Genomic DNA, 72,089 nt, shown 5'->3' on the forward strand with positions numbered 1-72,089 from the left:
TCTGTACTTGACTCTTAACTTACCAGTCCTGCACGGATCATATCCTACCTTTTAGACAGCACAGACTCAAGAAGGCTAATGTCTTCTGTCTAATGTCCCAGCTCAAAACTGCTGTCACAGCACAACTCATGTATAGTCAAACTCTTGTAAGAAGTACACAGCTTCTGGAAATGTTGCCATGACTGTGAGCAGACCCGACAAAACTGACACACACAAGAAAAGATGTGTAAGGAGCCATCTTACACCAGACTAGGAATAGCCCTGACATGTTCTAGACATTCAGGTCCTCTTTCCATGTGACAAGTGAACCCAACTCTGCATCACAAACAGGGAATCAAAATGTGGTTGTCAAGCAAAATTTTAATAACAATATATACCAAGGGTTGTGAGCTGAGGATCAGGAGAGAAAGTTAGCAAGAGGAAAGGTGATGAAACCACTCACCATATGATCCACCGTTAGTCCCCCTGGGAGTCTGCAACCAGATGAAGGGGTGAGAGGGGTCAGTCCACTGCCTCAGCCTTGGCTTCAATCACAGGCAGGGAAGTGCCTCCTGCGCTCTGCTTCTTGGTCTCTCAACACTCATATTTTATTGGTTCTTTTAACAGCTAACACGTACAGAGCACTTTCAAGCTTATGACTATGGCTCCAAGGAAAACATGAAGAAATACAACCAGGTAAGGTAATATGGTTTCCCTGACAACTCATCCTTTGGTCCTGGCAAAACAATTCACACATAAGGCCTTGCAAACAGGTAGCAGAAGTTTGTTTTGCCTCCCCTACTGATGCAGGGATGTGTCCAATGACATGTTTAATTTACCTGCCATTCCCAGAAGGCTAAGAGCCACACTAAAATCCTAGAACTGGATGAGTACAGAGCTTTTCACATCCTAAAAATCCTCAAGGTCTGCCTTGCTGTTAAGGAAGGAAATGAATCTCACATTTCACTTTATACCATCACGTTTGACTTGCAGTTTTCTCTGCTGTACGTCTGTTCACAGACAGAAAGGCTTCAGAGGTATAATCAGTCAATTCTACACATGCACACCATCTCAGAAATTTTCTAGGGTGAAATTGTAAGTTGTTAAAATATTTCCTTGCCACTCAAGTCCCAAGCATAACAACTAACACCAAAGATCTCCCTACTCTAAATATAAACACAAATATACTCCACAGCCCTTGCCCGATAGACACAGACTCTGTTCTTTCCATGTCCCCACCTCTGAAGGGCACAAGCAGGTGTCAAACTGCAAGACAACTTGTAGCCATGCAATATGGAAAGACACAGGATAGGAGGGATTATTCCTTTTCATGGTTAGCAGGGAATGGGGAAGGGAAATTGACAGCAAGAGGGTGGCCATCCTTGCTGTTTTACTGCAGAGAGTGCACAAGGGAAAGATGCTTGCATGAAATCCTTTCTCTAAGCACAACTTCTGATACAACAGCATTCACTCAGTTCTCCTCCCTTTCTTACAGTCTACTCCTCCTGTGTACGAGATAGAGAAAATACGCGTACCAATTGCTGTTTGGAGTGCTGGAAGTGACAAATTTGCAGATCCAAAAGACATGGCAAAGCTACTCCCAAGAATTAGTAATCTCATTTACCATGACCATTTTCCTGCTTGGGGACATCTTGATTTCATCTGGGGCCTTGACGCAACTGAGAAAGTGTATCTGAAAATCATTGAACTATTAAGAAAACACCCTTAAAAACCACACACAGAGTGTTGATTCATTTAGTAAAAGCCTCCAAAATTTCTATTTGGTAATAATGAGTGCTATCACCTCTTACCTGGGGAAGAGGTAAACACATAGTTCAAGGTTTTTCTATGTTGTTACTGTGACTGCTGTTTTCCTAAGACGTTTGAGGTGTATAGGAATGAAAGCTGAAAACATTAATATACTTGAGCACACACTGCAGGAATCACCTGATTTGGACAGCTTTTCTTTCTACAAGACTAGTTCTCATCTACATTTTACCTGCCCCACAGAGGCATTTCCATGTCCAATTTATATTTTCCCATGATGACCTGGAAGTAGACTTTGCTCATCAATTTGTTGAAGTACGAAACTGAGGTTTGTTTAAATTAAATCATTTATCCACTTAACAGAGATCTGGGATTTTCTTTTTTTCCCTCATCACATTTACCTACAGTGTCAACACAACCAAGAGATCTTTAGACACAAGCAATTGAGCAGGCAATAGATGATTACTAAACATCAAGTTATTCAATCTCAGAAAAAATCATAGAAGTATTGTCTTGTCCTCCTTGCCTATACATCACCCAAACACACTCCAAAACCCCCAGCTTAAATGACCATGGTTTGCAGCTGAGGAATGAGGAGTTGTAGACCCATCAGATATGCTGCACTCCAAGCAATACAGCTTCCACCCCATCAATTATTCTTGACGCCAGCAATTAAGTTGTTGAAAGCAGTCTGAGCTATCAGCTTTGACTTTTACATAACTCTGTCTTGACCATTTTACAACTTCTGCAGCATGGGAAAGCAGTTGGCTGCTTTCCCTTTCCAGCCATTAGCCCAAAGAGATATGATCTTCATTATCAATGCAGCGCCTTGCATCTACTCACACTAACAAGCTGATCTGGTAGGTAAGAGTGTTTGTCCTCCGGTTACACCCAAAATGGTTGTATTACAGGCTCAGACAGGGTACCTTTTTTTCCCCAGAGTGTTTCTGGGTGGGGCCTCAAAGCTTATTGCACAACCAAAATCCTTTGCATTTGGAGTCAGCATGGAATAGTTAAACTGAACAAATGTGTTCTGCAACACAGGAAAAATACACTAACTTCTCCATGCACACAGTTCATCAGCCATTAGCAGTGCTGATCATGGCATGTATCTTCTGAAATTATGAGATCTTACACAAAATGGCCAAAACTGTCAACAAAAATAAAGACCCATTAGACCAAGAAGGCAAGATACAGCAGCATTTGAGCAGCATTTGAGAGGAGATACCCCTTTATTGTTGTATTATTAAATCACAAAGCACCAGGCACATTAATAAATTGCTTTCCACTGCACGTTATCTTCTGTCTTTATCTATGCAAGAGAAGGTTCATGGGATTATTATTGCTATTATGATCTTCGTTGCTATTACTACTACTATTTTGGTATATTCATCCCCTGCTGCATGTACCACTCTGAAAAGCATGTATCTTGTGCAGTCCACTGGGAATGATATATCTGGTTCCCATCAGCAACATTTCATTTATTGATTTTTTTATTAGCATATTGCTAATATTGGAAAGGCATTAGAGAGACTTATTTCTCTTCTGTGCCAAACATATTTTTATTATTATCTTTCAATGCACTGAAGTGACTGGCTAATTGCTTTCTTTGTGGTCTCCAACAACTCATTAAATCTCTTTTTGTTATTTCTTTTCTATATATATGTATATATAAAAATAGTGTGTATATATACATATATACATATATATATATAAAGAGAAGATAATCCTTTCTTGTAGCAAGATAGCAAGAATAAAGGTGTGTGAAACTTGTTTTAGGGATGGAAAGAGAAATAACTAAGCTAAGAGATCTATTTTCCTGGTTGCTTATGTTACAGGAAGAGAAATACAAAGAGGAAGGGTGCCAGACTTTGTGTAAGCCTCTGTGGCATATTGTCCAGGTGTCATGTTTATCCACTATAGAACAGGTAACACAGGCTCTAAAGGATATTTTATTTTTGCATTAGCTGCCAACTATCATGTGCAAAATTTAACCTTCCAGAAATACTGTAGCTAGCTTTAAAAATCCACAGTCTGCACAAGTCAAGTAATAAAACTGGGGAAACAGACAAACCGGAGAAGTGTGATATTTTGAAAACTCTGTAATCATTCATGGCTTAGTAAAATAAAATTAACTCCCTTTGGCCCATGTGGCTGAAGCAAAGTCTGCAGCAAGGAATGGGTTGATTTGGACCAGGTCTTTATCAAGTAACAGCCCTCAACTCTCTGCAGGAGTCCAGCCGCTGTGCAAGACGGATTGCCAGATGAGGTAATTTTCTGCATGTTCATGATCCCTTTATGATTAGGAATTTTTCCTTAATATGCTTTCAATGCTGTGGAACTGCAATCTTCTTGCTATATCTAAGGGAGTCTCCCCATTCTGAAAGAAACAGATGAAATACATTGCAATATGATAGATATGGATCAAGTACAAAGAGCTTTCCTGAATTTGCCGCCCAGATGCACTGCTGTCCTGCGTAAGTTTCACCATCACATACTCTAAAACAAAGGCTTCAGAACATCCTGGGTCTAATAATGTTCTCACTGAAGCTAGGGGCAGTGTCCCCCTCCCTTCCAGTAGCGACAGCCATTCAGTTGTTTCCTGGGGCTAATGTCCACAGTCAGAACTGAACTAAGCAAAGACCGGATTTCAAGAGCAAGTAACATGGGCAATACATTTCTCACTTCAGTTCAGTAATGCAGATATCAATGATCCTTATAGGTCCCTTCCAACTCAGGATATTCTATGATTCTGTACTCCCAGGTCCATATTCATTTGGACAACATTTGAGCTTTTCTGATGGCAGAAGCAGCCTGATTTAGCACCTCTCAGAAGAATGGTGTCCAGTGGCATAAAAGCACCTAGGAAGTCTTTTACCTCTCCCCTGCAGCCTGCATCTTAGAAACAGCTGTAAAGCAGCTTTGAGCTAAGAAATGGTACAGCAAAGGTATCTAAGAGATGTAGGCAGTGCTCACTAGTAGAAATCCAGCAGCAGAGGATTTGGACTTCAAAGCTGCTCTTGCCAACAAAGGTAATGGGGCAAGTGCTGGTTTATACCACACTGCAAACTAGACTGCTGCCAGGAAGCTGCACACCATTTTTTCAAATGTATGCACCAGCTAAGGCCTACAACATACTGGTTAACAATCATGATGAGTTAGCAGGTAACTACTTCACCTTCTTACCTGGTTCTTTACAGAAGTGTCTGCATTAGCTTCAAGCAGTAGAGGAATAACTGCCTGGTTTTTCATTTCACAAGCATAGTGAAGGGCTGTGCTGCCAGACTGAAGGGAAAGAGAAGCAGATGGATTTTAGTTCTGTTACTTCTTTAGTAGACCTTAAGCAAGTATGACTACCTATTGCCTTCACAGTTTCCTCCTAAGAGCTGGATCCCACCACAACACACTACACAGTAAAACAACTATATTCTCATAAGTCATGGGAACCAAATCATTCACACAAAAATCATTTCTCCCCCAGGATGCAGCTGCTAAAACAGGTCTGATACATTCAGCAGGAAGCCAATAGTTCTTTACTAATTTCAGAATATTCCATTATCTTTATCTCAAAAAGTGTGTCTTTAGCAATACTGTTTGGTGACATTTTAGGTATTAGAATTCGATGCTGCTAAAATTGGAGGGTTTCCTTTTCTAGGTTAGGGGATGAGAGCTCTTTACCACTGCTGGTGGATACAGAAGTCTACACAAGGCCAATCGGCACACTGAAGATCAAGAGAAGACACACGGTCTAGCACTGTGGCACAATCTTTGCCCACAAATCTGCTCCAAAGACTCATAAATGGTAATAAATGTAAACTCTGATATCACTAAAGTCTTTATTAGGATTAGGTATTTAGTATGTAAGTATCTAAATATTTCAAACTTTCTTGCCCAGCTTCTTTTAAGAGGAAAATTTTTTTTAAGAGCAAAAATTGATCAGAAAAGGAAAATTAGTTGATTGGTGGAGAATTATTTCTTTGTACATTAGAAAATTATTGCCAAAGTGTCAAGGGGAAGCACTGAATCTTCATGCTACATCACAGAATCACAGAATGTTAGGAGTTGGAAGGGACCTCGAAAGATCATCTAGTCCAGCCCACCTGCCAGAGCAGGATCACTTGGATTAAATCACACAGGAACACATCCAGCTGGGGTTTGAATGTCTCCAGAGAAGGAGACTCCACAACATCTCTGGGCAGTCTGTTCCAGTGCTCTGCCACCCTCACAGTGAAAAAGTTTCTCCTTACATTTGCATGGAACTTTCTATGCTCCAGCTTGCACCCATTGGCCCTTGTCCTATCACTGGCCATCACTGAGAAGAGCCTGGCTCCATCCTCCCGGCTCTCATTCTTTACATATTTACATCACAGTCAGTTCAGTCCCTGATCATACTCTGAAAGCAGGACTATATTACCAGAAGATCCTGAAGGCTATTTTTAATAATGTTGCATGCATACTGATTCAATGAAATGTAATCATGCTGAGTGGATTGATGTAGGTGTAGCTTAAGAGACAATTAATATAACTTTGATGTAAGAATTTTCCTAGTTTTAAGAATAGATTAGTTTAAGAGAAAGCTGTAACTGTGTAAGGTCCTTGCGAGAGCACCTGCAAAACTTAACCATAACAATGCAACAGGAACAGCCTTGAAGATAAAGAAGTAAGAATTTGTGTGTTTTTAGGAATAGGTTAGTTTTGATTTTAGAATCTGGCTGTAATCCCATGAGCTGTTTCATGAAAGCAGCTGCAAAACTTAGCCATAACAGTAGGGTAGCAGCCTTGAGGCCGGAGGGAGTAGAAGATAGGGGAGTCATGGATGGTGAGACTGACGACCAATTGGGAGATGGAGTGTATCTTGTTTTCAGCTAAAAGGAGTGTGGTTTTGAGCTCAGATAACCACGGAGTAGAAACGTAAAGAGTATGCACTGAGAGAGAGGAAGACGCCTGAAGACCACCAGAAGACCCTCTAAGTGTCACTGAGCATGCCCTATCTGGGAGGAGTTAATGTAAATGATTTCCTGGAAATAATTTGCATAACCCTGCCTTTTCTTAGAAATTATAATGAATATGATTAGTTAATCTGTATAAATATGAGAAATTTGGCTTTAATGGGTGCACACATTTGGAGGAGCGATCCCCTGCGTGCCCAGCGCTGCAATAAGGGATACCTGCTTAATAGTCACCAAGGCTACTGAGTTTTGATTCCAACTTTCCAAGGCATCAATACAAACCACATTTGCCTTTGCAGAAACTCACTTACAAAGTCTGTAGCATTAACATCCACTCCAGCTCTAAGTAACATGTTGATCAGGTTTTCATTCTGTTTAGTCTTTGAGATCTGTTTGGTGCAAGAGAAAGACACAATAAGACAGTAATTGTGCTACTATCTAGTTTTTAGCTAAATATTGCAGAGGTTTTTTTCCAAAAAGAAGAGCATCTGACTTCTGCAGATATCAGGATGATGCAGTGATACAGTTCTATGCCTTCACTACCTATATTCACAGTGAAATCCCTGCTGCTTCTGTTATTCTCCATCAGTCCTTTAAAAACAGCAGTTGATACTCTGTACAGGTTCATCGCCTGAAATACTGTTATGAGAAAAGTGATAAGGGAAAAGGGAAAGTGCAGGATCTTTCCTTCCCTCCAGACTCACCATGAGAAGATATCCAATAAGCATAACTGGCATAAGGATTATGATGAGCACATAGTCGAGAAAGGTAAACCGTTTTCTCACAGCATAATGCAGACATGTGCGGTCTTTCTAAACACAAAATAGCTCTGATTAGTACCAGAATCAGTGATCTGATTATATACATTTTTAATATTAACAATAGTAACTTTTTTCTATCTCACAAGCTTTATTTTAGGTTATTACTAGATGTATTTATCTGATTTTTAAGCACAAACACAAGCAGAAGAATATTTAAGACATCCAGGCTCACAGAAATTGGGTTGCACATGCAAGGAGGATGTGGGATCCAAAGGATTCCATGTGTCTGCCCACAAACTTGGACATGGCTGCACAGAGAAAGAGGGCAGAGTTGATATTTTATGTGGCTACAACCACTGCCCAGCAAGTTGAATCAGCAGGAAGAATCCCCACAGCTCTTCTGATAGAGGTGCTGGTTACTGAAGCAAAGGTGTAAGAGAGTTTGTGGTATCTCCTTTGGCACACGTGAGAAATACAGCCAAATAGCAACACCCCCAGCAGATTCCTAGTGAGAAAGGAATGTAAAAAAATCTTTGAATGCTGAGTTTACCAAAGCAACTGAAGGGTTGGGTTTTTAGTTTTGTCTTAAAGAACACTCATGTTAAACCTCCTACAGGTTGTCAAACTGGAGTTTGGCAAACTAGGTTACAGTGTTACACTGAGGCCCAAAATAAGCAGAGAAGCCATTCTGTGTCACACCCTGCTGCTCCCCATTCTCAGTCCTGAGCACCACAGTCAACTTCTGCACCCAGGGGCCTAATTCCATCTGTGAAGGTGAAGCAGAGAGGCATTTAAGAAAGCCAGGCACAGCTAGCAGATATCTGCCAATGCAATTAGAATAATCTTAGTGCAAGAGACTGACCCTTCCCAAAGTGACTTTGTGTAGGATTGAGAATAACAGATAGGACAGAATATGCCACTGACCTCATGAACATTTGCTGCCCTCCTATGAAATAAGCAGGAGAACTGGAAGCCAGATATAAGATAGCCCACAAATGTGTAGGAACTTGCTAAGCATTACCTTGGAGTATGAGATGATACAATAGAATTGGCAAGGTTGTGGGTTTGTTTTTTTTTTTTTTTCCCTGGCTATTTATTGCCCTTAACATCTTAAGAACAAACTAGCCAGGACATGTATTTTCTGGCTATGTTTTATTTGTAACCTACAAGGAAAACTACCACAAAAACACACTTTCTCATCACCTCAGAGAAAACAGCTGGTGGCAGTCACTGTGCAAGGGAGGTAGGTTTTTTGAAATAGGGAAAAGGTGACAAAGAGATGAAGGGTTCCCTCCTCACTTCCCAGCATGCTTTTATGTGTCAAATAATGTGACTGCAGCAGGTCTACAGAGGGAATAAATCAGGTTTTTATAGAGTCAGTGTCTCCTCAGGGATATATTTATAAGAGATGGACAGGCTCTGCTTCAGACCTTCCCTTTAACCAGGGTGAAGAAAAAGACAAACAAGAAAAACTGCAGAAGGGACAGATACAAGCTGGAGGGCAAGATGAATGCAGATTGCTGCATGGGTAAGCAGGCAGAACTCACTGGGCACTGGGGTTGGCATGCAGTATTACCTAAACTGGGAACATGAACACAGAGAGAAATTCAGATTGGCAACACTCATTATCTTGTGTGCAATGATAAGTTAGGAAAATAAATGAGGAGGCAAATAGAAACATAAAGGGTTATTAAATTGTAATTTGGGGCTACATTTATTCCTCAGTTGGAAACAAACCAGAGTTTGGCAGTGACAGTGTTCCCACACATACACTGCAAGAATCTGAAAGAACAGTCACTGCAAAGGAGGAGTCAGAGTCTACTCACCTTGTTTCTGAGATTGACATTGGCATTTCTTTTTAGAAGATAGTGAACTATCCTGTTGTTTCCCTGTTTGCATGCACAAATTAAGGGGGTGTCTCCACCAAAGCTGTCCTGGATGTTCAGATATTTGCTGTTGCTCTCCAAAAGAAGCTGAACTTCATTGAAATCATTATTATAAGCTGCCTGACAAATGGGCTGAAGAGAGAAAATAATATTCATCAGCACACGTTTCACTAAGACATCCAATTCTGACATCTTAAGACACTGCCAAGCACTTCTGCCAGAGGTTGTAGTTCTAGGTGACTTCCAGAAGATGGTGGTAAGACATACTCCTGCAGCTGCACCAGCAGCTCCCAGCCCTCAGCCTGAGAAGTCACAGCCCTCGCACAGTGGAAGAAATCTTCTATTAATTTGGGATGATGCATCTATAAGAAATACATCTGGTTCATTTGTGGGCATTAGAACAATGGCTTCCAATCTCGCAGGAGTCATTCTCTGTGTTAAGCTACAAGCACTGACAAGCTCACGCTTCTCTAAGTTCACAACAGGCATTCCCTTTGAGTGAGCACTGCTGAACTAGATGTACCACTTCTGACTCCCTAGTCCCCGGAACAGAACCACACTTGAGGTGAGAGTTGAAATACACATACACACCCCCACACCCTGACATGTTTCTTTTCTAGAGCTTGACATTAAACTTCATAGCTAAAAAATACATGCATGTATGCCCACAGCTCAGATCCTGTCTTGCTTTTGAGAACTGCTTGCCACTCAATTCTCCATTCAGTATTTCTACACACCTTTGGACCTAACCTGCATTTCTTTGCCTCTGCAAGAACCCAGACTAAGAAGCAGCTGAGAATGACAGGAACACTGTGAATTTCTAATGGCCTAATATAGACAGAAAACAGCAAGTGTGGCAAACTGGTAGTATTTTAAGTGTTCCAGTCAAAAAGAGTAAGTTTCTTTCTTTTCTTCTGTCTTTGATACTGAGGTTTTTATTCACCATCATCATCTAAATGATCACTTTGCTCTAGAACCCCACTCTGTCACATTGGCATCTAGTACAATATCTTCTTGTCCAGGAAAGAAAAGATCAAGTGAAGTCTGTCTACACCCCTCATTTCCCTACCATTCTTGCTCTTCAGTATTGCTTTGCTTTTGTAAAGATACAGAAGATTTGCAGTTTGGTTGCACAGCTGCTCAAATTCCAGCCATTTACAACATGACTTTACTTCTTTCCAGTTTGATTCTTGCTATTTCATCAGCTCATGTCACCAAATGATGCCTTTTGCTTTTCTTTCTGTACTGCCTCAAAGAGCTTTACTTGCTAGGCCATTAAGCCCAAGACATTTCTGACTGATACCATCATTGACGTACGGTATCTTTTTCTAAACCCTACACTACTGTCGAACCCAGTTCTAGAGCCATGAATAATGACAGAGCACTCACCACTCCCGAAGAGACCACATTATTTGGGACTGAAGTCATGTACAGAGACTGACACACAAGACTCACATGGGCTCTTTTATCTTCCAAAACCAATTGTTCTCAGAAAACATCCAGGGCACAGAAAATGTAAGGAGGCAACTTATACCTATTCCAACTGCTAATACATGGGTAATTGACATACTTAAAGTATTTTTTTAAAAAAATTATTATTCCACTGCAGTGTTTTGTTTTGTTTTGTTTTGTTTTTGTAGAATTGATTCATTCATGCATTAATGTTCCATTCATGTTAAAAATAAAATAAAAGGGTTTTTTCTGGTTTTATGGGATTTTTTGAGGCTCACTCTGCCAGTTTGTATTCAAGAAATTATATCTGCTAGTCAAAGAAAGGTGAAAAGTCCTGTAGATTAGTCTTGTAACATACCTCCTAAATTGACAAACATGACTCCATGACTAGAGAAGCAGAATATTCAAGAGAAAAAACCAATCCAAACAACTATAATTTCATTATTTTTATATCAATAATAAGAGGACGTCAGAAAAAATATGTTAGGAAAGAATAAAGATATGTAAAATTACAAATGGGCAGCGATCTGTTTCCTGTGTAGGAAAAGGATCAGAAACAGCAAACAGTGGCAAAAGTTGTATTAGCCAGTCTTTCTTATAGAAAGAGAAGTAAACTATTCCAGAAGGCACTTAACTAGGACAATGGGTATAATTCTTGTCACCTGGGTCCAAAAAGGAGATCTGACTATGGCAAGAGCATAAAACCCCTTCACAACTGTGGAATAGGAAGAGCCTGAAGAACTGACTTACTTAGCTTGGCTAGGAAGAAATTTGACAGGGTCATAAGTGTTCCAAAACAAATTAAAGAGTAAGTATTAGGGGAGAAGAGACAATTAATTTCAAGGAACAAGGTAAAAAAGGCAGTATATCTGGCCAAGAGCTTTAGCATGAAAGTTAGAAAGATATTTCTAGCCATGTGCAGAGTAAAGCTGCAACACAGGCTTCCAGTAGCAGCAGAATGGACAGGAAACCTAACTGGTTCCAGGCAGGAGCTTGAAAGCATGCAAGCTTTTCTGTTGTTGTGAAACCTCTGCCACAAAGGCCTCTTCCACCTTTCACTTTTTTAGGTTGCTATAACTATATTAGGACTAGTTGTGCTTAATACTCTTTCCAACAATTCTCCAAACTTTGCTCATAAGACCATAAATAGAGTTTCTTTTATACACACAGTTAGCACCTGTCTGGAATATCAGCAGTGATGCTAATTATAGAGTTGGGACACTGCTATGTACATGCAGTAGAATCCATCCAAACCCCAAGAAAACACATTTTTTATATGTCTACAGAAAAGCCCAGAGGCTAAAAGTCTGGAAAACTTTAGTCAGTTTTCTTCAGTGTGAGAAGACCACCTCAGCAATGATGCACATGATAAACTTGAGATTATAAAGGTGCACAAAATGTACAATTGAAGGGAGAGGAAAGAGAGAATCACACCACCAAACTAGTACTCTCACCAGTGGTACCTTTTCCCTGACATAGCATCAGGACTAACTGTGAACCAGAGCACATGGCTCTGCCCACTGAAGAAAGCAAAAGGCAGACACCGGGGACTGGAAATTTGAATCTGAAGATTGGATATGCCGATGACTGAATGATGCCCACCCAAGTCAGGAATTCAAAGGAAAACAGGTAGTTTAAAAACAAAACCTCTGCAGTTAGATTAGAATCCCTCTTTCTACAGTATTTCTTCTTCTATAAGCCTTTCAGAAGAGGGTTTCATTGTCCAGTATCTGAGGCTTCAGGAAACATGAGAAGCAGTCACAGGACAGATAAGGGTTGTTGTGGCTGAAATCACTCAGTACAAGATCACCAGAAAAGGGGTGTAATGAGAGTAAAACTTTCTCTATTGGGAAGAAGGACAACACTTCCACACAATTGATTTTATTTTTCTTTGGTTAAGTGTGGGCCGTGTGACTGAAATCAGGACCTGGTAGTTTATTCAAATCCATATGAACTGCCACATCTGAATTTGTCGTCTTGTTTTCAGAGTTTCTTCCATCTCTGTCTGCTTAGCTTTTTCTGAGACAATGATAAACCATGAGCAATTCAGCAAGTTCTACCACACATGAAATAAAGTTTGAAGGCACGGCATTAAGGACAAAGCATTCAGCCAACAGAGAGGAAGCTAAGGTAAAGCCAGTCTTGCAACTGGGAGAGCAATTTCAGGTTATAATTGCTTCCTCCTTCAAGAGGAAGGGGATTGCCTAAATTACATCAACACTTTGCAGTTGTTTAGAAAAAAGGAGTCACCGTATAAAGTCCAGATATTCTGAAACAATCCATAGTCTCTTCCTGTGCAATACAATTAATCCAAAGGCATGCCAATAACTAACCAGGAAAGTCTAAATCATGAGGAATGTACCAGTATCCAATCCGTACTTCTCAGAAAAGGCAACTTACAATTTATTTGCACTTATCTAGATTTCTATCCTGTATAAATGAACCATAATTTACCCAGAAAACTGTATCATTCTCAAAAATTTTAAAGGAATAAAACCAATGTGTATGAAAATATTAAAGAATAAACATTCTTTAAACACAACTTTAATTAAGCTTGATAAGACTAGTTTCTTGTACAACGCTGTCTCAGAGTAATAGATCTGTATAGAGGCAACAAAACCTTTCAGAATAAGGTGCAGGTTACCCTGCCCATTACCTTATGTATTCACAGATTCAAATTCCCATTAATATTGAAAAAATATACTTTATTTCATTGAATAGTCTTTTCAGCATAGAAATGTAAACATTTAAAGGAACTACTATGTAATGCACCCTCCAGAAAAAGAAACAGCAACGTAATCCATTGTGTTCACAGTCAAGAAGGACCAAAATCCTCATTTGGTTCCAAGTGTACAAATGGGAAGTTTATAAAATAATTAATATGTTTAGGTAGCATTTATGCTAAAGTTTAGGGCTATGCCAAATAAACCGTGGTCTGTGGGCAAACCCATAAAGAGCAAAAAGAAAATCCTATTCCTAAAACAGTCAGGGGGTGGGGATGGTGTGTTTTCTTAGGCATTATCTTTATTATCTATATTCAACAAAAGCCAATGATTTGTTTGCAGTTTTCAAAGTGTTTGTTGTTTGCACCATGCTCAAAATCATTCCAATCTCAACTCAGAACACCAAAAAATGTTGAACTGCCATACACACTCTCTCTGTGAAGACACAATAATTACACTGATAATCGCATTTTCTTTACTCCTACAAACAGTACTTCTGTCAATTTGTAGTAGCCAAAGTGCAGCCTTTCAAAAGGAAAGGAACTGTGTATGGAAGGCTGCAAATGGAACAAACCAAACCCATTGAATATCCATATCTTCAACAGCTTCAGTTACTATGCAGAAAATGGTCACGTACCTCTGAATAGAGTATCCCCATGCCTATTCTTCACTGCTCGAGCTTGCTCTTGTCCACCAGCCTAACAAGTTAACTTCACTTGAAATGCTCTTGATCTTGTTTGAGTCTGGTTAATATTTAGCTTAAAGTATCATTCTTTCTTTAGCTGCATTTCCTTTAAGTGCTTTCTACATGGTAGCATGAAACAATTTCCTTCAGAAACCCAACGCAGGGAGGTAAACGTGAGAACAGCAGCCTATGGAGACTGACAGAACAAGTTACAACAGAGTAGCATTTTCCTGTGTCATTTCTGCAATAACAGCCTCCAGTTGCCTAAAAAGGAAAGTGGCAAAACAGGCTAAGGAGGAAAGGAGGGGGGAGAGAGAGAGAAAAGGAGGGAGAGAGAGGGGGGAGAGAGAGAGTGTATTAGTTTCACAAGTGAAGAAAGGGAGGAGAAAAACAAACAAAAAAAAAAAATCATGAAACAATACAAGTAATCATGAATAGTAGCTAGTTTGCCACCCAAATGACTTTTGACTAAAACATATTCAAAACCCTCTGCAAGAACACCTCAAATACCTACTGGGAAAAGGGAAGCTACTAGATCCCACACCTTTCATGGGAGTTCCCAGTATAACTAGCTTTAGTCTGTTATTAAATAAGCCAGCCTCTTTCATTACGTTTTGCTCGGCCTCCTCTTCCTAGCCCAGCCCAAGCAATAAATATGATTCATGTTTCACCAGTTAATTTTATATGTTAATTGCATTAGAGCTTCCTTAGGAAGAAAATTATCGCAGATGTCTCTGTCCCCTTTGTGTGTTCAGTCATGGCTCTGAGGATAAGATGCTGATAGTATTTCTGTAGTACAGTTTTTCAGAGTTGGCCGTACATATTTCAATCACCTGCAAAATGTCTTTTCCCTTTATAGTTTAGATTCCTGTTTTCTGTATTTCAAGTATATCTTTAAACAAGTTTTAATATATATGCATTTTAAATTTAAGCTCTCTACATTTGAGAACTATTGTTTCCATATAATTTTCATATTTATTCTCCAGTGAGGTGAAGGACCATATAAAATTACTTCTACTGTCTTTGTTCTTCTGATTAAAGTAGTATAGCACCACAAACCCTAGTGTTAGTTCATTGGCACCAGTTCTAACCCTTTCAGTGGCTGTTTATCTGAAGAAAAATAGGTTAGCTTGTAAGAAAAACAAACACTACACCTACCTGTGACAAACCTCACCGGGATACTCCCAATAGATTGATCTTTTTGCATTTAGTGAGCCATTGAGTGAATATTCTGTTGTCCTAAAGATACAGAGGAGTGAGTAGCACCTCAAAGGTGAAAAGATACTCCTTGCCACTATTTCTTCACATTTTGATCCTAAGCAATGGACATCCTCCTACATCATCCAGCATGGTTGTTGAAGTTCTGAACTACAACTTGTTGAAAGAAACCTCAGATCACTCAGCTGTGACATGTAACAACTTGGTAGTTTACTTAATCCTCTCTTAGCATCAGTATATAAATGCACAGTAGCATGGAAATGTATTTTAAAAAACATAACAAAAAAAAACCAAACAAAAAAACCCACCTTCCTGAAGCATGGTAAAAGGTTCAGGTAGCACTTTTCCCAAGACAGTGTAAGTTACTATTTAATCCATCATCACATCTCAGACCTTCTTGAAAATCAGTTAAGTCACTACTATGATCAGAACTTCAGCTGGAGAACAGATAAGCAAGCCCAAACATGATGAGATATGAGACTCATACAAATTTTGTAGTCATAAGTTCATTTTTGCTTCACATATTGCTTTAGTGTTCTTTACCATGCTTGTGATGGAGGATTTGAGTCCTGAATTTGGCCAAGTAGCATAGTGACTGGACAGTGCCTCAGCAGACTGAAGCATTTGATAAAAAGCTAGCTTCTTTCCCATATATACCTGCTCAAACAGCAGGTAATCACCTGGCAAATGCAGGTTGAAAATTTATGAGAACCACAGAAATACTCAAGAAGAGGAATAGAGTTCCAAGGCAAAAGGAGGAGCATATACAGACCCTTTCCTTAAAGGAACACTGCTTTTGTATTTTACAGGGTTTGCAAAGAAGACAGGAACACGTATAGTCCCCCTTTGTCCTCCCCCTCCAAGTCTGCAAATCATCAGGGATGTGTTTAGGGGCCCAGGATACCTCAGGGGTACCTAAGCAAGAGTTGGCAGGCACTGAGGGCTAATGCACACTTGGGCACCTCATGCTATGTCCAGGTGTAGGCCAGAGCACTTGGACATCAATATTTTGCTGCAGCATTTTCAAAACAGAATAGTTATGTCTCAGCTGATGTGGTTCTCTAAGGACAACACATCCTGGGAAATTTCTGAATACCTTTTAGGTTTTGTGTTTCCTATGCTCTTTTAATATGCGTTACTTTTATTGTCTCTTTTGCCCGATTCAGGTGGGTTTACCTATTGGTTGCTTTTCACTTGATTCCTACCACAACATCAGAAACAATTATCATACATCCTATATGCCAGCATGAGGTAGAACTAGGTACAATGTTGCAGACGATTCTAGGCTGACAATTCTGTAAAACAAAAGCATTTGGTATGGTGTAATCTGTGAATACAGCAGAGAAAATTCTTCTGTATCTCTCACTAAGCAGGGGTATCAGACTTGACAAGCTGTAATATTTTTTCAATGAGTGATCACTTTTTTTATCTTGTCCACAGACTGCACTCTACTTTCTGTGGTGACTCTTAGATTTTGTTTACTAACTAATACTTACCTCATTCCATTTGCCCACACAAGAGAGATGATTAGCACCCACACTCCAGAAAATTCGCTGCAGGAGGGCACCAGCCCAGTTTCAGTGAGCACTGAGGCTCGGCGCTGACTACAATTAATTCAGCAGTTAAGCAGATGTCTCCAGACTGTGTTTTCACAGCACTCATGGAAATGGCTTGAAATAAGCAAGAAATCTTGTTGGCACACTCTGAGTCAAAGTCTACATAATGGTTTCAAACAATTCAGTACCTGCGAATCCTTACAGGAGCAGGCTGATTCAGAGCAAACTGGTCTTTATGTGTTTGCTGAACAACAGATTTAGGAATGTGTGTAAGATGCTAAATACATACCTTTCAAATCTCTCCTATTCTTGTTTTAAGATTGTCTAACAAAGAATTGTTTCCAAAAAAATTGCAAACAGCAGTTCAGAAGACAAGTGACAGGGTGTGGAACCGGTGACCATGCCAGCTTCTGTACAAACCACAGCAGCAGAGTTCATTGGTAGGAAGTGCTGAGGAAAGCTGGACTTTTCATCCACTTCATCCCAAAATAATGTAGTCACAGCACTCCTCAAGACAGGCAGCAGTAGAGATCGAGATCTGTCCCTGCCTCAGGGTAGAAGAATTCTGCAGGTCCCTGCTAAAATCCTAACCATAGGTTAGACAACTCTCTCAACTTTCCTGCTCCATAGTGCAATTTGGTCTTTCAGAATGCCATGCAGTGATGCTGTTCAACATAAAATGTCTCCACTCCTTAAATATTGCCAGATCAGCACTTAAGCATGATTTCCTCTACATGCAGACATCACACAGCACTCCACTGCTGCTCGGCAGTGAATTTTTACTTCCTTTTATTGGCAGAGGTTTCTGCCAGTGAATCAGTCTGCTAGTGGAGACAGAGTAGGAACTGCAATAAGAAGACACAAGCAAGTCGGTCAAAGCAGAGGTAAGTTGCTTGTACATATGTGCTCATGGTCTCTTTCTCTGTTGCCTGTCTCCATAAAGGTGTACAGTCTTGCGTTTGTGCAGTTGCTTGTCAGAGTGGACAGCCTGAATCCTTCCTGATCTACAAGCCTGAGGCTTTACATCAAAGTGCATGTTGCTGGAGTTGATGAGAGGAAGTAGTCTTTGACCTATGTGAATGGGAAAAAGGAGTAACTGATGCTTTCATTTTGGTTTACCTGTTGAGTTTTTTCCTGAGGATGTCACTATGGACACATGAAAATCTCAGAATTGAAAGTATGTGTGTATACATTGGACATCATGCTTGCATAGTTCCAAACACATTTAAGCTTTCCTTGTAAGTTAACCAGGAGATTCTGACATCTGCTAGCCACAGTAACTACACACTGCCCTGGAGCCTTTCTGTCCTATTTACACTGTGCGTGAAAAATATTAGGACCCTCTCAATAGTACACTGATGGATTTCTAGAATGTTTAAAGCTTTTCCTAATATAAAAATACTTTAAAAATGGCCTTCTGAATTTATCTTTCAGAGCTCTTCCTCTACTTTTTTTATATTCAGTATTTCACTTAAGACCTGTTTGCCACAGTAAATGCCACTCTCAAGCATTGTGTCATTACATAAAAAGACTAGATTGCTGTTCATGACTCCTAGAGTCAAGACTGTGCCACTGAAATTAATGAGACAGTGCCTGCCAATCCTTGGAGTTAATTGGTGCACTCAGTCTGATTTACAAAGTATTTATCTGGAAGTGCCTTAAAACATGCCAGCTAAGCCCAGTGATAGTAAAGTATATAGAAAAAAGTATACCTGAAAAAAGGGAACAATTTAGCTACACCATTGCCTCATCATTAGTACAAAAGCTGCGACTTAAGCTGAACATTTTTTCCCAAATATTCTACATGCAGAAATAGAGGAATATGTTTTACTTCTGTTAAAACAGCAGAAAGCAGTGGGATATCTACTGTAGACCTGTGCTTCAAGAGCACATAGGTGGGAGGATTTCTGTTCTATTGACAGAAGATTTGAAGTATTCTCCTACATAGGGGATGGACTAGAGTAAATTTGGTTGTCAATATTACATTTAAGGTTATATCCCAGTTCTGGTTTAATTCAAATATTCTAGTGACTCAAGGTATATGAGAGATTTAATGAAAAATTAAAAGAATTAAGAACTCATGAAAAAGTTCAGAGAAAATAAGTCTTTTAGCTATCCTTCCCAGGATCTTCAGATCATAGCATTTTCCACCTACCCTGAGTTGGCTCAAAGGATTAAAATGTTCTTTGCTTCAGGACCAGTAGCCACAATCACATACACTACCAGGTAATATACCATGCCTTCTCCACTCAATGGTCAGGGTATGTCAGTCAATTGTCTGCTTTGTCTCTACCAGACTCACTCAGCTGAACTGATTTTAAGGGGGTAATGAGTGAAGACTGCTGACCATGCTGGTAGACTTCAGACTTTGCCCAGGGCCCCACTCAACCTGGCCTTGAACACCTCCAGGGATGGGTACGTTCCAGCACCTTACCACTCTCTCTGTAAAGAACTTGCCCCTAATATCTAATGTAAACCTTCCCTCCTTTAGATTTAATCCATTCTCCCTTGTCCTGACACTGTCTACCCTTTTAAAAAGTTGATTCCCCTCCTGTTTGTATGTTCCCTTCAGGTACTGTAAGGCTGCAATGAGGTCCCCCCGCAGCCTTCCCTAGGCTGAACAAGCCCAGCTCCCCCAGCCTCTCTTCATAGGGAAAGTGCTTGAGCCCTCTAAGAAAAGCTGAAGTAATTTGAAGGGAAATAATTTTTCTACCTTATGTGTACATATATTTGCAGGAACATAGAGAAATTTTTTAGGGCTTTCAAGGAATGCCAACTAGGACCTCAGCTGATGATAAGATGTGCCACCTGACATTCAAATCACACGAGAAAGGATGAATTCAGAATGGTGCCATCTCACAATGTCATCCCTCAGTGTCCCCTCTTCTGGGGATAAACCAAAGTAAAGTTGGACAGACACCAAAGCTTTTTAAAATGGACAAATGGATGGAGAATGCACAATTAATATTTTCTTTCTTAAATAGGAAGGCATCCAGATCATCTGAACATAAGAGATCATTTATTTTTGGTTGCTCCACATCAAAACCTTTCCAGCCAAAAACTCAAAGCTGTTTCTTCAAAATGCTCTCAAAAGTCAAGATCTCATTCCTTTACTCTGGCACTACCTTTTCTCTTGTAGACCTTCCACACGTCTGTTTTCCAGTGGCCTTTGATCTCTCATATTGAGACTACTTAGCAAGGGTTCCCATTAAAAACTCCCACACATGTAGCAACATTATGCTCAAGCAGACAGTCTATTAGCAATCCTCCTTTACTTATTAAACACAGCACTGTTTAAAAGCATCATACAACTATAGAAACTAGGAAAAACAGAGGCCATACACACTCCACAAATAGTTTTCCGTATGATTAAGAACAAGTGTGGGAAAAAGTCTCCCAAAGGCATAAAATTCTACATACTCACTCCTACTATAAAATTACATATTCACAAGTCTCTCTCACCTTTCTGTTGGATATTTGAAGTCTATGCAATTCAAATGGGGTTTTAACACACAGCAGCAGTGTATTGTTCAGGTCCTTCACAGCTTTATTCTGACACAACACTGGGTCCCCTTGTCTTCATAATGTTTCTGCTTTCTCTCCAGAGTCGAATAGATACATACGTAGGACATATCCCTGCTGGAACATCGGTACAGAACATTATTCACTGGCTTCAGGTATAACTGCATACTGACACGTAGACAGGCTCTTCCTGATGCTCTTTTGTGCATCCAACAGCCTTCTGGGAAGTCCAGAGCTGATGGGTCTGGGGAACTGCCCATCCCATCTTCTCCCCTGCCGCCACAAGCACCTTCCACAGAGGGAGCACTGTTTCCCAGGGCTCACCAAGCTGTTGCCTGCATTGTCCACTGTGGTATCAGGCGCTGAGATTTCCCTGGGCCACATCAGCCCTCTCTGCATGTTGGGCTCTACTGGATTCCAGCCTTCGCCTTTATTTATGAAGCCACTTGCCTTGAGAGCTGCAGAGGGAATGTGAGCCCAGCCTCAGCACTTGGCAGGCAGTAGGAAAAGAGTGGAAACTTGAGCAGCCAGGGGATGAGCCAGATAGAGAAATGATCCAGGTTAAAGCTCTTCTCCCAGAGGGTTAATTGCAGCCTGGATCACCTCCCAAAGCCAGTTAATCACACAAACACCTCTGCTGGCACAAACAGCAAAGTGGAAAACTGCTTCTGCTGGCATCCTATGCCACACAAGACCTAAGCTTGTTCTGCCTATGCTCCAAATCAGACCAGGTCGAAGGAATGTCAGCTCAGGAACACATAGCTGTATATGCACAGAACTGTGGCCACCTCTGCCAACACTTAAATATCATGTTCCTGCACACACTGCTGCCTAAAACTTCCAGGATCCAGACCACCATCACTAAGAGTCAGTAAATAAACTAGCAAATTTCTTGCATATATTCAGTTACTTAAAGTTTTAGATTAAAAAAAAAAGGAACAAAAAACCCCACACATTTTCAGTGAAACAGATTAATCTTTTATTACTTCTTTTTTCCTTTTAGAGAAAGGACATTTAAGAGGACAACAGTTTAGTGTTAAGCTACTCACACCTTGCTCCCACCAGCCAAACACTTATAAGAGCAGGACATTTGGAAGTGTCACTACTACTACCCTGAGCAGCCCAAGCCGACACACACAAGTTGAGGTGTGTGAGGAGGTATCATGCTATACAAGTCTACTAATAGCCCTAACACACCTCTGCATCACAAACAGGAACTAAAAGTAGTCAAACAACAATTTAATAACAAAACAGGGGCATTGAGCTGAGGATCAGGAGAGAAAGTTAGCAAGGGGAAAGGTAATAAAGCCTTCATTTTCTGTTCCATCCTCAGTATCCACTGCCTTAGCCTTAGCTTCAGTTACAGGCAGGAAGTGCCTCCTACACTCTGCTCTGTCACTTAACACTTTCATTTTATCAGCTGAATTGCTGTTCGGAGTGGTGGACGTGACGAATTTGCAGATCCAAAAGACATGGCAAAATGACTCCCACGGATTACTAATCTCATTTGCCATGAGCATTTTCCTGCTTGGGGACATCTTGATTTCATCTGGGGCCTTGATGCAAATGAGAAAATGTATCAGAAAATTACTGAACTAGTAAGAAAACACCCTTAAATCTTCACACAGGAAATTCATTCATCCAGTAAAAGGCTGAAAGATTTCTGTTTAGCAGTAGAAGACAGATATGGGAACTGGCATAGGACTTTACAAACCACTGTCGACTGGTTTGCAATTTTTTTACATTGTTTTCCATAGTATTACATTATTTTGGTGACTGCTGTCTCTCTGAGGAAGTTGAGGTGCATGGGGATGAACATTGAAAGTACAAACATATTAGAAGGAACATTTCAGGAATCACTTATTTTGTAAGATTTTAGCTTTTATCTGACTGATCTTGCTACAATTAAGATTTCATTTGCTGTTCTTTTGCAGATAAATACCACATATTCCACCTAAGACAGGTATTATCCTATGAACCCCAAAATGAGAGACATTAATTTCTCTGTTGAAGCATTAATGATCTTTTTTTTTAAAATGAATTCATCTATACATGCATCTATAGGTTGCGACACTCAATAGTGTGTTGCAGCTCTTTTCCTCTCCTCACAATACTAATAGCAGTAAGCAAGACCCTAAAAACTTTCAGCCATAAGCCTACTGGCATCTGAGCAGACAGTAATTGGCTTTAGTGGCCCAAATGCCAAAGAATCCAACATCAAAAAAAACTTATGTTAGAAAGAAATCACTTGATCCTTGGACAGATACAGATACTAATTTACTCTCACAGTAAGTAACGGTTCGTTCACGTCCTGATTAAAAGAACATAACTGTCTTTATGCTTATATCCTGGAAACTGAGTATTGAGGACATGCATACAGAGCAGCAGCCTGCACACAAAAGATGACAGCACCCGTATGAAGAAGCGCCAAGAGTGGTACCTCAAGGCTGGGATGCCAGGCAGCCAAAACAGCCATGCACACAATGAAAGACAGGAAGGAAAATAGAGCTTACCATGCCTGGGAGTGCAGGATAGGCTAAATACATGCATCTTAGACCATATCTAGACTTTCACATCCAAATTTAGGCCCCAAGAACACCATCAATATGATCAATATCCGTTGAGCAAGTTCAGCAGAAGGCCACCAAGGTGGTCATCCAAGCTTTTCATGGAGCAACTGCTGCGTTGGCTAGACATTGCCAGCAGAGGTCTGGGCCGAGCCAGCACAGTATTGCACTGCATTGCCTCCTCAGAAACCCAGGCCGATATTCTCTTTGCTGCCACCCCTCACCTCTTCTGCCTGAGGGGAGAAAGCCCCCCCACCCCACCCCCCCAAGCCATCCCTCTTCCCAGGCAGCATCACACCACGCCTTCGTTCCTTCATGTAAAGCTTCCTTCTCGCCCATAGGCACCTTCCTCAGCAACGGCACTTCGGGTGCGTCCCCTCGGCTAGTCGCATCCCAGGATTAGCCAGGTGAGCTGTGCGCGTCGCCAGTGCCCAAGCAGGCTCGGACCTACCGAAGCGATGGCTGGACCAGCAGCGTGCGAGCAGCCAGGTGAGCGCGGAGGTGCCTCAGCCCCCCGGCCCCCTCCGCCTGCCCCCGCCAAGCGCCTCCCGCTTCCCCTCGCCCTACCCGGCAGCCGTCACGCTGCAACAGCGGCCCGGAGCGCGCGGCGGCGCCCGCGGCCGTTGGGCTGTAGCGGCGGCGGACCCCGCGGCGCAGAGCGGGACGCGGCCACGCCGCTCGCCCCAGCGCCGCGCAGGCTCCTCCCTTCGCCCCGCACCGTAACCTGGGCCGGCTGCGGCGGCGCAAGGCGCTCGGCTCGGCTCATCCTCGCGGCGCCGCCGGCACCTGGCGGCCCTCCTGCGCAAGGTGCCCAGGGCACCGAGTCCCGGCGGGGTGAGGCCGGGCGGCGGAGGCCCAGGCCGCCTCGCTGCTCCTGCTTTCCCCCTCCCCCACGGCGGGGGAGGGCGCCCCTTGCTTTGTCTCCAGCACCGGCCACCGAGGCCGCTCACACGGATGCGAGACCCGGTAAGCAGCCGTTGCCTTCCTCGGTCCGGGAGAACGCGGAGCAGGGAGCTGCGGGGCGCTGCTTCTCCGCCCCCATCCCGCTGCTTTGCGCCAGTGATCCCTGCGGGCAGAGGGAGAAAGGTGGCGCCGTGCCGTGCGCCGCACCGGCCGGGGCGCGACGGGACCCGAGGCCGATAGGAGCTCTATCAGCTCCGCTGCCCTAGCTAATGTCCCCGGTGCGCGATCGGACCGGCCCGTCTCCGCCCCGGGTGTCAGGTGCCGCGATCCCAGGAGGCCTGTCAGAAATCGCCCTCCTCCGGGCAGGGCGGAACTTTGTGTGGGAGCAGCCTCGGGCGGGGTGTGCCCTGGGGCGAGGAGGGGAGAGGGAGCAGCCGGTGGTGCGTGGATGCAGCGTGGGCATCATCATGGTGTCACTGGCAACCTGCGGGTATGCGGAGAGGCGGCGGAGCAGCCGGCCTGGGCTGGGTAAAGCCGCTGATTTCACTGCGCCTACGAAAATAGGTGTTTATGCTGTGATGGGAAGCAGAGTTCAGAACGTTGCTGTGTTTCAGAGAGAAATCAAACTTAGAACCATACTCTACTTGTAAATAGCTTCCATACACGTGTGGAAGATTATCATGGGAAAAGAAAGTGAAAGAATGTTTAAAACATTTTCAAAAGTGTTCGTTGGGCATCTGTAGCTCTCATAAGCTACTTCTGGCCTTGTACCTCCTGACCTCTGTAGGATGGATCTAAGCTGTCACTCTGAAGTGTGCCGAGGAACATCATTCACTTCTCATGCACGTGGATGCACTGTTCTATGTTTGAAGGGTGGCAAAATGTCTCTACTGGGGGGTGGGGGGGTTCCTCTTGGTTTGGAATTCCTTTTATTTAATATGTGCACACTTCCTAATGCTTGTCTGAGAAGTCATGGTCAGGAAAAAAAACCCACCTTTTAGCAAAAGTGAGATTGTGGGGTCTTGATTAGACTGTAGCTCTCAGGGAGTGAGTGCATTCATCTGGCACAGGTTTGCTTTGTGAACAGTTCTGTATCTGCAGAAGTGGGTTTTCTCCTCACTGCAGGCTGAAGTAGTTGACAGTCCAAAGCTGTAGTTAGCATAGATTTGATAAGTTGCCTTAGACCATTGTGACCTAGAAAATGGAATACAGACCCAGGACTTCATGAAATATTCCTAGGAGAATGGAGTTCAGGTTTGTTATTGTGGGTGTTGCTGAAGCAATATATTGTTTTACTGTGTAACAGCTGGATTCTCTTGATGTGCTAAATGCATTTCTGCCTAGCATATTGCATGTCTAGGTGCTAAAGGTATGACCAACTAAACCAGAGGCCAGTGTTGACAAATTCAGAGTTTTGTAGATCATAGGAGAATGTAGGAAGCATTGCTCCTAAATGCTATATAATCCTGTAGGTACAAATTTCATGGCTATGGTTTTTTAATAGCATTTTAAATAAATGTAAGTGCAGGGCAGGATGGTATGGGATGTGCATTTTGTAGTATTATGTTTAAAAATAGGGTTCAGTGTCTCGATCAATCCGGCAGTCATGTATTGCTGTAGGAATACTGTGAAGGTATTTCTCATGTGGTTTGCTTTATGTGCACGAGGTATGCTCAAGGTCAGGCTGTAAGGCATTTCCTGGAAGTCAATCACCAAGCTGAGGAAAAGTATAGCTCAAGGTGAGGGGTGTCATGAAATGTTCAACTGCTGAGGGAGTGACAAGGTGACTTATGCCTGAAGACACTGAGCAAATGCTGTATAAGAATAAATATTTGGTGTCTGTTAGCCAGAGTTGTATACATAGTGTTTTTCTTCCCATTCTTATCTGATTCCAGAGATTTTATTTCTGTATCAAAGGTTACATTTCCAGTTTGTGTTCTGAAACTTAGCTTGCTGCCTTGTAACGAAAGTCTTTGTCTATATCATTTTAACAAATATTTAACACTTATATTGCCATGCCAGAAAATCTGGTCACATTTTCCATTATAAACAGAAGTATCAGTCCGTGGAAGCAAATTATTTTGCTTGTACAGTTCCTGAGTGATCCGTGGTTTAGTACTGTTGTTGCGTAAGCATCCTTCTTATGAAAATTAAGTATTTTCAATCTTAAAATGATGATGATACCTGATCATAATGCTGTGAGTCAGGCACCTGCTCAGACAAAACCCTTTGCCTACCACTTCCTACTGGCCGCTTTAGATGACTCACAGTTCAGCTCACAACATTAGGGACACTGTGGGCTCACTACATTATCAACATAGAAAGTATCTCCCTCTTTTATCATCTCTGAACGACTGTCAAAAGGCCTTTGGAGATGTCTAGCTTTCTTCATTGATATGGAAAGGATTTGAATAGGCTGCAAAGATTATTGGATTCATCCTGAAGAGAAAAGCAAATAGTTTTGGAAACAGCTTCACTGAGATAAATAGCCTGTTGGACTGCAAGTGTATAAAATGTTAGCCTCAAATCATTCTGCTCAGCTTTGATGTTCTGGATAATTCAACTGACTTTCAAGCAATTCCGTAAGCAACTCTGATTTTGGGTTTGGGTGTTCTTTCATTCTTTCGTTCTTTTGTTCTTTCTTTCTGATTATCCAATAGGACAGGACATGAAAGATTTCATAATTAAATAAATTGTGGTTTTTTTAATATAACCACCATACTGTAGAAACATGCCAGATTAGCTAGTAGCTGTTTTTACGGGTTGACCACACTCTACCCTGTAGGTAATATTACTCTCATTTTTTTACCTGCACTTTGCTAACTTAACCATTAGTGTACAAAATAGTTAGAATCCATTGAACTAATGTCCCAAATGATTGTTTCTAAATTTGAAGCCACAAGACAATCTTCATTCTTTATAGGCAAATCAATACACTTCAGATGAGCTGTGAATTTGTATGTCAGAAATGTCAGTTAAATTTTTATTTTTTTTTGCTACCTATGTAACCAACCATAAGAAGTAAGACAAAATAGGAACTTGTCATCAAATTTAAATAGAAATTGATTATTGCAACAGGTTACTTGCCCTTATTACTTGTTATGGAGTCTGAAAATGCTATAAAATTAAGTAGCAAATATTTGCCAGAAAAATCATTACCTTTTATAGGAAGAAGGAGAAGGTTCTTAACCCTTCTACCCCAGTGGGACCTGGATCTGAGAGAAATAGGACTACAGGAAGAAAAATTTGTGAAACCTGAGGATTTGCAAGGAATCAAGATTTCTTGTTTTCTTGTAAGTCTATGAAGTGTTGCATACTTCTGTGCTGATTTTAGCCTCCCATTTGTCTCCCTTGGCAACACAGCTTCTTGTCTTCATGGTGGAAGTTAGTTTTATGAATGGTATTATTTGTTGCAGGTACCGCTTTTTTTTTAGCATTTCAGCAGAATCATCAAAGAACGAATTATGTAACAACAGCTCTTTCTTTTATTTCCACCTTCTTCTGGCTTGCTGTGCCCTGATGTGCTGATTTTGATGGGGGGTTGTTGAGGATTTCCTATCAGAAAGAAATGGCGCTGGTTTTCTACACCACATCTAGAACATCTTTTTAGTGGGTCACCGGAAAGATGCTGTTCTGTGTTGCATAAGTATATCTCAGCGACTGCCTAAAAAGGCTGTTGCTTGTAATCCAAGACATTCTGACACTGGTGATAATTTATCTATTATGTTAAAAGTCTTCTCTGCTGAAACGGAATGGTGTTATCAAAAAAAGGAGAGGGAGGGTTGGACTGTGTTCTGTTTTGACACAAGAAACCACAAGAGAAAAAACTGTCAGCAGTTCACAGTTGCTTGTTTCAATGTTGAACGTTTCAGGTCTGTTGTTTAGCACTCTTAAGAGAGAGTGTGTATTATCTCTGTAGACAGAACAGATGAATATCTCTGGTAGCAAGCTGTCACCTATGTGTACAGTTCAGTTGCATAGGATTATGTTGTATTAGCATGGACATACTAGATCTTGACTAAAGAATAGCCTGCATAAAAACAAATAAGAGAACAGGTGAAGATCAGAGTTCTGCTCTGTGCTCTGCAGCAGTGGGAAGAGACTGTAGGTTCAGTATTCATATTCTCTGGGGAGTAAGAACCAGGTTTTTGTATGTGTCATGTTGGAGGTTATCTGCATATTGTAATGGTTTATCAGAGTCTTAGCAGACCCACTAGCAATCTAATTTTATTGATGTAGCTTCTTAATGTAGTAATGTCTGTATCTGTTCCAAAAGGAAAACCATCCCTAGAAAACAGCCAGCCAATAATACTCAAGTAGCTACATTAGCTTCAATCATCCAAATATTTGCAGAACAACATTAGAAGGTTTCAAATAACTGTTCTCTCTCTCTCTTTTTTTTTTTTTTTCTTTTTGGGAAAACAGACCCTTGTGTCACCCACATTTTCTTTAGATGAAAATAGAGCTGAGTTTTGTGAAGTAAGATACAGCACTGAGTGACGTAACCATACAGGCAAGACTTGGGTTTGGCAGATCTGTGCATAGAGCATGTGCTTTGAATGTCATTTCTCTCGCTCAGTACCCAAGCAGGTGAGGTCAGTAGTGTCTGTACATGGCTGACAGTCTGTAGAGAGACCCCTAGGCCATGTGCTGGAAGGTGGGTGTGGCTGGTCCTTCACAGTAGTTGAAAAAGAGGATCTAACTTTGACCCCCTTCTAGGAGAGATGACTGTATAGCTCAGCAGCTGCCTCTGGTAGGAGGTCTTGTCAATGCTGTTTAAATGGAGCCATGGTGCTAAGTGACAGTGTTAAATTATGAACTAAACCAGGATTTTCTAGATCATAAAATCTCAGATCCAAGCTTAGTAACTCCTACTATGAAGAACAACTTCTCTGCTGAAAGATGCAGGGTTCTCAGCAAGTGCACTGCTCCTTGCAGTGCTGCTTTTCACTGAAAGGCCATTCTGTTGGTTTTGGTTGACTGATTTTCTTCTCTGTTCAAGAGAATGATCTTGCCATGACATTCAGTGCTTTGTTGGGTTTTTTTTTTTTTTTTTTCCAGAAGGGACTACTTACTATACTAGTGTTGTTTCAAAAACATGTTGATAAGATGAGTGTGCTGTTTCTTTTTGGAGAGAATCAACAGAAGGCAGCCTGCTATTTAGGCTAGGGTTTAGCATATTTTATATCAAATCCAAGTGTGTTTATAAATGATCAAATACTATGCCAATATATAGCCTGGCATTTCAAAAAGAACTGAATTAATTAGGTGCCTCTATTTCTAAACTATTTTTCAACAAATTAATTTGAACATCCACTTTGAAGTATGGAAATACAGGTGTCTGTATCATGAGTGACTTGTTGGCATGAAGCATCTTCATCTGGCAATCACTGGATGTGCCCTATATCAAATTTGTTGAGACAACTTAGTTCCATTATGGGTAATTAAAAGGCTTTTTTGCATTTGTTAATTTCACAGAATCACTAGGTTGGAAAAAACCTTTAAGATCAGCAAGTCCAACCATTCCTGCCCTATGCTAAACCATATCCCTAAGTACCTCATCTACCCTTTTTTTAAACACATCCAGGGAAGGTGACTCAACCCCCTCCCTGGGCAGCCTGTTCCAGGCCCTGACAACTCTTTCGGTGAAAAATTCTTTCCTAGCATCTAATCTGAACTTGCCTTGTTGCAGCTTTGTGCCATTTCCCCTTGTCTTATCTTCTATCACCTGGCTGAAGAGACCATCTCCCATCTCTCTACAACCTCCCTTCAGGTAGCTATAGGCAGTGATAAGGCCTCCCCTCAGCCTTCTCTTCTCAAGACTAAACACCCCCAGCTCCCTCAGCCGCTCCTCATAGGATTTGCCCTCCAGCCCCTTCACCAGGCTGGTTGCCCTTCTCTGGACACATTCAAGGACCTCAGTGTCCTTCTCGTGGTGAGGAGCCCAGAACTGGACACAGCACTCGAGACGCAGCCTCACCTATGCCGAGTACACGTGCACAATCACCTCCCTGAGGACTTGTCCCCTTTATGGCTTGAGATGCATCTTCATATTAGAATTCTATAACCATCATGCATTCCTAGTGTAGTAAAACAAAGTATTGCCATTTTAACTTCTCATTACAATACTGAAGTAAGCTTTTTGTTACCAAGGAATGAATGTGGAATTTTTTAGCACCTGATTCAGCAAATATTTCTATATATACTGTAAGGATCCTGATCCCAGTTAACTGAAAGTAATTATTTTGATGGAGACTACTTCTGGGCTTTATATTCCACAGAAACATCAAACAAAAAGATGAGTATTTCTGAAATAGGAAATATGTGGTACTTCCACCCCCAAGTCCCTGTTATTTTTAACACACACTAAGCTCGGAATGAAGAAGAAGGGGGAAAAAAGTGTTTTGGAAAATGTTACCAATGATCTCTGTAATGTAGCTTTTTAGTAAGACCAATAGTCAAGATATTGACAAAGGTAGCAGGCAGCAGCAAAGTCAGTGTGTTATGACTACTTCACCACCAATGTAAAAATACGTTACAAAGCTGAAACCAATCTGCCTAATAACAATGTTACAAACTAATGCTACAAAGTAATGTTGCAAACAAGTGTTACAAAGTAACGTTACTGAGCTGTGGGAAACTAATGCTAAACTAGTACTTAGGAAGTTTGGTAGTTCTTGTTTATAAAGCTGTAAAGCTCATTCAACATTTTGAAACTGTGAAAGGAAAACCAGCCTCAAGATGATGATAAGGAGTTGAAATTCAGCCTTTATGCTCTGCAGTCAGCTAGTTTCTGGGAGGCATCGGTACTCTGAGCTCCTTAGGGGACCTAATCATCCCCAGAAAGTTGAGGCAGCCTTCAAGTGGCCCTTGCTGGGGTGCTGCCAGTCACCGTGTGCATCCTTTGGCAGAGTATGGTCCTGCTTGGCTTCCTTGTATTTGTTGGTCCAGTCATCTCACACAGTGGGGTTATATTGGCGAATACCCTACCAAATAGACATTTCAGAGCCTGTGTTAGGAATGTGTGAAGACTGATACAAACTCTTTCAGCCCAGGCTGTGAGCTGGCTCCACACAAGGCACTGCAAGCAGAAACTAACTTAGATAGTTCGCACTGCACTTGAGCTAATAAGGCTTGCTGTGCAGACATGGGTACCCTTCCCCTAGCACCAAGCACAGTTACCTGGGTCATGCCTCTTGGGCTCTGAGCACAGGCAGAGGGGCTTCTGTTCATCCACATCCATCTGCCCTGGGAAGTGTTTGAAACAGTGAACTGTGAAGGCATTGCAGGATTTGTGATGAATTATGATATACCTCACAGAAAACCGTGAGAGTTCGTGTATGCCTTCTCCAGATTGTCTCATACCACCTATCTTACTCTTGAGGTACTTGATATGTCTTGATATGTGTATTCTATCTTCAGGTACTACTATTTGCATATACTTTTAAGTTAAAAAGGCTCTCTCTGTTTTCGCTTCCCTGATACTTGGTACCATGCTTCTTATCCTGAACAGGAAGTATGACTTTCAGTGCCACTTATAATGCTGTTTTTCTCACTTTGCTCCATTTCCTATGGCTGAAGGCCTTTGATTTAATAAAGCTGGATTTTACAAAGGATTAATGCACAGTATGATAAGCTTGGTCATATAGGAAAACAAGTGTGGGGTTTGAGGATGGGATCTGTTGAGAACAGCCATTACCAATTAAATCAAGAAAAGATTCTTAACTGTTGAATGGACAGTACATTCTCATATTCTGATCATGAGTCTCAGAAAAGTCAACATTACAAAAAAGCTTGATTTGCATGCTAAATATTCTGATATTTCTTCTTAACCAAACATTACTTGAGTCCATCAAAGTTAGTTGGTGTGCCTGATACTATACAGCAGAAAAATACACCTTTAGACTTAGAATTTAGAGCATTTCACATTCTAATAGACTAAGGCAGCTCCAAGCTAGTATTGCCACTTCTCCCCCACGGTTGGTGTTAGAGTGTAGTTTATGATGTTGGCATAACTATTTTCTCTATTTGAATATAATTAGTCTAGTTACACAGGGAGGTTTGATGTTGGAATTTTTCTTTACTCTTGCAAAGTGAAATATATGTATTTCCAGAAGACAAAGACTCATCACTCATCAGGACTGGGCAATCCTTGTAGACAGTGTATAAGCTCTTAGGTTGCATTTTCAAAGCCAGCTCATATCAATCTAGCCAAATCGGTTTTGCTGCCTTCATGTTTCTGCCTCCTTTCTTGCATTTTGAGTTTGAGAAGAAATAAATTAATTTTAAAAGTCTATTTGAATTTAGTTTTGACCAGCTACAACTTGCCTTGAAGTCACTGGTGCCAACAATGGGGGAGTACCAAGAAATACAGTGGGGGCACGGGGGGCCCCTTGGCAGTATCATGGCCTTTGACCAGCTGAAGGTGATAGTGAAGCTGTGCTGTGAGGGACATTATGCACAGAGGTGTTCCAGGGAACTGGCAGCCATGCCTGCGGTGGTGTTGAGTAAAGCTTAACTTTCTGCATTTTAATCTATTATAATTCTGGTCAGTGTGTCCACATTTAATATATTGGAGTGCAGCCATAGGACAGCCCACAGTCTTTTTAGGATTTTATTTTTTAAATGATGCTGCCAGATGTAGAAGTTAATATATTTGAGTCTTTGAGTTTTTGTAAAAGTGATACAAATACATCCTAGTAGTTCTTCATTTACAGTGTCTGGTTCTTAATGTGCTCCTGAAGCCAAATGTAAAACATAAGCTTCCTCTTGTGTTTGCAGCAATACTTCTGCTAAGCTCTTGCACTCTGCAGAGCTTTTTCATCCTTCCAAAGCTCAACGCAACTTTGAGGAAGTGTGAGCTTCTGCTATTACCAGATATCTCCTCTTTAAGGTACCTGGTAATACACAGTTTTTTTCTTACTTTTAATTCCTCTTTAGGTTAAAATAAATAAATCACAGAACTTGTATTTAAATCTTTAATGTTTTTAGAGGCAACCAAGATGAGAAATGTTTGCAACTGAAGAGTTCCATGATATCTCCCTGTGCTGGTTCCAAAGAAATTTGGGCTGGGGGATACCATTGGCTTCTTTAGAAAAGACTTCTTTGGGAATACTGTGAGTGAGTAAATGTTTTTAACATGTATATGATTTTTAAATATTAGATTTTTTTTTTAAGTCATTATTCCTGAGCCACACAGAGCATATGAGTTCAGTTTCTCATTGAAAATTTTATTTCTGCTTCGAATCTGAGCTGCAGGGACAAAAGACTAATGAGCTCTGCACTGGTCAAGCTTACAGACGTCTCCTTGCACAGTCTACCACATCCACAGTCTACAGCAGTCCGTCTGAAGAAGGGTTTCAGGTGGAACTAGCCATAAGACAGTGTGTTTCTTGATATAGGCTAAAGCACAAACATTTAATCATTGTGATCCCATGGGGCCTTTCTGCAGTCTGTGGATAGGCAATGGATAGGCTCTCCTGCCAGGCTGATCGTTTACAGCAGAGCTCCATTTGCGTAAAATTAAATCGTTTGGAGAACTGTTTGCGTTAACATTGCAACCATGAGAATTCAGAATGCCCCAATTTGGAAAAAAATCAGATCTTGAAATTGAATTTTCAGACCTGTGTAGTATCTGACCATGAGAATAAAAATCTTCAAAATGGAAAACATGGGTGTAAAGTCAAGCAAGAATATAACCATTGAGATTGGGAGATCCTATGTAAAAGCAGAGTAGGAGCGATCTAATATGGTGGAATGCATATACCTGTAAGGGCTTTTACAGGTATCCCAGGATGATTCTCAGTATTTTAAAGGAATTTCGGTAGTAAAGTGAATTTAATGTTTCCTGTAATAATTGCAGTAATTGTTAAAATGAGTCTGATCTAATGGATAATGTTATTTTGGGGGGTGGGGAATTAAAAATGGGAAGACTCAAATATAGAAATCAATACTTGAGAAATGCAGCCAGCTAAAAGCTCTTAGAGTTCTTTTTCTCTAAACCAGACTCCTCTGGCCTCTAGAGAAAGGTGTACTGAGAAAATATCTTTGCTGAACCCACTTTTTATGCATTTTCAAAAGTATAAAGAGTGTTTATTGCAATATATGAAGTGCCTTTGACATTCAGGATCAAACTTGTTTAGACAGTGCACAAAAGTGAAAAAGCACATTAGAAGCTTCAGGTTCATATTTCCAGTGTAATTTAAATAATTAATTTCCCTTTCAGGGGTATGTTGGATTGTTGTTTTTTCCTTCTTTTTTTTGCTGATCACCACAACATGTCTAAATATTTGTCTTTGCTTGTTCAAAGCTGTGCAAGAAGCAATTACTATGGGTTGATTCATTAGAGTTCATTGTATTTAAAGTGCTGTTGAAGTCAGCAAGCTGTGCAGATGGAACATGGGGTGCTTGAAATATTCTCGCTGTTTTATATTATTGATATGAGTTTATGTGCTAAGTTTTAATTATTGGCTGAGCATGAAAAAAGATGCCAGATTCACAGAGTTTATAAATATGTTTGCCTGAATGTATGTTCAATGAAACAGATTCTGCAATTAGTTTTGGAGCTTTGAGTTTTTCTCTTAAAGCATGAAAGTTGGGGTTTTTTGAAGTTGCTGTAAAAATAATTTGTTATATTGTGTTATAATCCTCTGTAATAATGTTAGATCAGGTCAGCTAGACCACAGCTGTCCTCTAAGCCCTTATGGATTCCCAATTTAAATTCTAGATGCCCAGTAAATTTTACATTGTTATTAAATTATTAGTACTGTGATTCTGAAGTCATGAGTGGGTGCACACATGCAAATTTACATGACATTTGAATGTATTTCTAATCCGAATGATTCATCATATTTTTTTTCCAGCACATAACCACAATCGGCGTATGTATGTTCAAGTTTCCCTTGGGTTAATGCACCCTGAGGCAGCTTGCTGAAAATACTGAGCACTGGGTTGGTACTGCTCTTAACAGTCAGATGGAGACTTTGGAGGAAAAGAGCGATCCCCTTGGTTTGCAGACAGAGAACAACATGGAACAACCATTCACTGTTAGCTCGTTGGTATGTATTATGAAGTAATGCTTTAATGGCTTAGCACTCTCTCTTTCAAACAGGAAACTATTGTAAAGAGCTGTTCAGCAGTGTTGGCTGCCTGCTACCAGGGTCTTGTCCTGCATGTTGCCAGTTCCTCTCATATTCTGCCTGATTATTTTGTTGGAGTTTATTTTATTTCTATATATGTGGTTTATGGGGTGTTAGCTTGTTTTAGTGATCAGGGTTTTCAAGAAGTTGAAGTGAAAGAGTAAAAATTTTCATCAAAGTAAGAGGAAGGAACTTGCAGTAGCCACTTATTTAGCTACTGAATGAGAAGGTAATGATTATAATAAGCAGCTATGCTGCTTTTTCAGTAGAGTTAGAACTAACTTCTTAGACTTCAACTGCCCCTTTTGAAACTGAAATGGTCATTTGAAGTGAACTATTGACTAACCAAGGAAGCTTATTGCTCTTTGTTAGCTGAACTATACCCAGCAGTCATACCCTATGCATCATGACACTGGAGTCTGAGTATGCAGGCCCTCCACCAAATTATTTCAGTAACTTAAGGCAGAGCCTTACAGAATTTCAAGTGTGTGTGATTCTAAAGAGGACACACTTTGTGCTGCCTTTCATAATTTCTACAAGGGTTTATTTGATTTTATCTTATTTTTTCCCCCTGTTGCTCTTTGTAGTTTGAAGATATGGGGGAGGGGAATAAGATCACTTCTTTATAGTTGCAATCACAATCTATTTGCAATTGAGAAACATGTTGGAGTGTTTCAACTGTGGCTAGCGTGGGGAAATCAATGCCTATTTTTAAAAAAGCTGAAGATTTCCCTTGAGTTTCTTACTGATTTCTTTCTTGAGCTTGCTTACTGAAAGTGAAGTGTAATATCTGTCTTTCTTTTCTCTGTTCTTTTTCAGAAGAAGCTAGTAGCTATTCCTGACCATACAGATGTCTCTGTGACCCCAGAAGAGAGAGTACGTGCCTTAAGCAAACTTGGCAGCAATATCACAATCAATGAAGATATCACTCCACGTCGTTACTTTAGATCTGGAGTAGAGATGGAAAGAATGGCATCAGTGTATATGGAGGAAGGAAACCTGGAGAATGCTTTTGTTTTTTATAATAAGTTCATCACGTAAGAAACTATTTGTATTTATTACAGCTTATAATTTCGAGTAAACTGAAATGAAGAGTTGCAGTGGAAGCAGGGCACCTCTCTAGGAGAAAAATGTTTAGTGTATTCTTGCAGCACAGCGTTCTTCTTTGGAGATCTTTAACCACAGGCTTTGTTACAATTTCATCTCAGCTGATAGTATAGTAATCCTATCCATCTATTAACTGTCAGGTGTGAACTAACCTAACAGACAGTGGTATAAGTTTACTGTACCAGACTATACTATGAGAAAAGTTTCCCACAGATTATTCTGTGTCTATCAGCATGTTGGTTAAATACAGTTCAGTGCCTGAAAAGGCAATGTTTAGATAAGATCTCTGAGCCTTTTATAGTTATGCCCTATGAGCTTCTGCTGATCTTAAAGATGGTTATTATTGTATAGCACTTTAAAAACATGGAAAAAATGGCTTTTTGCCTCTGACTTTGGACCTGTCCTCCTCAAAAGGTTTAAGGATCATTTATTGCTTCTTACAGGAGTCAGTGCAAAATCCACAATATACATTCATTACACAATTTTTCTCCCCACCCAAAAGAAACCAAAACCAGACAGCTTTCTTTCCAAGTCTCAAAGTAGCCTGCTGAAAAAATGTATTGGTGGCAGATCTAAACATTTTATCTAGATAGTTTTACTATAGGATTGATTGTTTTGTTTTCATACTTCTGAAAGGGTATTTTTTCAATACGCATATTAAATTTTTTTTATAACAGAAGACTGACCTCCCTCCCCATTTTCCTCATAGTCTGCCAACTAGTCCAAATCTTTCACATTGCATTTAATTTTCAATGTATGTATCGCTATAAAAAGAGGGTCTGGAGGTGAACATTGCACAAATTGCTGAAAGAGTGTTAGCAGCTGTGTATTCCAAACTCTTTGCAACTGAGTGCTGCCATAATTTAGATGTCTGGATAGGTTAATAACACTGCAGTTAGCTGTGCAGCTTCATCTGTTAAAAATAACTGCTTTAATGGTAGTCAGTGCTGCATTATGGACTTCCCATTAAGATTCAGTATTTTAGCTGAGGACAGGTAAAGGCAGGAGAAATAGGATTTGTTAACACTGGCTTGGGTAGAGGTTGCTTTTCAGGGCTATTTTTAGGTGCTGGCTGCTAGTTAGTCCTTTTTTTAACACAACCGACTACTAATGGAAACCAAAATATATTCAGATCTAGAAAAAGTGTCCTTACCCTATGTGTCACATACAAGTATATACAAGAATTTTAGTGCTAGCTTACACAAATCTGTAGAAACCTGCTCCAAGTCATCTGGAATTCAGTGTTCAACAGTTATGTGAAACTGATTTTTTTTCTGCCAACATAAAAGCTATTGCAGACATTCCTCTGACTACTGAGGCAAACACATACATGTTTAATTTTCTAGGCTCTTTGTGGAAAAGCTGCCCAGTCACCGAGACTATCACCAATGTGCAGTGCCAGAAAAACAAGACATTATTAAGGTAGGGTTATGATTTCCTGGCCTTTAAGAAATGTCTTTATTCTCTTCTAGCACGGCTTTTCCTCCTGTACATACATAACTCATGGCAGCCACTGCAGTTTGAATTTCTGATACCTTCCTTCACGAGTTATTCAGGATTTATTTTTGTTTAATCACTTAATGATTACTGGAAATAAAATTATCATTCTAAAAGGTAACCATGAATGGTTTCTGAATAAGATGGTTGACTGTTGGAAGCACAGGTACATCTATTTCAGAACGTTTATGTATTAAAAATACACTCATTTAACAGTACTTAGAGTTTGATTCTGGTCCCAATTATGTGAGTGCCTAATGGACCAAACTGACTATTGCAAACAGAGGGGGAAACAGAGATGTTGGCATTACTGGTGTCTGCACAGTATTTGCTCTACCTTGCTAAAGAATAAAAAAAACTATTTTGTTTTATTACCAGATATGTTTTTACATAGTTTTTTACCATATTTTTTTCTCCACTGGCATAGAAAGTGGTTCTCCTTTTTATTTTTTCCCTCTTGCTAAAAGAGAAATTAAATACAGCCTTATACTGAGCTTAAAACATCTGGAATTGCCCACTGAGAATTGTTAGACTAAGCATAAGTGTCTCTTGTCTCATGCTGCCATATTTGCGTGCTTTCTCTACTGTTAAAGCTGAATAATGTTGTATTCAAAGCTAAAATCCATGCCAAATTTTTTGACTGTGGCCCACAATCTAGGAAAACATCGCTGCTGGGAAAGGGCGTCTGACGTCCCCTCGCCGATGGCACTCAGTAGGATTAAGCATGTGGTCTCTTTCCCTCTCTTGCCTACTGCCTCTCAATTATTTTGTTGCAGCCTCTGCATCAGTAGCAAACATTGGGTTTTGTTTTTGTTCTACAAAACAAAACAAAACTGTTTTGTCTGCCAGGGCTGTCACAGGAAGCTGTGTGTGTAGCTATCCCTGCAAACAAACTCATTTTATTCCCTACCTGGAAATGGACATATTCAGTCATCTTTCGGTCCAGGGAGTTCCAGAGAAAAATGTGATGAACCTATCTGAAACAATGGAAGCTGGACTTAACTTGTTTAATAAGTTACACCTGCAACAAAAGCATTAGTCATTGCACACATACTGAACAAAACAGAGATAACAGATTGCCAGAAAAAGGACTAATCTTTCCTTGAGATAAGTGACCAGTGTCACACCTTTCATTGACGTAAATTAATACAACATTATTGAAATCAGTGTACTATGAAAATTTCATAAGGTAATGATTAGGTGTGTATTAGGTGTGTATTTATTCCTTTCTTCTTTTTTTATTTTCTATTTTTTGAAATCTGTATTACAGCTGAGTTTGTTTTCCATCTAGTTCTTTCAAAAAGAAAAAATAATCTTCTCTATCTTTCCCATGCACTAAAAAGAAACTGAAGGAGGTTGCATTTCCACGGACAGATGAATTGAAGAGAGATCTTTTAAAAAAATACAACTTAGAATATCAAGAATACATAAAAAACAAAGTAAGTTTCATGTGGTTATTAAATTTAGGGTATGATTTTTTTTTTTCCTGTCATACAACTCTTCTTAAAAATTAAGCTGTAAAAAGCCAGTCCTACAAGAACACAATAATTTCATGGGCTGCTTAGAGTGAGTTTTCACTTCTTAGAATCTAATCAGTTCATCATTAGAAAATAAGTAATTCAAGTGTATGCTTGGAAATAAACATGCTGTGCCATTTATGTAATAAGCCTATGAATATGTGAATAGTGTTGAGTACTCACCAATTTTGTTTTATAAAGAGGATACTGTTCAGACACATGAGTATGCAGAAAAATTCTCTTGACTCTGACTGAATGTGCTCATGTTTGAATTGATCCTGTTTTCAGTCTTTAAGTAACTGTAAATACCTACATCTTGTGTATTGAAGTCACTTTAAAAAGGATCTATAGTTTTGAAAACTTGTCTAGGAAAGATGTCTGACAATAAAAACATCTTTTTCTTTCCTTCCCTTAAAACTGACCTAGGAAATCATGAGAAAAAACACTCCCAAAACAAACACCAAATCCTGAAACACCCCACACATCTTAATCTTGTCACCAATTAGTTTGAGGCTTTCTTTCCTGTTTTACTCCTGACGTTTAAGAAATTACTTCACTCTTTGGTTTTCATTTCCTTCTGAAGATGCTTGATGCTCCCCTTTACGAGGGAGTGGGAAGGGCTGATGAGACCTGAAGCTTCCCTTGCAGTTGGTGGAAGAGCAGGTGGCTTGAGGGAGGGCGGGGGGAGGATAGACCAGGGCAGAGAAGGCACCTACCCTGTCTGAGTCTAGGGAGGCTAAGCACAAAGGCAGGCTAATCAAACCAAGGAAAGTTGAGGAAAGAAAGTAGCAGGAGAAAATCCACAAACCTATCCAACAAGCAATGAAACCAGGTAACAAAATGGATTATGAAATCTACCCAGAAAACCCATGTGCCCATGGATCTCTTGCTGCAGTGAAAATTGTATTGACTTAGACTTGTATCTAGTCTCTTGACCATCAGTGTTCTGAAAAAGTTTTCTCTCACAATTTTATTTTTATGGGCAAATGCTATCAGTGCTATCACTGCTGAAATAAAACAGAGCACCACAGGTATGCAGGTTGGAAGCCTTGTGTTAGGAATTCCTTACTGTGTTTCCTTCCATATCATACTGCTTCTGGAGACGTAGTTGTCTGTATACAGTCTGCCAGTTCAGCAAAAAGATTCCAAAAGACTTAATTTTTAAAGACAGGATTTGATGGTTTTCTTAAACAATTACATTGTTTGTATCACTTCACCTTTGTAGCTTTTTTTTTAGTGTTCTAAGAATGTTGCTATTTTGCATATGTTTCAGAACAAGTGTAAAACTGAATTTCTGAAGAAACTAGAGCATCAAAAGCTAATAGAGGCAGAGAAGAAACGAATCGCTCTCATGCGGCAACAGCAGCTGGAATCAGAACAATTTCAATTCTTTGAGGATCAACTTAAGAAGCAAGAACTAGCTCGAGATCAGAAAATCAAAGAGCGCATGGTTATGTCTGAACAGGTAGATGGAAATATGCTGTCTTGTATTTCTGTACCAGAGAACAGTTCCTTATCTACCGCATTGCTTGAGAAAAAAGAGAGGAGTGGCACATCTGACTGCACTGGGCATTCGCCTCCAGTAAACCGGGTCTTAAAACCAGCGGCTACTTTAAGTGCTGTTCAGAGTAAGTCTATAGATTTTTTTTCCCACCTTTTTATCTGCTTCTTTACCACTTACAGCAATCCATATATTGTGTATGTATATTCACTGTGAGTGTGTCTGTAATGAAATAAACATGAACAAGTTAATGTACACACAACAGTTCCATGCATTTTCTTTATTTAAGAGGGGAAATGAGCTGTACAGCTTCACATTTTCCAGATAAGTGCCAGTAGCTGGATCTAGAGATAGAGCCTCAGTGTCTGAATCTTGATGTGAACTTTAAGGGAACAGAAGCAGAACCTGCAGCTTTTCCTTCTGGAGAGCCCTGGCCCGGCAATTGGTGTCAGTTCACTGTCACCTTACAGGCTAGTGACCATATCTTATGGGCTGGTGACCTCAGTTTAGGGAAAAGTGCTTGTGTTGTGCAATTAGGCTCATTAGAAATCTGTGATCTTTTAAGTATAATTCTTTCACTTTTAATAATTTCCTGTAACTGGGTGTATTTCCTTATTATGGAGAATTTCACTGTGGAAATGCCTTTTTATCTTTCTCTCCCTCTCTCTCCTTTTTTTTTTTTTGTTTTGGTTTGTTTGTTTGTCAGCTCAATTGGTCGAAGCACTCAGAGGCGTCATTCTGCCCAGGGATCTCTGTCACAGATTTCTGCTGCTAGCAGAGGCAAATACAGTAAGAGGAATAGAGACATGTGGAATTCTCTGTGGAAAACTGGTACAGTTTAACCATCACATTTATATGGGGAAGACATATTTGATAGTGTTATATTTTCCTGTACTGTGTCGACTTCAGAGCATAAGCAGATCTAAATGATTAGCTTTTAATTAATTAACTTCACACTGTAAAATGAGTGGTCACTTCAGCAGCATGGGCTTGCAGTATTGGGTAAACATCTGTTCAAAGTATACTGCCATCACTATAAAATGTAGCAAGTTTTTCAGCACACGGCACAATACAGGCTTTTTCCAGTACTTTCTCTGGCATTCAGCTAAGGTAAGTGAGGTTTAGTCACAGGACAATGAAATATAAAGACTGTTAGAATCTACTGGAGTCATCAATTTTATACTAGCACTACAAAAAAGAAGAAAACACCATCATCGAGCTGTGGAACATCTGATTTTCAGGCTGGTTTTTTCCTTTGACCTAGATGAAACTTAATGTCCTTTCAGAGCAGGGAAAGATATCATGGCTGATGCTGGCATACAAAGAATTTTAAAGATGATGTCTGAGTGTATCTGAATTATATAAAGAGAAAAAAATAACAAGAATAGTGATGTTCCAAGTTTCACAGAAAACAATTCTAGCATCCTCAAACCTCCTTTTTTTCCCTGCTTTTAATTTTTTTAAAGGACAATCTGTTCATACTAGTTTCTGCAAACATTTCAGCCCAACAGTCTCATGTTGTTACTGGCACTTCCTTTATGTTTTCATGATCAAAAGCTAAGGTGTATTTTCAGGTGGAGTGCATCAGTATAGCTGCACTGGAATCAGTGGAGCTATGCTGCTTTGTTTTAGCTGCTAGGCTGACATCTTTCAGATTCTGATTCAGCATCTATTCATCAGTTCATTTGTTCCACACTAAGTCAGTATTTGTTTTACAGACACATAATGAATTTACTATTACCCATGTAATAGTGCCAAAACAATCTGCAGGACCAGACTACTGTGACATGGAGAATGTTGAAGAACTATTTGGTATTCAGGATCAGTATGATCTCCTCACTTTGGGTTGGATCCATGTACGTATGACTCACAGATCTTGGCTTTCTATATTATTTGAAAGAAGCCCTGGAAATAACAAACTAAAGAAATAACTGGAATAATCCAAATTAATGCAGAATTTACATCACTACAATCAGAATTAAGCAAGCAAATTAATGTTCTCCACAGATGAGTATTTCTTAATGAAATTGAGTCATCCTAGTGTCACAACATGCTTGCTTTTGCCAGTGCAACTCTCATTTATGTTGATTTAGGGGTATTTTATTACTTTTAAATGCCATGTATTTTTCTACTGTATTCAAAATTGAAGGGAAGGGTGTTGTGTTGTTTAAACTTTATATTAATTTCTCTCTTAGGGATTTTAGACAATCAAGTCATTTCCCTTTGTCTTGTGCTTCTTCATTCCACCTTTTTTCCCCATAATCAGAAAATTGCTTGTACATCTGGGTGTGAATGTGCATCCATAAACCTCATACTGAAAAGCCACCCTAACAATGCAGAATCTGGGTTAATATGGATTTAAGAAACCAACCTGGGGAAGTACTGATGCTTTCACTTGTTACAAAGGTTATTGTTTCTTCTTGAATGTATGTCGACCTCAATTTGTAAGAAATATTTCATGATGTTGAGTTTTCCCTTTCTTTTTGTAGACACATCCAACACAAACTGCATTCTTATCCAGTGTTGATCTTCATACTCATTGTTCTTATCAGCTAATGTTGCCAGAGGCCATTGCAATTGTTTGTTCACCAAAGCATAATGAGTGAGTCCTGATTTTTCTAAGTAATATTTAGATATTTTCCCTTGCTCCTTATTGTAAAACTCAAGCAAATGTAAACAGCACATGTCAACTGGGATAAAGAGCAGGAATACTGTATTGTGAGTTTGTTTTCTTTAAATTGTTTAGAATTACATTCCAGTCAGTCTATATGCACAGTATTGTTTCTGGCTTCTCTCTCCTCATCCCTCCCAGCCCCAGGTTTTAAATTTTATTTGTTTTTATACTCTGCTCAATTGAGACTAATGACAAGAGCTGTTATTCTAGAAATGTCATTGTCAGTTCCCTACCACAGATCTATCTTCATTCTGCCTAATGAAGGAAGTGGAGGAATTAGATCTCTTTCCCTAGAGGGATATGAAAATTGCAGTTGGAAGACTAGAGGAATAAAGATCACTTTTTTAATAATAAGCTCCTATTTTTTTATATTTCATAAAATGCAAACAACAAGGATCTGGAAAAACCTGGAAGTGTGTAAAAATTAATATGAAGCTTTATAATGGAACAGGTTGCCCAGAGAGGGTGTAAGTATGCATCCTTGGAGATATTCATAGCCTGAATGGACATGGTCCTGGGCAGCCTGCTCAGTGTGATTATGCTGGAGCAGGGGGGATGGACTAGATAAACCTCAGAGATTCCTTCCAAATTCCGTTTTGTGACTCTGATTTGTCATGCTTGGAGTTTTCAGGCCCCAGGGCTAGCTCTGTTGTTTGGACTGTGCCTTCAGCCTTCCTTTCTGGTCTTCTGCCCCTGAGGATGACTTATACGAATCCCATTCTGGTTGTCTAACTTCCCATAGGGGCCATTCAGGTAGTAGAGCAGTAAATACAGATTGAGCAACCAGTGCACAAGCTGTAGGTTTTGTAACCCAGAGCACATTCACATACCTTTTCAAATCTCTGGTCTTCCAACTTCTTTCTTGGCTCATGCTGATACCCTGTAAGCAGCTCTAATTGGTTACTCCTTTCTGTTACATTTATTAATCAGCTGCTGTCCTGTAGTTATTAGGCATTCATGTTTTGATGTTCTTTACAGGAGGGTGGGTTCTTCAACATTTTATTAAATACTCAATGTATAAGATCATATATAGGCAGCAGTGGGTGTTTTAGTGCTTTGTATTACTTGCCCAGAAAGGGGGAAGGATGGGCGCTCTGACTACTCATTTAGAGTTAGCTTAAAGGCTGTTTTCTTTTAAGTTGCCCCTCTAGAGTTCAGTGAGAGAAATGCAATCCAGAACAGAATCACAGAAACACCCAAGTTTCTGTTTCGTTTCTCTCCCTGTATGAACCAGCCTCAGCCTTTAGTAAGCTAACCTGCACCACCACAGCGCTGCTTTTTTTTCCCTTTTTTTTTCTTCCCCTTCCCCTCATCATCTTTTCCTTTACAGCAATACAACTCCCCTCGATTTTAAAAACCCTTAAAAATCCAATTCAGCCTTCAGTCCTGTGTATCAAAGGTTACTGAGTACCATTCTGTTGTCCTGTTAAACTAAGCAATTTGTATGTGAAACCTTGGACTTGTGTTATGGTAGCAGCATGCAAAAGGAGTTTCATCTTTTGCTTTCCAGCACTGGCATCTTCAGACTTACTAATGCTGGCATGCTAGAAGTTTCTGCTTGTAAAAAGAAGGGATTCCATCCACATACAAAGGACCCAAGGTTATTTAATGTAAGTATAGAATCCAAAATAGGTTTGACTATTCAAATTCTTGCCCATCGTTCTGCTGCATGCAGAAATTTCATGTGCTTCAGATTGGATTTTTCATAATTTTGTCCTCATTTTAATAATTCATTATCCTTGTTTCACTGACCAAGGTAGACATTAGAAGTATACTTAAGTGGTCGATAGCATCCATCTCCACTTTTTCCTGCTTTCAGAAGAAGCAGCATCACTCCTAATCTGCATCTGTCTGGTTTCTGGTAAAAAACTTCTCCACAGACCCAATACAAGCTGTTACTTAGTCATGACTGTGTCTAAAGGCACAGTATAGTCCCAAATGCTTAAAAAAAATCCATTACATGGGCAGACATATCTGAAGCCTCTGTAGAAAGAGAGCAGATTTCACTCTTTCCTTGCTGCTGTCCGCCACGCACCTGTTCTAATGCAGCACATGCCACCTTCCTTTTCCATTTCAGGTATCCCATGCTGTGAGACAAACGATAGCACAGAACTATAATCTGTTTCACAGGCTAAGTACTTGATATCCTCTTCAGAATTTTATTTCAGATTGCATGTTGTAGTCCTTGCTTTGTTCCCCACTCTATACCTACGATGCCTGGGTTTGCCTGTGAACAGGCACAATGACAGGTACAATCTAAGTTGGATAGATAAACATAGCGCTAAGCAGGTTCAGAAATTGAAAAGGAAACAGTAGCCTTCATATGCTATTTTACTGAAACTGATTTCTGTGAGTAATGAGTTTACTTCTTCTGCAGCCATGTACGCATGTGGTTGGGAAAGACATAAAGATAATTGTGCTGGACCTGAGGTGATACGGATGGATGATAGCGATGTTACTATACACATGGCCAAACCAGAAAAATGGATTCCTCTTTTTCCTACATTTTCAGAAATTACTTTTATATTTATACATTTTAGATTGAATGGTTTGATATTTATTGCTCTAGCCTGTTTTGGAGTTATTTTGTTGCTTTGTTGAGATGGAGTTCAGTGGCATTACCCCTGAATCTGTAAACAAATCTCACCTATAAAACACAACAATAAAATGAACTTCAAACAACAGCAACTGTGTTGAAATAAGCAATGCTTCTATTGCCACTTGTTTGCAATAATTGTTTTCTGAGATATGGGGATTTCTAACAGTGGTTGATGTTTTGTGATTTGCAGCTATGTACATCTACCACTTCATTGAATATACATTATATGTGGTAGAGGCAAATGCACCAGTTTGGGTGATTTTTATTGTCCTTTTATCCATTCTGTCCTTGTATAGTTCAAGTTTTAGCGAATTTATTAAGCAAAGAACACTTAGGAAAAGACAAGGCCTTTACCTTAGAGCTGACCCTCATCACGTTTTGGAATAGTAGCAGAGTCCCTTGGAGAAATGCGTCTTCTCTGGCAACCCTCTAGTAGAAACTTTTATTTCAAATCATGTTCTCACCCTGAAAGGGATTCCCTGGTTCTATCTGGAGTTAGATAAAAAGATCTAGATAGAGTTAGAAGGAAGAACCATACAAAATCGTTTGCTCTTGAAAGAGTTTATTTAGTATCTGTTCCAAAACATAGTAGACCTGTACTTTAAATAATAAGGTTAGTACAAAAGAATGTTTGGAACATGTGCTAACAGTCAGACGCTGGACAAGATGTGAAACCTGGGAGTTATGCAGTCATGGTAAATAACAGGTGGTGTTGCAAAGAGCTTACAGTTTGAAAGATAATGAGAAACAGGTGAGTGAGGTAAACTATTGAGTATAGACAGGAAAATAGGTAACAAAAATAAATAGCAACCTTTATCCTGAACTCCAATGAATACAGATTGCAGCAAGTTACTTAGAAGTGACCTTTTCCAGGTCTGTTTCAGTGAACTCTTTATTTATATATATACTTTTAAGAAAGAATTACTGGCTTCAGCTTCTATGTATATACTTCTAGTTGGATATAGTTTCTGTTGTACTTAAGACTATAACTGTAATCAGAAAAATCACAGAAAAAGAAAATTGTCTAAATTACTTTATCTACTTTGATTACATTACCCCCCCCCCCAAAAAAAAAAAAACCCACCAAAGACAACAGTTCTGAAGAGAAAGTATATTAAGCCAGCTTAATTACCCTTTAGACCTTGCCAGAAATCACAACATAAAAATAATAGTCTGCACTCATCCTGAGGGCATGTGATAGGACAATCGTGTTCAATCCAATATCAGTGTTTAGATATGCTCCTGAAGGAACAGGTTTTGTTTCTTTAAAGAAAGCACACAGAAATGTCATAGCTTGCACCATATAGCTCTGGGCCACACACTGAAAAACAATTAACTATTTCAGCATGACAGCTGTGAATTAGAAGTGATGTAGATAGATAATATTTCTCGGGAGATCAGATGCAAAGCAAAGCACCCATGCTCATCCTGGTCTCAAACAGATGTTATGCTCCTTTGGTGTTGCCCAGAACTTTGGAAAAAATCAAGACTGGTTTTGTTTGCAGGCTAAAATGTTTACAGAGGCTCATCTTTGACAACATGCAGCCTGATAGCTGAGCGTTTTCTGGCATTGGTATAAAGATATCACTTTTTCTAAGCCCAGTACAGTGTAGTAACAAATTCGTGTCACAAGATGGCGTTTCAAACCAGCTGTAATGGTACCTCCACAAATATGTGTGTTTTTAAATAGGAGCAGCAATTTCATAGCATATTCTAAACTCATAAAAAAAAAATACATAGTATCCAATTAATTAGAGTCATTACAATGAAGGAATTATGGAATGAAGTTATACGAATGTATTTTCCTGAATACATTCACGGTAATGCGCTAAGGAGAAATTATATAGAGCCATTTAAAAGCATTTACGGTGAACAATGGATGGGCCAGCTTCATCATATTCCTGTTTGCTGATCCACATCTGCTGGAAAGTAGACAGGGAGGCAAGAATAGAGCCTCCAATCCAGACGGAGTACTTACGTTCAGGAGGAGCAATGATCTGTTTAAGAAATAAAAGCATTGGGTACAACTGTCCATTGTGAATAAAACACATTTCTTATTCAAAAATATTAAAGCAGTGATACTCAATATCAACAAAACCACTGTATCTATGTGCTTGGCATTACAGTTAGCCATTGCTGTGAGCAGTAAGGTAAAAGCTTGTTATTTAAGTCTGAGGCTAAATCTTCAATTTGTCTGCCTGAGTCAGTCTGCCCATTAAGAGCAATGCATTTGTGTATTCACAGCTGCATATGAGAAAGGGGGAGATCATTGCTCTGGAAATATATAACAATAGCCCAGGAGGGCTTGGAAAAACAAGTGACCTATGGAGCACTCTTACTGGCATAGCTGATAAAATGCTTGCAAAGCAAGGAGTGGAAGATTTGAAGCAGCAGAAGGAAGATGAACTTGTCAGAGACTTTTTCTTTTCTGAACTTGTAGGCCAAGGACACAGACAGTATTTCCTCTGTCCTATGTCCATCAGCCAAAAATGGCTGAAGAACATCACAGATAGCCCCAGAGGAAAATTTATGTCGCCAGGTTCACACTATCCTTCTTTGGCTGTGTTACAGCAGTTTGCAGGATTCGCCATGAACAAGAAAGTGAGAGAAGGCTCTCTTCTTCCACCAACAAAGCTATCAGGAAGTAGTAATTTGATAGAAGGTACAGACATGATTCAAAATATGTACAAAGCACTTACCTTGTAAAGGGCTGCTATATATCACTACACTAGTTTTGAGGACTTTGTACATGCCATCTACAAATAATTGCACCATACCTTGATCTTCATAGTGCTGGGAGCCAGAGCAGTTATTTCCTTCTGCATCCTGTCTGCAATACCCGGGTACATTGTAGTGCCTCCAGACAGCACGTTGTTGGCATAGAGATCCTTCCTGATGTCTATGTCGCACTTCATGATGCTGTTGTAAGTGGTTTCATGTATGCCAGCAGACTCCATGCCTGGGGAATTTAGACAAGAACACTAAGGATGCAAGTCCATACAGAGACTGCAAATTGTTAACACAGAACTGACAACAGAAACTTTAGGCTCTGTTTGGAAGATCTCAGTCTTCAGAGCTGTGGAAACCTGGAAAGTCTGCAGCTGCCTAAATTATTTGCTTAGAAGTTCCTTTGCGTACACCCCTCCTCTCCCCCTTATGCACACAACTCCTCCTTAAAAAGAAAACTAGGGGTGTGGAATAGTAAAGTTTCCATTAGGCTTTTGCAGGCAATCTCAAATGTCCTAAGAATTCCTTATAAGGTCTTGGAATCATTTGTTTTCCTTCCTCCCCTCCCCCCTTTTTTTCCCCTTTTTTTCTCTTTTAAATTAAGCAAGTTCAGAGAGAGAACAGTCAAAATATGTCCTAATACCTCTAAGTATGCAACTATATCTATTTCTGAGCTGAAATTCTGTTGATTGGCAGAACCGACTCTGGATTTCTGTGTGACCTCCTTGCAAGTCTGCCCTCTTGGCTGATGATTAGCAAGGCATTGTGCTTGCTTTCCTCTGCAAATGTGATAAACCAAGGACCCAGGATTTGGAGCAATCTCATTGAAATACAAAAGTAGTGTTTCCCATCACTGCCACTCACCCCTCACTCCCTCCTGGCCCCCCACAAGCACATTCAAACAAATATTTAGACAAGTGACTTTGCAGCCTCATTTCTCAGTAGCCAACTGCATGACATACAAAATGGTATGGGCTCAATGCCAAAAGCCAAGAATAAACATTCAGGGTTTGTTTTGGGAAAGTGTTTTGCCTTATTGTTTGCCATGATGTTCCTCCCACCATATTAATAGTGTTGTTCTAAAAGATTGTTGTATAATGGGTGCTAGGACATACTCGTGTAGGCATCTAAGTGTGCTAGGAATGGCACACAATCAAAACAGGGGCTTGATATTTATCTGCAGGTTTCCAAGGGAGAATGATCATTCAACCTACCAATGAAAGATGGCTGGAAGAGGGTCTCTGGGCAGCGGAAGCGTTCGTTTCCAATGGTGATCACCTGACCATCAGGAAGCTCATAGCTTTTTTCCAGAGAGGAAGAAGAGGCAGCAGTGGCCATCTCATTTTCAAAGTCCAGGGCCACATAACACAGCTTCTCCTTGATGTCACGGACAATTTCACGCTCAGCTGTTAATAGGATTCAGTCTTTAGAAAGTTGTCCCCTTTCATGCTCCACCCCCACATTTTTAGACAAATCCTCAGCTAGTCTTGCAGGAGACTTTCCTGTTGGATTCCTGCTCATGTCTAATCAACTGCAGAAGTGCTGCTAGTCCTTCTAAGGCCACTATGAATACTACACATTAAAGAACTCTCCTCTTCAGGCAGCAGCATGTCCTTACCAGTGGTCACAAAGGAGTAGCCGCGTTCTGTCAGGATTTTCATGAGGTAGTCTGTCAGGTCACGGCCAGCCAGGTCCAGACGCATGATGGCGTGCGGCAGGGCGTAGCCTTCATAAATTGGCACATTGTGGGTGACACCATCCCCAGAGTCAAGCACAATTCCTTCGAGAAGATAACACACGGTTCATTCCCAGGTGCACCTCGACACAACTATTTCACATGTCTTTGCCGTGTTCCCCAGAAGCCTACCTGTGGTACGTCCAGAAGCGTAGAGGGACAGAACAGCTTGAATAGCTACATACATGGCTGGCACATTGAAAGTCTCGAACATGATCTGAAAAGCAGTTAAAATAATTGCCTAAACACTAGGGGGCTTAACTTGGTTGAAGCAATATACCAAAAGAGAGGGAGAAGACAAGATTTTCATGTTTCTTGATGGTTGGTAATAACAAGGAAGGAAAAGACAAAAGATAAATCCAAAAAATATTTGTCCTATAAAGCATCTCCCTGTATCCAGTCTATATCTTTAACATGAATATAGCCACATGCACACAATAAAGATACCTTTGTAATAGGTCAGGGAATAAAAACAGATGAAGATGGCATAAAGCTTGGATAGACTGAAGTACTCATATTCAAAGCAGATACATTGACTTTCTCAAGTAAATGTAATAGTATACAAATATGACAGATGGTCATTATGCAATTGTCACCTTCCATAACTAAGAGAGCTAGACTACTGGACAGCATGACTGACATGACAAAGTTCACATCCTGTTCAATTAACAAACCTAGTATTATTCCATAGCTTCAGTGTGAGCTTACCTGGGTCATTTTCTCTCGATTTGCTTTGGGATTCAGTGGCGCTTCAGTCAGTAGAGTTGGGTGTTCTTCAGGTGCAACACGGAGCTCATTATAGAAAGAGTGATGCCAGATCTGAAAACAGTGGGAGAAGCCAAAAAAAAAAAGAAAACACTATCAACCAGCAGCTCAGAATCTTTTCCAAACAGGTATTGTGCTCCAGCATTCTGCTTACAGCCCTAGAGGCAGGCTAGTAATGTTCCTCATGCAGTTCTTTTTATTGCCTTCACAGAGATTACCAAAGCAAACGGAGAGAGCAAGCCACTATCCTCAGGTTTTATTGCTAGCAAGATATGTCTTATTTTAAGGGCGCATGAATTAAGGAGAATAAATATTTTATTTTTATAGCAGAAGAGACAGAGCAGCACAGAGTTGGTCCCAGCAACCCTGTTTCAATAATGATTTAAAGTTAAACAGTTCCAGAACAACTCTAGAACATACGCAGACCTATGCAGTACAGATGGATATATATAATGGGTCTCTTGGAAACAGTTTAACTTTTTGGTTTGTAGAAGCAGCAGAAGAATTCATAAAAAGAAATGAAGGCAAAGGGTTTGTGAGACTGAAAGCCAACTTGTGTTTATCACCTTTTCATGGCTCATTCCTACCAGCTGTAAAAGTCTGAGGCCAAGAGATCTGCAATGAGGTTAATACACCAATAAGAAGTAAAACCACCAGAGACTTATGAAAGGCCAAAATGGTTCTTCCAAGCTTGTTTTCAAGCTGGTGGTGATTACAGACTGGTTGATAGATTAGGCATCTGAAAAGTTTTGCTGTCTTTCCACGTAAAATGTACAATGCTACGAGAGTCAGTAAGTCATGTGTAGCTCCACACACTTGCAGCGTGTTCTGATGTCCTGACTGGTCCAAATAGCCCTATTTCCACAGCACAATATTAAATACAAATACCAGCTTAGAAATTATATTGACCATACAGACTACCTCTGTAAACGCTGTTCTGGAAGCCTTTCATCCAAGTACTGGCTCTGAAATGGGTGCATTCCACTGCAATACTGTTAATCTTTCAAGTATTAAAAAGTATGTGTGTAAACAGTGCCCTTTACATCAACATTACATACTTTCCATTTTTGCAGAAACAGATACCTTCTTAAATTCCATTTCTTTACTAGAAAATCACGGATGCTCCTTTCCTCTTTTTTTTTTTTTCTTTTCTTCTCTTTCTCCATTCTTACCCCTCTTTTGCTAGTGCAAAGATGTATAGATCATACTGGAGTTAAAGAACTCCCCAAAACTGGTTTGATGTACTCCTAGTGACATGTCAGCTTCAGATGCAAGATAATTTTGTTGTTAACAACCCTTCTGTCAAACATACTGGATAGCACAACTCATCTAAAATGTAGGGAGTATTCAGTAAACATTTGGTCCAAGCATTTCTGTTTAACAGTGATTCACATCAACTTTTCAAAGCTGAAATACCTTCTCCATGTCATCCCAGTTTGTAATGATGCCATGTTCTATGGGGTATTTCAAGGTCAGGATTCCTCTCTTGCTCTGAGCCTCGTCACCTACGTAGCTGTCTTTTTGACCCATACCAACCATCACACCCTATAAAACATGAATGGAGTTAGTCTCTCAAAGACAGAGGTCACAAAGTAGATAGAACATTACCTGTGAAATAAATCCAGTTGCCAGTGATGCTAGTTACAAAATACTTTACAAATAGTAATGAATGGAGAAATACTTGCTTTAAATTCCAAAATTAGAAGTTTAGCTCACTTAAACCTTTGGAGTTCATGTTTCCACTACAGTTTAAGTAAAAAGCACAAGTACAATGTTAAATTCATCAAGATAAAGTAGAAAAACAAGGTTGGTTTACTTTCATTATTATTTAGGGAAGAACTGCTAAACTATAATGAAGTGGAGCAAAAGCAGAAAGTGATGTGCCATCTAAGGGGCAAGACGAAGCAATACACATTTTAAATTTTCCAAAGCTTAAGTATCACCATTTTTTAGCCTTCTGTTTGAATGTTTTAATATTGCCATTAGAGACAGACAATTTAGATCCACTGGTACAGGCTTACTTTTAGGTATTTTCATGGATCCTACAGAAATGATCCATGGACCAGAAGCTAGAAAATACTCGGGATATATGGTAGTCTCTATGTTAAAATTAGAAATACTGGGGGAAAATAGTGTATAGTAGGATACTTTTAGTGCATAATACTCTCAGAACAGAGTCATTACTCATTCTAAACCTTAGCATCTTTAATTGCCCTGTCTTAGAAAGAAGCAAGCGGGATTTGCAATTTATGATGGGTTGATGCTTCCCTCAGAGCACCAGTGCACTGTGATAAGTGACCAGCAAAGAAATGCTCTAGAAATCTGCTGTACTTTTTGCACTGTGACTGTATGGCTTGCTTTTGACCAATTAATACTGTTTACACTATCTACAGAAGCTGTTAACGTCCAGAGCCCTCACTTAGGTACACATTTCTTCTGCCCCGAAGAGCTTCAAATGTATTTGTTGGGTATTTAAAGTGCTGCATCTTATAACCAGTTTACCTCTTCCCATTTCATCAGGTCCTTAGATTGCATAGAAGCAATTAGATGGATCTATTAATTAGGAAGGTTAGTTGTGACCAAGCCAAGCTACTCTAGTTCATGCCAACAATGTTCTGGCTCATAAACTCTATATTTAACAGCTCCCATAATATATACATACGTTACAAACTATTAAAATCAACTGGAATACATCATATACTCAAATGTAAACATTGAAGCCAAAGACACTCACCTAGACAGGTGCCAAATTGTGATATAGCTACATGAACAGAGTCAGGAAGGTTAATAGGAAGCTGACTGAAAACTTCTCCTTCCTCCTTTAGTTTTTCACACATAACCTATTAGGGCAGTCAAAATTTCCAGCTACTTCTGTGTTGAGTTTTTGTGGTTTTCTGGGGTTTTTTTTCAAACTACCTTTACTCATCAAGTTCTCTGGGAAATCCAAAATTAAGGGACAGGGAGAAGAGGACATAGAAGGGACTGGAAAATTTTAAAACAAGGCAAGAGACCTGCTTTGACTCAGGCAAGTGCACTGCTGGACACATTTTGCCTGGAAACGCTGTGTTACACAGGTAGACCAGGGCTGGATTAGTCCCAAACCCAGGAAGAGGTGGCTCTGGGGTAGAGGGCTGGGGACAGTGCAGCAAAGCCTTCTACAAGCCCAGCATGGAATAACTGATGCAGTTCATCACCTGGTGCCTGGGACGACCCACGATGGAAGGGAAAACTGCTCTCGGAGCATCATCTCCAGCAAAGCCGGCTTTACAGAGTCCTGACCCATTGTCACAAACAAGGGCAGTGCTGTCTTCTTCCTCACACATCTTCTATGTCAACGTCCTCAGGCCCTCCAGACAGAAAACAGCCCTATGGAAACAGTAGGAAATATTTTTAAGAAAACCCCAAACATATTCAGGTAGCAGACCCACCCTTGAAGACAGAGATGACTGTATGAAAGCAGCCAGCACCATCAAAGACAGGTTTGGCACCAGTTTGGCAATCACAAGGCCTGTGGAGCCATTTGAGAGAACAGGCTTCCATTTGAAAATGAGAGGTTTCAACCATATCTACCAGAGGGCTGTATGCACTAGAGATTATCCAGTGAATTCCAGAGGAGACTTCTAGTCCTGTGTCATGGGCAGACAGATCAAGGAACAGCAAATGCTTATCTAATTTGGTCCCAGAAACCACGCCTGGGCATGGGTAGAAGATAAAAGGAAATGCTGGACTGACAGCTGCAAAACCAAAAATACCTTTGCATTGTATTCAGCACAACTTCCATAGCCAAAGGTAAGAGCACTTTAATCTTCCCCATCTAGTTGTATGTTTCCCAAAGACTAACCACATCAAATGCTAGCCAAGTACCAGTGGTGTTTTCCTTGTATTTACCCAACTGGGTCAAGACGGCCAGTTAATTTACTCTTAACCTTCTAAAAGAGCAGAAACATTCCCAATTAAACAGGGGGGGGGGGAAGAAAAAACAAAAAAAGGCCACACACACAAAAAAAAAAGCAGCTTTTCCCACCTCCACAAGTCACTCAGAAAAAATAAATATCCTGCCTTTAAAATGAAGGCAGGGACAGTATGCATTTAAAAACAGGCCATAGTGTATGGTTTATCATAATTTCAAAGGAGCTAATAAAATACATTTGTAGAGTGGCAGAGTAATTTATGTTGTCTCCTTGTCTCAGTAGAAATAAACTGTTTTGCTCCTCTGGCAACAGGAAGATAATATGGGTAATAAAAATTCTGTGAAGGCTTTGTATTAAAGTCAATTACAGATAGAAGAACTGAATACCAGGGCTAAGAACAACTCTTTGCTTGCAATTTATAGCGTGGTAGGGAATCACTTGGCTAGCTCTGAGCCTGGGCTTCCACGCAGAGTTCTACAAATTGCAGTGTGTTAGCAGCTAAAGGAGACAGCTGTCATCCACAGACCAGCTGGCTCAGCACACAGCCTCCAAAACCTTCTGCCACAGGAAAACTGGAAGCACAGGACAAAGTGGGAATGGGATCAGCAAGAGCCATGGCCAATGGGCAAAGCAGCCCACAACGTGTTTAGCCTTTTCACGGGATGCAACAAGCATGGACATTTCTCCTAAATCCTTCATGTGAGATCCTCTGTCTCTCCCCAGCTATCCAGCCCTGAGACACAGCTGCAGCCCTGCTCCTGGGGGGGGGGGGGCTTGGGCACAGCTCCCAGGAGAAGGCAAGGACAGGGAAATCCTAGCTTGAGGTTCTCCAGATATTTTATCATTATTATTAGGAAAGGAAAGTAAGTTACAATTTTTTAATTTATTAAACTCCTGAGAAAACAGGGTCTTTATATTCAAACATTTACTGAATGGAGTACAATTGTTATCTAACATGAATGAACAGACTGGTTTGGACAAACCATTTCCTAATTAGGAAATAGGCTTTCCAACCATCTGTTTTTGGAACAGAGTTCAAGGTCAGGGGGTTTGCTCAAACCCATGCTGTTAATGCAATGCCAAAAATCACTTGGGGGAGGGGAAAGAAGGGGGTAGGGAAGGCTACATTTCTGAGCTTAGTGGACTCTAAATGAAAACCATATTTAGTAATACAGCACAAAAAGTTGAAAAATCAAAGCGGACTGATTTCAGACAGGACTATCTGCTGCCAGCCAGTGAGGTACAGCTCAGGACTGCTATGGCATGCAACACTAACAACTTCCAGCACCAAATGTCACTCAGCACTGTGGAAGAAAGGAAACTTTTCTCCCAGGAAATCAAGACAGTATTTAGGCTTTCTTCTATCTGCTTTATGTCTAAAGATAACCAATCACCTCGCCAATCTCCACAACAAGCTACAAAGAGAACTCCAGCCCCACAAAAAGTACTGTGTGTATCCTGCTCACTATCAAAATGTTTGATATTTTACAGTAGTTTTATACATGGAGAGACAAGGACAAATATACACACATCCTATAAAACACTGCTGTTCTGCATGCTTCCAGGTCTTCTCACATTCCCTTTCCCCAAAACACTCATGTCATGTTACACTGAGTTAACAGCACTGTAGCAAACCTGCTGAGAAATGCTACTACACAATGTGCAAATTCAAGCCCTTCAGAAACTCTGTCCTGCACAAAACTAACACTGCAGGGTCACACGGGTTCATTTCAGTATTAAAATATCTATAATTCCAGCCATGGCATTACACAGACTGTCTTCATGCTACTGCTGGAGGTGCTGGTGGAATCAGCAAACTCACCAGGTAGAACTTTTATTTCCTTTTCAGAAGTGCTAGAAAATAAAGACAGCTCAGTATAGATACTATAAACATTTTATCAATTCAGTTCTAACAACTACGCTTGCTTAAGCAAACTACAGCACGGCAGTACATCCTCCCAAATAGCTTCCATTTGACATTCTTTAATTGAAGTCCTCCAGGAATCTGTAAATCATGCTATTGGTTCAGTGCCACTTACCCTGACAGCGCTTGGCTGGGGATAGCTGTTCTGGGATGGTGCACTCTATATCTGAAAGCTCTGAGGTTATATAGCCCCTTCAGCTCTTCTCCTCCCACCAGCCTCCCAAACAAGGAGCAGAGACAGTCAGAGACAGAGCTAAAATCTCTAACAAAACCATATAGGGACCTTATTACAAAAACCTCTAATCTGGGTGGCCACAGGCCCTGGGTCTCTTCCACTGCATTCCAGTGTAGAGCTCATGAAACAGGAGGAGACTTTCAGCTGTGTAAGATAAACACTTTAAAACTTCAGGAGAGCTGCTGAACTACAGAGACAGAATGCACCCACAATAGACACCCTTTGGCAGGAGGAGCATGTGTTCAAACAAGAAAGGTCCAGGCCTCCACCGTAACATCCAAGAGGCAAAGAGATAAATGGCAAGAGCAGTCATTTATAATAGGGAAGTCTTTTTTAAAGAAACACTTTGCTTTCATTAAAAAAAATTTAGGAAAGCAATGAATATACTTGTGGCAAGCTAAATAGTTGCTGAATTTTGCTATAAGAGCTCTGTGTTTTCCTTGTGTGCTCAATATTGCCCATAGGCTTAAGGGTAGTGAAAAAAGTACCTGCTGTTGTACAGGGTTCATGGTGAAGTCTTTGATGGTTGGAAAAACGTTCTGTTAAAGGATTGTTATGATCCCCTCTGGATCATGATGGGTTAGAACCCTTTCTTTTCTCTGTCAGCTTATTTTCAAAACTCTAGGACCTCTGGGCCAGCTCTGCCCCAGTGCTAACCCACTGATGGCCACAAGTCTGGATTGCTGTCAACTCATCCCAAATTGTTCATAATAAAGTTGTTAAATTTTATAACCCTCCTCTAGCTTTTCCACTGAACATATTTTTAGCAAATAAAGCAAGGGTTCTCACTGTTCAAGTTATTTTCAGCACAGGACTGGATTTTTACAGCTGTTGCCAGCTGCTCTCTGGACAGGCTGATTCAAGCAAAGCAGCTCTTCCATAGTCAACAATATTTTATCATTAAGTTTGTACTGAAGACCAGAAATCAGCATCTCTAAACTCCAATACTAAACCAGTACAAATTCAAAACTGCTCTGCCAAGAAAATGTGAGAATTCAAGCGAGATCCTTGTTTTGTGAATCTTGTTACAATGGGGAGGGACATAACGTGTTTGCTTCCAGACTGTTTGCTGCCTGAGTAGTCTTAATGCAAGAAAATCTCCCATACAACCACAGTGGGAGTTTTCCTGATGCAGAGATTATAAGGATTAAGCCATGATTAGAGACATCAGATAGGCAGAATTATGTACTGAAGGCCAAAAGGAATTTAACTTTTAAGGAAAGGAACTTTTAAGGAATGTAGCTGCCTTTGAGGGTCAGAAACAGAAGCTATCAAGTGTTGGAACATGAGCCCTGCAGAAGCTACGTATTATTTCCAACCTTTGAGCAAAAGATAAGAGACATGAAAAAAGAGAAAAAAAAAGAAAAAACCCCACTAGGGTAAGCAACCTACAAGAGAGGATATAAACAGATCCCTTTTTGCATAGCTCCCACTGACATTATAAGGACAGCCAAAACAAAGTCTTTGTTTTCAAACAACACTCAAAAACACAGCTGAGAAGAATTACATACCTCACATAGAATGTGTGGTATTAGATCAGGGAATTCAGGTCAAGGGGAAGGAGAATTTCACACATCAGAACTTTTCAGCACAGTATCATGTCTGATTTTGATACAAACATCAATTACTTCCTGGATGGGAGGAAACATAGTGCAAGGTTTCCAGAAGCTTCATCTACTACTACTCCGTGGAAATACCAAGACTGGGACAAAGATCCAAAGGAATACAAACTCTTCACCTTAATGAGAAGAAGTTCATGCTCCAAAAAGAGCTTACTGGTGATGATGCTCTAGCAGATAAAACCCACATGAGATTACAAAGTGGAGTAAGCAACCCTTTAGTACAACTGGTACACCAGTCACGCTGCACCTTAGCATATCTAGAAATAAAGGCAACAATTTTCTACAAGAGGTCTCTGTGGATGTTATAGAAGGCAATGGGCACACAGAAACTACAGACATTTTTGTATGTCTGTTAAACTTCATCATAGTTCCTGTAAACTTTGCCTGGGGTATACCACAATTACAGGTGTTGGCAATAATGGCAGCAGAAGCTCCTTGGCTGCTACAAGGAATAGTTATTTGGTTGGGGATCACACATAACCTTCTCTGTCATGGGCACCAAAAATGTAGGAACCTCAGCTTTCAGGGTGCTCATGAAAAAGATATGGGTGAGACAGTCTCTTTAAGAGCAGGCAGTTGTTGATAGGGCAATAAAGAGGAAACACCATTGCCTAGAGGGACCTACCACATGCAGGATATTGGTTAGAGACAGGGCGATGCTGACTAGAAGGGAGAAGGAAACCCAGAGACTCAGCAGTAGTGATGGATACACAGGAGCAGCACAGCAAAATGCAGAGACACTGCACAACCATGCCTCCAGCCCACAATGGAGAGCCAGCAGGCAGCTCGTCTCTGGGGCGTTACGTTATGGAAGGTCCCGGGTCAGGAAGGAAGGAAGGCAAACAGGTGAACTATGTAAGGAAGTTAGGTCAGTCTGTCTCGAGGGACAGTATAGAATGTAAGTATTTATTTTCTTTTTTGTGCTTCCATGCCCAAGCTATGATCACACAGATATTACTACCGATAAAAACACATGGGGAAAAAATTACCTTAGTAGGTTACACCTTTCTTCTCAGCAACATAGGTCATTACCATGAAGGGTTGGGGGAAGGAGAGAACATGCCTAGAATAAGTACAGGAATAAGAACCTAAAGAGAGCTGAACAGAACAAATTTTCTGAGAACCAACCCTTAAAGCTGGGGATCCAACTTCTTACTCTTCCCTCTATGGACATGTACCAGCTTAGCCCAACTACATATATAATTTTTTGGAAGAAAAAGAGCACAACACCCCTGAAAGTAGTTTAGCTTCTCATCTGGAGGCCACTCCCATACCACTTTCTTCTTCCTATCTTCTAGTACTTATCCCACTAATTTGTTCAGCAAACCACCACAGCACAATTTGCACAGCATGTAGCCAAAAACTATGGCTTTTATTGGACTTCTCCTGAGAACATCTCTGCCCACACTAAACCTTTTTGCAGTTCTCATCACAAGAGTGTGCTTAGAACATGACCTGAGAAAGAAAAATCAGAAAAAAAAATTATTTTGCCTCTTTCATATCCTTTTCCCCACTCTCTTTATTATGATACCAGCAATGCTCCCATGCACACTGGGAACTTCCCTATTGACTTCAAGCATCTTTCAAGTTATCAGTGGGAACTCTTAGCTGCATGTTCGTCAAGTTCTTTGGTTTTCAGTAACTTGTACAGATTGCTATATGGACAGAAAATGTGCTTGGGACTCCACAGCAGCAAGAGCTGTAGAACCACTGCAGCTAGGAAATGGCCTTCAGCTAGCCTGAAGAATGCCAGCTCAGAGGCCACGCACAATTTCACAGATGCCACACATTTTTGGTAAAGGAAGGTAAAAGCTCCAGGCTTCTTGCAACTGCTATAGAAAACTGGGAATACAGTAATCTCTTTACTCATTACAAGCCATTACTTTATAAGGGAAAACTACTCTGACATGCGTGGAGACTTTCCTGCCTACATCCAATGGGCTGCTTGGGAATGAGGCTCTGCTAAATATGTCTCTGGCTTCTTTTTAGTTGGGGATTCCTTTCATCTTAGTAGCATTAGCAGAATCTCTAAATGTTTTGGTTTGTCTGGCTTCAGGCCCTCTCCTCTATCTCATTGATAGGCTTTACACTTCCCCACACCCCCCATTTGGGGAAGGCAGGAATAAATAAGCTTTAGGGAGCAGAAAGTCCCTCTAATAACCTGATTCATTGCAGCTGTCACACAGTATGCATCTGTAAAGTGTCAGATCAACCATATAAGCTGTCAGACCCATAGACTAGTTTTCTCTGTGATTGTCAGGCTCTTGCACTGGTCTGTCTCCAACAACTAAGACAAAATGGTTCTAATCATTCTCAAATACGGCAGTTTTCAACCTACAAAGTTTGGAAAATAGTTTTTACAGTGCTGTTCAAGAGCCAGAGGGTACAGTATTTGCCTCCTGAGCCTTGTGAGTGGGGTGCTGAAGCATGTAAATTCACAACCTTCCTTAATCTTCTTGACAAGGTTTCTTTCTCCATGGGTAACGTTAAGTAAATGTTAAAGTTATCTCTCATTCAAAATCAAAGTAACATACTTAAAGTAAACATGAGCTAATAGCTCCCTCTCCATCCTTCATAGATAAATAAATAGAAGATGAGAATGAGCCCCGCTGGGTCAGGCTGATATACATCTAGCTCAGTATCCTGTCTCTGAGGTTTCCTGATAGCTGATGCTTAGGAAAGAAATGGAACGCCTATGATCATTTCCACACCCCCCCCCCCGCCCCCCCAAGCCGTTCTGCTTCCGCATGAGCAGCATAAGGATTTATTGAGACAGTAGTTTGTACCTACATCTTCATGCATACTAGAAACAGACAGATTTTTTTCTCCATAAATTTGCCTATTGTAAACACATGGTTTGGTAGATAGACTGCCCTCCATAATTTTTTGTGGAAATAAGCATTTTGTCTGCAAGGCAGCACCCATAGCTCACACTCCAGCTGGCGTAGACATGCCCAGTGTTAGAATGAGAACATCAAATATATTAGAAGCATAGTCAGAGGAACACTGTCTTTAGACCAAGGTCTGCAAATCCACCAGAAATCCTGGATAAGCCTTCAAGCCACTGGCCAGGGCTGAGTTCTGCCCCACTGTGCGTACTCTTAGCAACACCAGGGTAGCTTCTTCAGTTTATGCAGACACATCTCTCCTAAATGACACTGTCGACAAGGCTTCACAACAATGTTACACTGGCACATCTCCTAGGAGCTCAGAGAGAACAGATTCCCCCAGATGATTATCAGATCCTGTCCAGTAACATGCCATCTATATTCGTCAAAATGTAAATGGAATCTTCCCACCATGTAACTGAAAAACAAACCCTGTACTCTTACAGAAGTCCGACCTGCACAGTGTGTGCACGGGGCAGGCAGAGCAGAGGTCCATCCTCCACAATAACTTCTGAGCTCCCCAACCAATGTATTCCCAGACTGACAGCAACAAGGACACCACATTCCCACCACTTGCCTTATTATTTTCTCACCAAAAGAAAGGTTTCAAGATGAGTTTGCATATTATGAGAAATCAGATAATTCCTCAAGTGCCAGCAAACAGCAAGGACATTTACAGGGCAATTTCTTTCACTATCATATTTAATAATTCTCTGTAGTGACAAGTTTCACTTTTTGAAACCAATACAGTTTCTTCACCCATGTGCTCCGCATGATGACAAACTGTGGAGTCCCTCTCACACCAAATGTCAATAAGAAGGTGCCTAACCCTCCAGACGTCCCAGTCCTGGCCTCCAGCTCTTCCCCTGGCACCTGGGCTCAGCACTCTGGGAGCAGTTAGGTGTCGCTGCTGGGCACGACAAGGAGACACAGCCCTGATGCAACTTCCTTGTTTGTCTTCTATAGGAGCCACTCAACCTATAAACAAATTTATCTTCCAAGAGCACAGCTGAACTCTCTTTTAAAACCTCTACGATAACCACTGTGTTACACTGTAGGAAATAGCATTATATGGCAATAAGCAGAAGTAAAAAAAAAAAAAACCCAAAACAAAAAGGGAAATCTACAACAACCTATATGACTAAAATGAACACATACTTAAAAACTACCTTAAGAGAAAAAAAAACCAAAACAAAACACACCCTTAAGAGAAAAAGGAATTGGCATGCTGTTACGTGGAAACACATGCTGCTATATGGAACTGTCAAAACCAATGTGGTAAACGCAGTGTATTTAATACATGCTCGTTTTCTGTATCAGGAAAAAGTCAGATGTTGGTTCAAAGGACTGCAAAGCTGTTTGGTACTTTCTATTTCAACACCACTGAAGGAGGGTGTGAAAAGAGCCAACAGTAAAGTTGGGCATGCACAGTGCAGCAGGTTTGGATAATCTGCATCCATCCAGGTGTTACAGAGAACAGGCCAAAGCATCTCCAGAACAACTAAGGGGTTTTTTTGTTAGTCTTTAAAAGTGCTTAAGGGGTTTTCCCAAAACAGGAAGAAAGGCAGTTTAACAACTTCAAGCAGGCAATGGCACGAAGTAGCTAATTGCAAACTTGCCAGATGAACTCACCACTCTTACAGCTGCCAATATACAAGCCACATAATGAAAAAATAAAAGGTAACATAATAAATGCTGATGCATAAGGTCTTATAAAAATGACTTCTTGTCAAGCTTTTAAGAAATATTCCAAACTTAGTTGTAAAAGCCCTCTAAAGCTTTCTAAAACATAAAATAATTAAAAACAAGGTGAATGCAGAATCAACCTATTCATAGTACCACGAGAACCACCTAGCTGAAGTCTCACAGCACATCAGCACAGGGAAATCGCTGCTGAGTGTATGCAATTCTGTGGGACCATCCCTACCCATCATTGGCTATGCACATCAATGCCTTCATCAGTGATCTGAGCAATAACATAAGTTACAGAAAAATATCACAGATCAAGTGTGCCTGTATGTGTTTATATAACTTGCTACAATCTATGTTACAGATCTAAGATAAAACAGAGTCCTCTTCAGCAGAATCCTGCTTTTAATATGAAGCCTTGAGAAAACTCTGCATCTCTGACCTGTGTAAAAGGATCTGTACTCCCCATCCATTGTGCTTTCGCTGAGTGTCATTTTGGTTGATGAAAACTAGGCACAGACAAACACACGTGGAAAAGCGGTGCTTAAATCACTGCAGGTTGCAGGAAGAACAGGACTTTGCTGGTGTTCTCCCTTGCCTTGTATGCAGTTTCAACTTGCCTCTGTCATGCCTTCCTGCATATATCTGGCTGCTGCTGCTGCTGGAAGACTGTTATCTACTCTAGTGGTCCAGGAGACTGACAGCTGATGATGGTTGGTCACTTAGAAGGAACTTTGCACACAGATACTACGTATGTTCTAGCACATTCAGTTTATAAACCCCTTCCCAGACGATGCTCAGGTCTCACCCCAAGATTGAGGTAGGAAGGTTTTTTGTCTTTGCTTTGCAAATGCATCTTAGTTAAGTAAGGCAGTTTCTTCCTCTTTCTTACAGTCATATTAACTATGGAAAAGTATGAGATAACATACTATTTTTATTTGAGAGTTTGTTTGGTTTTCTGAAAGTGTACCAACATTTTCCAGCCAAATGAGGGATTTTTTTTCTGTTCCACTAAACGTGTTTTTACATGCCCATTTTTAACCATTTGCTCAAATTCCCTATTGAACCAAAGAATATTCCATTTTCTTACGACTGTAAGATTGACTTTGACACACATTTCTGAAACAAATGTAAGCATCCATCAGAAATAAGGAAAAACACAGAATTCTGCAAAATCTTTGCTCATTCCAGCCCGTTTCAAGACCAATTGTTGTCCCACTGGAATCAATGGCAAGATTAGCACTAGCCTTGTGGCGGATGAAAATTGTCAGAACCCTGGCCTAATCTGCCAATCTCTCCAACCTCAACTGCTTTTCAATTAATTTCTTAACCAGGGTAAGATCACTGATCATGCACTGCAGCCACACATATAGTGTGCCCGTAGGGACCGGCAGTTAAGCTGTCACTGCACACAGTTCTCTGTTGCACAGACAGAAGACCAACTGGTTTCATTGCGGTTTTCAGGACTCTGAGAATATGCCAAGTACCTACAGGCAGACAATGCTAAATACTGATGATTCATCTTCCGTTCTTCTGGTAAGTCACTAACAGCACTACATAAAAGACAAGGTTTTGTCTATCTGGCTCAGAGGTATGGTTTCTACCATGTTGCCACTCCTAGAGGCACGCAACAGGTTTCTCTTTCTTTCAGTTCCTTGCTAGTAACTTCTTGAATAGGTGCAGTAACTCCTTTCACTGCTGCAAAACACTGTTGCCCAAGGAAAATGCCTGGATTGTTTCCACATCAGGATACCAGAACTACGCAAAACTCTTTCAGCTTACTAATTAAAGCCTGTTACTTACTGCATTGTATTTAGCTGGCTCTGGGAATTCACTTATGAGGTCAAATACTCAGACCTCTTCAACATAACATAAATCTTTCCTCTGCACTCTGATTAGTCCGTGTAACACAGCATGAACACATTGTTTAATTAAAGGAGAAAATGATGCAATTAGCAGGTCTTCAACATAAACATGTCCCCTTTCTGGATCATATTCAGATAAAATAGTGTTATGATAGTATTTTATAGTATTAAAAACTCAGCACCACTTGCACTGCCAAGGGCCAGGCCTTCTCAGAAAAATGGGCTGGAGGGAACAGGGAACAACCACACTTAGGAAAAAGGGTTAACATCTGTTTTTTCTGCTTACACAATACAAGCTACTGTTCTTATGAGGGCTAAACCTTCCCTATTAGCTTTATTTTAATAATTTATAGTTATTCATCTGTAGACTTGTTTTTGTCAGATCCTGGTTTTCAGGTAGGCTCTCTGAAAAGGAAACACGTGGGTTTTGTATCAGATCGCTCAGAAATAGTGGAACAGTAGCTGGGAGAAAAAGGAGTAAAATCCACATAGCAGTGTCCCTTCCCTGCACCAAGCTGAGATGCTCTGGGGTCTGCCATACATCAGGGCTAGGCCCCTTTTTCAATGAGATCTGAAAACTAGGTCCAAAACCTCTACCTCAAAAAGGTAAGGCAATTTCTTTACATTATTACAGCAAAGGGATGCCAGCCCCTCTTACTTTTTCACAGTAAGGAACTGCTCTCCTCTCAGCAGTCTGCCTCCAGACATGAGGGGGTTTCTGAGCACCCCCAAGCTAGCAGAAATGCATGGGAAATCTGTGACTGTTAAAGCCATGGCTTGTGCTGGCACCAGGCTCTTCTGCCCATCCCAGGGAACCAGAATCGTACGTTCTGATGGTCATGCCTCTGCATTTCCCCATCTGGTCTTCTGTTCCTGTGTGAGAGACAGGCTGAGCTGGCTGACAGCAGGAGACACAGCCACCACACAATGTGGAAAGGATGCCTCTTCTGAAATACTTGGCTTCAAAGAAGTATTTGAGAAGTGATTCAGATGAAAAATGCCACTAACATCTTATCTGGGAACTTAACAGGCTGCTTCAGACAGCAAACGTTAGTGTATTCCTTCTTGTTATGATCACCCCTGGAGATGCACAGCTTCATTTAATTGCTGATGAGAACCACCGACAGAAAACAATCAACTGCTTTTTGATAGAAATATAAATTAGCCTGTGCTACATTCTCATCTCATTTGCTTCATGTTCATAAAAGCTTGACTATGCAACAGGCTGTGCAGCTGAACAGAGAAATGACTCACTCCTGTCACTGCATGAGCTACCCAGGCCTCTTTCTTTGTGCAGATGCGTTAGAAGTGGGTGAGTAGGTGAATGCAGGGAACAGTGGCAGCTGAACCACCTCCAAACCTTGCTCCTACCACAACAGCCCCTCTCTACCAGAATTTAGCTCTTGATCATCTACCCGAAACACAAGCCCTGGTTAAAAGTGTACGGCAGTGCCCAGGACACAGTGAGATCACTGCATCCTGTTCTCGATCTGAAGAATGTTTGATGTCGCAGACGATGCTGAACTGATCTGAGACGTTAGTGGGAGGGATAAAACTTTTCAAATTACTGTCGCCCCCCCCCAAAGAATTTCAAAGGTTAAGTGATATCCAGAAAATCCCAAGAGATTTTGGAGTCTCAGCCGAGACATTGCTTTATCCAAGCGTGCTAATCTCACTTGTTAGGCAATATCCCAGAAAGATGATCATGACAGAGCAAAGCAAACCAGTGAAATTAAATTCCAAAAGACATAATATTTCTTACAGTTTCAGAAATTCTTATCAACTACAGTATGCTAAGTTTTTTTAAAAAGCTTCCTTTAGCTTCTCCCCACCACCACCTTTAATAAAATTTTTTTTAATTAACTTTAAAATTATTAAGAAAACATTTTTTCGATGAAGGGTGGCTGTTTGGGTGTCACTTAACATCGGAAACAAAGCCACCTGGTGTGCCTGTTACTGCCACCTTCAGTTCAAAGTTAAAGGCAGAACTAAAGACCTCTTTTTGTACACATCTACCTTTTAACTCCAGACATTTCTGTACAGACCTTTTCTCTCTCATCCTCAGTAGAAGGATTCAGCCTTGGATTTAATTCACAAGGAAAATAATAATATTAACAGACTAAATCAGCTGTGCTCTATCCTGGCAGTGCCCAAAGGGAAAAGGTTTGAACACTTCCTCACTCATCTCTGGAGAACATCTAGCCTCCCCAGCATATTATCTCAAGAGATTTTACAGTTCACGTTACACACACTTGACAGTGTTTGCTGTGCACCAAGCTTTGCAATAGTCTTAGTAATACCATGCTCAAAAATCAACTAAGAGCAACTAGCCTGAAAAGAGGAAAGAGCACCAGCCAACAGCTGAAGCTGTCTGCTGCAAGTTCTAAATGGAGACAGAGCTCAGCAAATCATTTAAAAGAGAAGCATTTACAGTACATCAAGTCACAAAGTCAAAATTTAAGTGAGTCCATATATAATGTGCAAAATATTTGTGAAATAATGCAACATTCAGGATCTCAGCACTCACTGGTAGAGTGCAGGCATGCACAGAGGACTGGGACAGGATGGTCCCATGGCTAAAATAAAGTCAATAATCATCCCTAAGATAGAAACACATCTACATTTATGGTAAGGTTATAGTGATTGGCTGTGGGAGCCACCAGGCATCCAGCCAATTTGCTTTTCCAGTCTAAGGAAATGCTCGGTTTGTTTGATTTTTTTTCCTGCTGTGAAGAATGCACTGACGTCATCAAACTGGGTCTGTTGAACAAAAGCATGGATACAAGGTTGTGTCAAGAACTTGAATTACAAGAGAAAGGACAGTCATCTGTTCCAGCTTTCTTTCAGAGTGATAGGGAGTATTCCCAATTCTCTTTTATCACCTTCTCCAGAGGAAAACTGATAGAGGGGACAAGTGACTTGCTACAAGTTTTAGTTTCTATTCTGCTTTGCTCCACTCTGTGTTGTTGTGTTCCCACTCTGTTTTGCTGCTAGTGTGAGGTTTGTTTAGATAAACGCTAGCATCTATGGCTCCACGGGCCTGTGTATCAGATCACTACTACTTCAAACAGGAACGTGCTGCATGCCAGAACTCCCTGGTCTGATTTGACCTAACACCGTACAGCACCCTGACACAAAAAAAACCCAATCACCACAGGGTGTTTATAAAACCCTTCGATGACACATCACTTTCCCACTTATATACTACAATAGGAGGTTCTGCACCCACAGAACGGGGCGTTTGGGCCAATACTGTGTTTTCCTACCACGTCATCTGACCAAGAACCTTTCACCATACCACTAACCCAAATCATTGTAAGTAGTATCTTACGAAGGGAGAAAGGTAACCTCAAACTGTCACAATCTGGCCATACCAGAGTGCAACAAAATAGGCAATAATTGCAGCAGTTACAGATCATCATCATGGAGCAAAGGGTGCAGCTGGTGGATGGAGCAAGGTCACCGTTTTAGCGTTTCACAGGAAATTTAGGAAACAAAGGGAAAAGCATTCCACCATAAAACTGTACTCAGCAACAGACATCATTTAAGGGCTGACACCACCCATTTCCCAGTAGGGTGATCTAGTGTTTGTGACCAGAGTCAGAGGACAGGTTTGAACCAAGGATGAAGGAAACACAATAGAGCTGTACAAGTAACAAATTACTCCATCAAGTACTTGTACCAAAAATCAAAATTAGATTGTTCTGAACAATCAACAAAGGGAGGAGAAGAGACAAAACAGAAAAGCAAAATAAAACAAAGTGCAGACAGAAAGCGAAAAAATGTGACTCTGAGCCCAATTATTCTTTGGGCGTTTTCCCCTCCCCGCTAAACTTCAGGCTGTTTACAAAACATGAATCATATAACAAAATGTTTAATTTAAAGTATCTCCAAAATGTTTATTTTATCTTCTCTCTCATTTTACAACCTTTCCAGCCAAATCACATTGTCTAAATACAACCCACCGTTGCATTTCCTAATCCCCATTTAAAGGCAAATTTACTATCTACTAAAAGATGGGGGAATAAGTCAACATCTACAAAATGCAAAACTAACAGAAAGACAACTGTAACGAGGAATTTGTAACTTCTCAAATTCAGCAGCTCCTACATTTATCATATTAAGGTATCAGAGTGTAAGTCTTCTGTGCAATGATAACATTCTAACGTGTGTTTGGTCAAAGGAGAAAAGTTTGATGGAACTCCTTTGATTATGTTGCGCTACATTAATCTATCTAGTTGCACAATCAGTACAAAAGTACTGCTAAATAATTACCAACATGACAAAACAATTCTCAACAAAGTATTAATGCCAACAGTGTATTGAAATTGGAAAAAAAAAATTGTAACAATTTAAAAAAGAAAGAAGTAGTTGAAAGCAAGTCAGACGATCTGCTTTTTCCCACTGTTTTTTGTCTCTGGCATATAAATATTCATTCAGAATTTTGAGATGAGACAATGCACAGACCTCTAGGCCCTCAATCATGTTTTATTTCACCATGACAAATTTTTCTTCACCTGGAGAGACTAATTAAGTTAGCCTTCTGAAAAACTTAGCTATTCATAACATCACAATGCCCTGCTGGAGTCAGTTTCTCCAGGTGCCAGTTGGCTTCCAGAGGGCGAAGAAAGAGGGAAGAAAGCATTTGATGCCAGTTAAGGAATGAATACACATTTAAACTCAGAGTCTCAAAGCCAGAACTCCGCAGTTGTGTGCATCCATATTTATTCATTGAGTATTTCCTCAGCTATCTTGAACAGAATTTTCTATGACCAGTGCATATAAGTGGACCTAGAACAATCCTCCACCCCCCCCCCCAAAAAAAAAAAAATTAAAACCACCAGTAAATAAATCAAACCAACGTTTTAATTCCAAAGCCTTACATTTTAAAGGGTGGAATAACAAAGGAACTACAAAGCCAGTGTCCTATATGTTAACTGCAAAGCCATCTGCTGGTAAGAAAGATAGTGCAACGTCTCATACTGCTTAGCAGTTGCCAAATGACACTTAATTAAGCTTCAGATCAAGGCGAGTAAAGAAAATAGTCAAGGCCACCATTTTTATGTGCCAAAAAAAGCTGCTGCAACCCAAGGAATGGTTTAAAGATGAAAGTACTGGTCTTACAGTACCTACCAAGACCAACTCAGGATGAACAAACAAAAAATCATCCAAACATTTCTGTCTCTTGATTTGTTGTACCTGTTATATATATATAAAAAAATATATATATTAAAAAAATATTCCAAACAGCTATGGTCATTAACTACTTGAGGTATGACTCCAAGTCATATCTTGACACTATTGTTTTTCACAAGAAGCTGGTGGCTTCTCAAATGTTTCTCAAAGCTGCCTACCAAGACAAAAACACTCCACCACAAAACTATATATGCATGCAGACGTCACACCTCCGGGGGAGCAGGCAAGAGTGTAAACTATGTGCACCTAATCAATGTTAGCTACATTAGCAGAAGATCCCAGATAGGACAAGAAGCACACTGAGGTCTTAGTGAATTAGCATGAAAGCTAATGCTGAGGGCCCAGACATACCAGGTTTTGCTTTTAGGACAAACCACAATCCGTCAAATGAAGAATCTGGAAACAGCTCTGCTGAGCTTTCTGCTGCAGCAGCCATCCAATCCGGACAACATCGCTTGCAGTCCCCAACTCCACCCCAGCTGCACGCAAATTTCCGCTAAAATTAACAGCCTGGGGTACACACAGATTTGTGTTTGCCCAGTGGGGACTACAGACAGATATGTAACACAGGCGCTGCAGCCAAGAGAGGTGCCTCTCGTTTGTCAGACTCCATGTTGCCACTGGGAAGGCAAAAAGTTGATTGGTAAAGGATGCTCCAAAGGCTGTGTATCTAAAAATGTGTCAGCAGTACCTTTCATTTTATCCGGAAGTGGTTAAAAAGCCTGAAATATTTAAAACAGCAGCTATGTTTTTATGGTAGTATGAAGCCAGCTTATCTGGGTGGTAGCTAAGAGCCATGTCAACAGAAAATCTAAAGGGTTTCTTGAAACCTGAGTCATAAAACACTGAAAAATGGTGTTTAAAATGAAAATGCCAGCTCAATTGCAACCATCGTCTTCCAAAGGCAACCGCATCAGATCAAAACCCGAAAGATCAAAACACGTATCCATAACTAACATCATCATGTTATTTCTAACTCTACGGAGGAGGCCAGACTACAGACACTTCAAACCACTGAAAGCTTGCAGAAAAAACATGAGTGACTGGAAATAGCTATGAAATACAAGTCACAGGCTTAAGCAATCCTTTCAATAGGAGCAAAAGCAGCATCTTTTGCTGCAGTGAATTTAGCTTGCTCTGAAAGACCTCTCACTCCTACAGACGATTCAGAACTCCTTGCCCAAAGCCTGTCCTTAGCAACAACTGCAAAATTGGAGTTTCTGGCCTTGATAACAATGCATTTGTTCTACCCAGCAGTTTGCTTTGCACAAGAAGCAAACGCCTCAGGCCCAGCCCAAAGTCCCTCGACATTTTGTTTTGTGACCCCAGGGCTATGCCCGGCACTCACAAGCTGCCGAGCAAGCGCACCCCAGCCCACACAGCCCCAACGCTACAGACCCCCGCGGTGCCCAGGACACCCCGGAGGGGCCGGCATGCCCTTGCTTCCCTTTCACACAGCGGAGCTCAGCGCAGAGCGCAGGGGCTGCCCGCGGGGTCATTCGGGGCGTAAGCTCTTGCCCGGGGCTGGCTC

General features: G+C 40.6%; 4 protein-coding genes across 4 annotated transcripts in view; 2 read left to right on the forward strand and 2 right to left on the reverse strand.

Moving 5' to 3' along the window:
• The window catches only part of LOC311192636 (gastric triacylglycerol lipase-like), a gene marked incomplete at both ends in the record, with an annotated part of 9,915 nt that extends 8,207 nt beyond the window's left edge, over positions 1-1,708 (forward strand). The window contains 2 exons of the mRNA XM_084265163.1: positions 607-675; positions 1,475-1,708. Coding sequence (XP_084121289.1) covers positions 607-675; positions 1,475-1,708 — 303 coding nt within the window. The remainder of the gene's footprint in view (positions 1-606; positions 676-1,474) is intronic.
• Positions 1,709-4,048: 2,340 nt separating this feature from the next.
• ANKRD22 (ankyrin repeat domain 22) lies at positions 4,049-9,534 on the reverse strand (the record flags this gene model as incomplete). Its single annotated transcript, XM_084264829.1, has 5 exons — positions 4,049-4,126; positions 4,933-5,031; positions 7,007-7,084; positions 7,400-7,507; positions 9,283-9,534. 5 exons carry the CDS (start codon positions 9,532-9,534, stop codon positions 4,049-4,051), a joined length of 615 nt encoding a protein of 204 aa, XP_084120955.1.
• A 25,407-nt stretch (positions 9,535-34,941) lies between these two features.
• STAMBPL1 (STAM binding protein like 1) lies at positions 34,942-45,836 on the forward strand (the record flags this gene model as incomplete). Its single annotated transcript, XM_084264695.1, has 10 exons — positions 34,942-35,025; positions 35,926-36,143; positions 37,560-37,635; positions 39,054-39,149; positions 40,501-40,855; positions 41,435-41,559; positions 42,447-42,584; positions 43,218-43,330; positions 44,913-45,012; positions 45,780-45,836. The coding sequence occupies 10 exons, from the start codon at positions 34,942-34,944 to the stop codon at positions 45,834-45,836; spliced, it is 1,362 nt and encodes a 453-aa protein (XP_084120821.1).
• Positions 45,837-46,546: 710 nt separating this feature from the next.
• Positions 46,547-54,683, reverse strand: ACTA2 (actin alpha 2, smooth muscle). Its single transcript, XM_084264760.1, has 8 exons — positions 54,423-54,683; positions 52,645-52,773; positions 51,172-51,282; positions 50,596-50,680; positions 50,347-50,508; positions 49,943-50,134; positions 48,779-48,960; positions 46,547-47,998 (listed from the first exon to the last, which is right to left on the reverse strand). The coding sequence occupies exons 1-8, from the start codon at positions 54,549-54,551 to the stop codon at positions 47,855-47,857; spliced, it is 1,134 nt and encodes a 377-aa protein (XP_084120886.1). The 5' UTR covers positions 54,552-54,683; the 3' UTR covers positions 46,547-47,854.
• Between the last annotated feature and the right edge of the window lie 17,406 nt (positions 54,684-72,089).

The sequence above is a fragment of the Gallinula chloropus genome (genome assembly GCF_964237585.1).
Source record: "Gallinula chloropus genome assembly, chromosome: 5".
NCBI classification, from domain to species: domain Eukaryota; kingdom Metazoa; phylum Chordata; class Aves; order Gruiformes; family Rallidae; genus Gallinula; species Gallinula chloropus.

Coding starts and splice junctions, on each gene's coding strand:
- ACTA2 (XM_084264760.1), bottom strand. CDS start 54,551: ATGTGTGAGGAAGAAGACAGCACTGCCCTTGTTTGTGACAATGGGTCA. Junction 52,774..54,422: donor TGGGTCGTCCCAGGCACCAG/GTGATGAACTGC, acceptor CATGTTTTATAG/GGTGTGATGGTTGGTATGGG. Junction 50,509..50,595: donor CGCTTCTGGACGTACCACAG/GTAGGCTTCTGG, acceptor ATCTTCTCGAAG/GAATTGTGCTTGACTCTGGG.